We start from the raw sequence: 72,089 nt of genomic DNA, 5'->3' as shown, positions 1-72,089 counted from the left end.
TTAACAACTTATTCAAAAATGAGTTATTGATCACTTGACCAGTTACAAAATTGCTATAGAAATTACACAAATCCAGAATGGACTTCAAATGTTTCAGATTCTTTGGAGATGGACACTCTTTAATTGCTTTTATCTTTTCAGTGTCAACCTTAATACCAGTATCAGATAAGATTCTACGCACGAATTTTATTTCTTTTCTTGCAAACCCACATTTCTTAAGCCTAAGGGTCAAGCCCCGTTTTATCAAAGCTTGAAATACTTCATTTAACAAATTACAATGTTCTTCCCATGACTCAATGGCAACTAAAAGGTCATCCATATGCAGCATTATTTTGGAACTTAGCTCTGGTCCTAAGACTTGGTCGAGTGCTCGGGTGAACACTGACATGCTGAGTTTCAAACCAAATGAAACCATAGTATGTTGGTATACCAAAAAGGCAGTATACTTTCTATACTCCTTTGCTAGTGGGAAGAGCCAGTACCCAGCTGTCAAGTCAACACTGCTCATATAATTCATATTATAATATTTTTGCAATACACCATCGATATTCTCAGGGCGATCAGTGTCTCTCCTCCTTACAGTATTCAACAAACTAGCATCAATGACCACTCTCAGACTACCATCTTTATTACCAACAACTAGGAATGAAATATTGTATTCACTCTTACTTCTTTCTATCACACCACACTCAACCATCCTCTCAATATCATTATATACAGATTCCCTCAAAGTGTATGGTATAGAGAATGGTTTACTTTCACAGGGTTCATCTGAAAATACTTCTCTATTCATCCATCAAACTTTTCTTAGCTCCATTTCAGCCTTGAGTTCCTCTATTATTCCACTTTCATCTTTACTATCACTAAAGTCTAAGTTCTGTTCTAAATCCCCAACATAAAGTCCTCCTGGCATCATTCTTATTTTCAATTGTCTTACTACATTGTTGTTATCTATTATGATGGCATCAAAACTCACTCTTCCTTTCGACCTTTGACTATCACAACTGATAAAACTGTCTCCGTAATTAATTTCTACTTTACATTCTATTAAACAGTGCATGCCTAGCATAATACCCGCACTCAGACCCCCAAGTTCAAATTCTCAAGTAATCTGATGCTTAACAACTTTACTCAGTTTACCTGTAGCACCCATTATTTTCACTTCCAACACTGCTACATCCGCCACCTCATTGCTATGTTTATTACAATTATAAAACTCTCCAGCTACTGCACTAACTTCACGAAAAGTGTCCAAAAGAGCTTTGTCTTCCTTACCACAGGCTCTTATTTATATAAAAGGTTGGCCAACTTTCATACGATCACCGTCGTATGCCCCATGTAATAAATCCCTTTCAATACTGCTACAACTTCCTACCTCCTTACTTACCAATGATACTCTCTTCATTTCTGTTTATACCATAGTCCGTAGAATTTGTGTTAGTCTCTGCCCCAATAATTTCAGTTATCAGACCTTTTTCTTCCCATATTCTTCCTGTAAACTATTACATAAAAGAAATGTACCTCCTTGTACTCCTTCTCCTTCCTCTTCACTACAACTGGTCTCACAACTTTTTCCTTCCTCATTTTAAACTCTTTCAATTTATATCATATCACCTTCCTTTTCCTCACCTCCCTGCATATCTTCATACTCTTTAATTCCTTCATACATATCCGAAAACATTTCCATACTCAAATCTTATGATTCTAGATCACCTCTATTATTAACTTCAGGCACTATTCGCTCAACCACCAAGTTATGACCCCCACACCATGAATAGCACTGTCAGTATCAAACAACACTAAACACCTTGCCTCATCATGATGACCTGTAACATTTGTGGACCCAGACACTCGACCCACCCCAGTATGAGCCCTCACTGTTGTGGGGCATAATTTTCTGTATGAGAGTCTCTGCATCAACCATGACCTCTGTTAATTCCCCTAAAATTCGACCGATTTCTTCCTCCTATACTTCCTACATTTACTTGGTTCACTCTGTTAGTCTGTTCTCAGTTCTCCTGGAGGCACTCGGAATATCTGTTTTTATTAAATGAATCATTTGTTTGCCATCTATCCACCTCCCTCAAGTTATTATTTTACATTGTTTTTATGCCCTATCAATCCAAGCTTCTTATTAGGAAGTAACTTCCCCATTAATACCTGTATAGTACCGGTATGTCTGACACTCCAAGTAGCATCTCAATGTTTCAATCTAATAATCCACCCTTCACAACATTCCCTGATACTTTCTCTGTTTCTCCTATCATACCATGGAGCAGTCTTAAAAGCTTCAATATCAGCACTTTGTTTCTTTTTGGACCAGTACTCTCCCAGAAAAGTCGACTCAGATTCCTCAAAAGCTTCATATTTAATAGGTGCACCTGCCCACCAATCTAAAATCTCACAAATCTGATGTGGTGTGGGAAAAAAACGCTCTCAGATTTCTTACTAACAAAAGGTTGATCACTTTGCCTAACATTTATGTTTGCATACACAGTTACTGTCAGAGTCAGCAAAGGACCTGGAAGAGCAGTTGAATGGAATGGACAGTGTCTTGGAAGGAGGCTATAAGATGAATATCAACAAAAGCAAAAAGAGAATAATGCAATGTAGTCTAATTAAATCAAGTGATGCTGAGGGAGTTAGATTAGGAAATGAGACACTTAAAGAAGTAGATGAGTTTTGCTATTTGGGGAGCAAAATAACTGATGATGGTCGAAGTAGGGAGGTTATAAAACGTAGTCTGGCAATGGTGAGAAAAGCGTTTCTGATGCAGAGAAATTTGTTAACATTGAGTATAGATTTAAGGGTCAGGAAGTATTTTCTCAAAGTATTTGTATGGAGTGTAGCCATGTATGGATGTGAAACGTGTACGAAAAATAGTTTAGACAAGAAAAGAATAGGAGCTTTCGAAATGTGGTGCTAAAGAAGAATGCTGAAGATTATATGGGTAGATAACATAACTAATGAGGAGGTACTGAATAGAATTGGGGAGAGGAGGAATTTGTGGCACAACTTGACTACCAGAAGGGATCGGTTGGTAGAACATGTTCTGAGGCATCAAGGAATCACCACGTTAGTAAAGGAGGGCAGTGTGGAGGGTAAAAATCGTAGCGGGAGACCAAGAGATGAATAATTAAGGAGATTCAGAAGGATGTAGGGTGCAGTAGTTATTTGGAAATAAAGAAGCATGCACAGGATAGAGTAGTGAGGAGAGCTGCATCAAACCAGTCTCCGGACTGAAGACCACAACAACAACAACGCAGTTAAGTACGGTACAACTGTATGCATATATGGTTATGATGATGTGGCAGTAAGACGTTTACTTCTAAGTGAGAACACAGTACTCACTCTGACAGTTGTTATTATGTTTACTCACATCCGCGTATATTGCACCAGTCGAATGAAAGTAGCTCTGCTGACATTGGCTGTTGCATTCAGCTTAATGGTGGATACAATGCCTAAATGATTGCATATTAAATTAAATCACACAAATTCGGTGCACACATATTCACACGTACCAAAAGACACTTGAAATGGCAGACAGTGGCAGCAGTGCTAACATTATGCACCAAAAAAAAAAAAAAAAATAGGCATAGGATTGGAAACAGCTGCACTAATAGAGGTCAACAATGTCTACATTCATAACAAAATTTCACTAACATGACATTTATTTTAAAGAAGAAGAAAATTAAAGATTAATTTCTTTGAGCAAGTTTCAAATAGAAAGTTTACAATTTTACTAGTTTTTTTAGTCTTTGACGAGAGTGAAAGTTACAACACAGATGGTGAGGTGCAATGTCGTCGGCCTCTTGCTGTTGCAGACAGCGTGTTGAAATCAGCTCTCTCATGCGGAATATTACTTCCCACTCGGCGATGATTTCATCAGTGGCATATTATAGGCCACTGGATAGTTACAAGTTGTTACAGTTGTTTCCAACATTAGGTTTTGCACTAGCGATGTATTATCTCTCTGATGCACAACGCTGAAGTAATACCGTTCAGTAGCGGTTTTTAAAGTTATTTCGGTCGCGTAATTACAGTCTGTTCGTTTATCAAGCGAATAATGCGACGTCGAACTCGCCATTGTTGGCAGTAACATGCACACTCATAATAAACTGTTTCTGTACGCCTCTGGCACAATTAACGGTTCATGCACACAGTAGTCAACGACGGCACGGATATGCTTTATAAAGTATTTAAAATACACAACGCACAGTCGCAGTTCTTTCCAAAACACGATTACTACAATGTCGTCTCTCCATAGCTGTATTGTCGTAGTTACGCGACAAAGTTCGTTTGGCGGTTTAACACAGTCCAGATTCTCTGTCCACTTTAAACGCTTTTACATTCAATTACAGGAAGAGGCAGAAATGTATCTCATTGTTAATGACTTCCATTCCCATCAGTTATATAACGACACGACGTAGTCAGCACACTTTTAATCTCCTTACACCTTCTAGGTACAAACATGAGTGCCACACATGATCTACTCACACTGTTCGACCCTCAAAATCAATATTCTAATCGCTCTCGCTCTGCTTATACAGTATCTCAGTATACATTTAACTTTACATGTCATTCCAATTAAAATTACTGCACTAAACTATAAACGAAAAATCCAAATATTTTACATATTCAATAGACAAGAAAACCTAATGATTAATTTGAAAAGGGGAATTAATACCATTTTCGTACTATTATTTTCAACAAATAGCTACTCATTATGTTCCAGAACAAAATGAACACCATGCTATATCACCATAAAATCATGTACAACTACGAAAAAAGAAAGGAAGCTTATACAGGTAGCAACCAGCGATGCTTTCACAAGCACCATATCTCAAATGCTCCTATTCTCTTCTGTTCCAATTTTCCGACAGCCCATGTTTCACTACGATACAATGTTGAGCTTCAAACGTAAGTTCTGAGAAATTTCTTCTTCAAATTAAGGCCTATGTTTGATACTTGTAGACTACTCTTGGCCAGGAATACCATTTTTTGCCATTGATTGTCTGCTTTTGATATCCTCCTTTCTCTTACCGTCATGGATTATTTTGCTGCCTAAGTATCAAAAATTTTTTAATTCATCTATTCCGTAATCACCAATCTTTATGTAAAGATTCTCGCTCTTCTCATTTCTGCTACTTCTCATTACTTTCATCATTCTTCGATTTACTCTCAATCCATAGTTTGTACTCATTAGACTGTTCATTCCATTCAGTGGATACCGTAATACTTGACGTTCATTGAGTATAGAAGTGTCATCAGGGAATCGTATCACTGACATCATTTTCCCTTTAATTTTAACTCTATCTTGAACCTTTCTTTTATTTTCGTCATTGCTTCCTCGATGTAGAGACTGAACAGTAGGGCCAAAGAATGTATCCCCGTCTTAGACCCATCCTAATTCTAGCACTTCGTTCTTCGTCACCCACTCTTACTGTTCCCATTTGGTTCTTGTAAATATTGTATGTTACCCGCCTTTACTTATAGCTTACTCCAATTTTTCTCAAAATTTCGAACAGGTGGCACCATTTTACATTGCCGAAAGCTTTTTCCAGAGAAATGATATGAACGTGCCTTGATTTTTCTTCAGTCTTGTTCCCATTATCAACCGGAACGTCAGAACTGCCTCTCTGGAGCGTTTTTATTTCCTAAAGTCAAACTGATCGTCTTCCAACAGATCTTCAGTTTTCTTTTCCATTGTTCTGTATCTTATTCTTGTCAGCAACTTGGATGCATGAGCTGTTAAGCTGACTGTGCGATAATTGTCAAACTTCTCGGTTCTGGCAGTCGTCGGGATTGTGTGGATGCTGTTTGTTCCGGAACTCAGATGGTATATCGCCAGACTCATACATTCTACAGAAAAACGTGAATAGTCGCTTTGTAACCACTACCCCCCCAAATATTTTAGAAATTCTAAGGGAATGTTATTTGTCAGCTCTGCCTTATTTGACCTTAAGTGTGTCAAAGCTCTATTAAATTCTAATTCTAACACTGGGTTCCCCATCTCTTCTTTATCGATTTCTAGTTCTTCTCCTATCACATCATCAGACAAGTCTTCTTCCTCAGAAATGCCTTCACTGTGCTCTTTCCACCTGTCTGCTCTCTTCTCTGCATTTAACGGTGGAATTCCCATTGCACTCTTAATGTTACCACCTGTGGTTTTAATTTCATTAAGTTTCTTTCGACTTTCCTATATGCTGAGTCAATCCTTCCAACGTCATTTCTTTTTCGATTTGTACTCATTTTCATGCAGCTACTTCGCCCTTAGCTTTCCCGCAGTTCCTATATGTTTCACTCCTAAGTGACTTGTATGTCTGCATTCCTGAATTTCTCTGAACATTTTTGTATTTCCTTCTTTCAACTAGGGTTTTTCTTGTATTACCCATGGTTTCTTCGCGGTTACCTTCTTTATACTTGTGTTTTTCTTTCTAGCGTATGTAACTGTCCTTTTCAGAGATATCCATTCCTCTTCAATTGAACAGCCTGCTGAGGTATTCCCTATGGCTGTGTATAGCCTCAGACAACTTCAAACGTATCTCCTCATTCCTTGGTAATTCTGTATCCCACTTCTCTAGGAGTTGATTTTTCTTGACTAGTCTCTTAATCTCCAGCCTATTCTGCATCATTAAATTCTGATCTGAGTCTACATCTGCTTCTCGATACGACTTACAATCCAGTATGTGATATCAGAATTTCTGCCTGACCATGACGTAATCTAATTGAAATATTCCCGTTTCTCCCTGCCTTCTCCAAGTATACCTCCTTCTTCCCCTTCTCCCATCATTCTTAAACAGAGTATTCGCTGTTGCTAGCTGAAGCTTATAGCAGAACTCCTTTGTCATTCCTAGAACGAAGCCCATATTCTCCCGTAACCCTTTCTTCTAGTCCTTCCCCTACAACCGCATTCCAGTCCTCCATGACTGTCAGATATTCATACCCCTTTACGTTCTGAATTACCTGTTTCTCTATCTCTTCATCTTCGAGTTGCGACGTCGGCATGTATACCGGAACTATCGTCGTCGGTGTTGCTTTATGTCGATTCTAATGAGAACAACCCTGTCACTGAGTTGTTCACAGTAACACAGTCTCTGTCCTGCCTTCCTGTTCGTAACGAATCCTACTTCTGTTATTTCATTTTCTGCTGCTGTTGGCATTACCTTATACTCATCTGACCAGAAATCCTAGTCTCATACCCATTTCACTTCACTGATCCTGACTATATGTAGAACAGTGGTTCTCAACGTTTCTTAAACCGAATCCCCTGAGTGCAATCAGACATTGCTAGCACCCCCGCCCTCGTCCCCTCCCCCCACCACCACATTATCACCAACTTTAGTACCCTGCTAAACTGTAGAATGAAAGGTTTTTCTTGGAATTTTTTATTTTTAAAATGATGAAGAATGCATGATATTTAGTTTGTGTGTTTGGGTGGGGGTGGGGGGAGGGGGTTTAGAATGAATGATGAAGGAATTCGTGGTGCATCGCAAGTACTACCCACAACTCCTTCTCAGATAAGAAAACTAATTATCCAGTAGACACTTGTACATGCTTCTCCTGCATTACTCCTTTCCACTATGGAACTTGTTTGACCTGTGCAGTGCAACCCAGTTTAAAATAAAAAAAGTTCAGATGTGTGCACTATATGTATTGTTCGCAAATCACTTGATTGCCACACTCCTTACTTCCGAACTTGCAGAAACTGGAAGACTTCAGGCTGTTAATGCTTTTTGTCTAACTACTCTAATAATAATAATAATAATAATAAGGCCCGGCAAAAGAATAGGCCTCCGGTATGTTCTGCCAGTCGTAAAAGGCGATGAAACGAACAAACCACTAATAGGGCTAACCCCCCTTTTAGTGTGATTACTTGGTTCAGGACAGAACTAAAGAAGCCTCGGACAAGCGCCGTCATGGTCGGGGACGACGCTTGAACCCTATGCCCGCCCACAATGGTAACGACACTGCTAGCCAACTGGAAAATGATTTAAATCCAAATAGAGGTGTTTTGCAGCATATGCTTCCTGCTACCACCCTAGAAGGAAAACAAAGACAGAGGATGAGATGGTCAGATGAAGTTAATCGACACCTCATGTTCTGTTATTACCAAGCAACAAACCTAGGAACCAACACAACTGGATACAGATCACAAGTATACAAAACATTTATTATCAGATACCCGAAATTAAATTTTTTAACAGAAAAACGACTAGCTGATCAGATCCGCGTAATAATCAAAAATAACAGGATACCCCAGTCAGAATTAGAAAACATCAATCAACAAGTACAACAAATACTGGAACAAAATAATGTGCAATCAGAAGAAGAAGAAAATACAGTAATGGACTCAAACATCCCAGAGCAAACAAACAAAGACCAACACACATCAATTAAACAATCAGAGGAAAACGAAATCTTAAGACAGCCACCAGAACAAGCACAAATAGAACACGAAGAGACACACGTGTTAGATATAGAAGAGAAATTTCAGCTGACATATATAGAATACAAAGACACAAATACAGACATTAGACCATTCTTGCATAGACCGCCAAATAACCCACAAGTCGAAACAACAATAAAAACTATCAACACAATCATACACAACAAAATAAATGAAAACACAACTATGGAAGAATTACAACTACTGGTTTATATAGGAGCACTCACTACAGTAAATACACACACTAGGCAGAGATCAGAACCAACCAACACACAGAAGAAACCCACAAAACCAGCATGGCAACACAGGCTACAGATCAGAATAGAAAAACTGAGAAAAGACATCGGACAGCTAACACAATTTATAAGAAACGAAATATCAGACAAAAAACGAAAAAGGTTAGGTAAAATCTCACAACAAGAAGCAATAGAGCAATTAGATGAAAAAAAAGCAGAAATTACAAGCATTGGCCAAACGACTTAGAAGATACAAAAAAAGTGAAAATAGAAGGAAACAAAACCAAACATTCAACACAAACCAAAAGAGATTTTATCAAACAATGGATAACACACACATTAAAATAGACAATCCATCAAACATAACAGACATGGAACACTTCTGGAGCAACATATGGTCAAACCCGGTACAACATAACAGGCATGCACGGTGGATACAAGCAGAAACAGACACATACAAGATGATACCACAAATGCCTGAAGTGATAATTTTGCAACATGAAGTCACCCGAGAAATTAATTCTACACACAATTGGAAAGCCCCTGGAAATGATAAAATAGCAAATTACTGGCTAAAGAAGTTCACCTCAATACATTCACTTCTAACTAAATTATTTAACAGTTACATTGCAGACCCATACACATTCCCTGATACACTTGCACATGGAATAACCTATCTGAAACCTAAAGATCAAGCAGACACAGCAAACCCAGCTAAATATCGCCCCATAACATGCCTACCAACAATATACAAAATATTAACTTCAGTCATCACACAGAAATTAATGACACATACAACACAGAACAAAATTATAAATGAAGAACAAAAAGGCTGCTGCAAAGGAGCATGAGGATGTAAAGAGCAACTGATAATAGATACAGAGGTGACATATCAAGCTAAAACTAAACAAAGGTCCCTACACTACGCATACATTGATTACCAAAAAGCCTTTGATAGTGTACCCCACTCATGGTTACTACAGATATTGGAAATATACAAAGTAGATCCTAAATTGATACAGTTTCTAAACATAGTAATGAAAAACTGGAAAACCACACTTAATATCCAAACAAATTCAGATAACATCACATCACAGACAATACAGATTAAGCGTGGAACCCACTATCCAACATGCTAAATAATACAAATTATGGATACAATATTACTGGAACATACCCACACAAAATCACACATTTGCTATACATGGATGATCTAAAACTACTGGCAGCAACAAATCAACAACTCAACCAATTACTAAAGATAATAGAAGTATTTAGCAATGATATAAATATGGCTTTTGGAACAGACAAATGTAAGAAAAATAGCATAGTCAAGGGAAAACACACTAAACAAGAAGATTACATATTGGATAACCACAGCGGCTGCATAGAAGCGATGGAAAAAACAGATGCCTATAAATATCTAGGATACAGACAAAAAATAGGAATAGATAATACAAATATTAAAGAAGAACTAAAAGAAAAATATAGACAAAGACTAACAAAAATACTGAAAACAGAATTGACAGCAAGAAACAAGACAAAAGCTATAAATACTTATGCTATACCAGTATTGACCTACTCATTTGGAGTAGTGAAATGGAGTGACACAGACCTAGAAGCACTCAATACACTTACACGAACACAATGCCACAAATATAGAATACATCACATACATTCAGCAACAGAAAGATTCACATTAAGCAGAAAGGAAGGTGGAAGGGGATTTATAGATATAAAAAACCTACATTATGGACAGGTAGACAATTTAAGAAAATTCTTTCTAGAACGAGCAGAAACTAGCAAAATACACAAAGCAATCACTCATATAAATACATCAGCTACACCATTGCAATTTCATAACCACTTCTACAACCCTTTAGATCACATAACATCAACAGATACAAAGAAAGTAAATTGGAAAAAGAAAACACTACATGGCAAGCACCCGTATCATCGAACACAGCCACACATAGATCAAGACACATCCAACACATGGCTAAGAAAAGGCAATATATACAGTAAGACGGAAGGATTCATGATTGCAATACAGGATCAAACAATAAACACCAGATATTACAGCAAGCATATTATTAAAGATCCCAATGCCACAACAGATAAATGCAGACTTTGCAAACAACAAATAGAAACAGTAGATCACATCACAAGCGGATGTACAATACTAGCAAATACAGAATACCCCAGAAGACATGACAATGTAGCAAAAATAATACATCAACAACTTGCCATAAAACATAAACTAATAAAACAACACGTTCCCACTTACAAGTACACACCACAAAATGTACTGGAGAATGATGATTACAAATTATACTGGAACAGAACGATTATAAAAGATAAAACAACACCACATAACAAACCTGACATCATACTCACCAATAAAAAGAAAAAATTAACACAACTAATTGAAATATCCATACCCAACACAACAAATATACAGAAGAAAACAGGAGAAAAATTGAAAAATACATCCAACTGGCTGAGGAAGTCAAGGACATGTGGCATCAGGATAAAGTCGACATTATACCAATTATACTATCAACTACAGGAGTCATACCTCACAATATCCACCAGTACATCAATGCAATACAGCTGCATCCAAACATATATATACAACTACAAAAATCTGTAATTATTGATACATGTTCAATGACCCGAAAGTTCCTAAATGCAATATAACATATACCGTACAGTTAAAAGGAAGTCACGCTTGATCAAGGTCCGCGTCACTGTCCATTTCTGACCAGACATAACGTCTGAGAATAGAAAGAAATAAAATAATAATAATAATAATAATAATGTACTCAACACTATAGTATCCCTTATGTAATTACTGCTGTGTCGTGCTGTCAGTTAATTCATTAATCTGTTTCGATGCGAGCAATGAAGCAATTCGTGGACTACTGCAGGTACTATCTACAACTTAGAGAAGACATTGTCTTGAGATATTTAGGTTTTGTTACGTTTATGTCTCAATTCTTATGTGTATAGTAGGTGGACTGTATAAGGAACCTGTAACCCCCACCACATTGATACTACTAACTGAGACGAAGTAATTACTGAAACTTACATAATCAATATTAGTCCTACAAAACTGTGACAATAGTAATGATCTTTTTAAATAATTTAGTTTCGTGACTGAAACAGAATCGAATCGTTTAGTTTTTACACCTCAAAAAATTTCGTTCTACCCCTCAGCGGGTAATTACCACCACGTTGGGAACCACTGAACTAAATTGAATACTAGCATTTCACCTTTCGGGTTTTATAGCTTCCACACGACGTTTGAACTTAAAATACTTCACGCCCCGACTCGTACAACGTTATCCTTTCGTTGGTTGTTCAATGTTTTTCTCATGGCCACCTCTTGCTAGGCAGTCTCCTCCTGGAGATCCGAATGGGGGACTGGTCCGGAATCTTTTTCCAATGGAATAATCATCATGACACTTTTTCAATTAAAGACTCACATGTCGTGTGCATACACATTTTGTATCTTTAATGCAATAGTTTATATTGCCTTCTGCATCCTCATGCCGTTAATCGTTGGTGATTCTTCCGCCTTCAGGGACAGTGTCCCACCCCAAGGCGAAGAGGGTGCCCTGAACCACTGTCCGCTGTCCCGCCCTCTTTAACAAGGTCGTTGGCTGAATGAGGATTACTTTTTATAACGGAAGTCTTCGGCCGCCAATTTCATGATTTTTATTGAAAATTTGAACGATGAATGATTCCAACCGGGACCGAGGACGATTTGATTAGTAATCAAAACCGCTACCTCTAGACCAGGGGTGCATGTAAGAAATATGCAGACCCAAAATGGTTAAATGTAGTGATACAAGCAACTTTTACAAAAGACAGGGTGTTATGGCCCGACGAAGGGAACCAGCAACTCTGAAACAGCGAAACTGGTCGGCTGTTCGCGTTGTTACTGTCGTGTGTATCTACAGAAAGCGTATGAAGGACGTCGAAACCAAGAGCAGGGAACATGTTTGAGTGCCCAGGTCTCACCACGCGATGTGAAGAAGGCATACCTGCTTTGTAAAGCAGGATGGTAGGCCATATATATGTATATACACTCCTGGAAATGGAAAAAAGAACACATTGACACCGGTGTGTCAGACCCACCATACTTGCTCCGGACACTGCGAGAGGGCTGTACAAGCAATGATCACACGCACGGCACAGCGGACACACCAGGAACCGCGGTGTTGGCCGTCGAATGGCGCTAGCTGCGCAGCATTTGTGCACCGCCGCCGTCAGTGTCAGCCAGTTTGCCGTAGTATACGGAGCTCCATCGCAGTCTTTAACACTGGTAGCATGCCGCGACAGCGTGGACGTGAACCGTACGTGTAGTTGACGGACTTTGAGCGAGGGCGTATAGTGGGCATGCGGGAGGCCGGGTGGACGTACCGCCGAATTGCTCAACACGTGGGGCGTGAGGTCTCCACAGTACATCGATGTTGTCGCCAGTGGTCGGCGGAAGGTGCACGTGCCCGTCGACCTGGGACCGGACCGCAGCGACGCACGGATGCACGCCAAGACCGTAGGATTCTACGCAGTGCCGTAGGGGACCGCACCGCCACTTCCCAGCAAATTAGGGACACTGTTGCTCCTGGGGTATCGGCGAGGACCATTCGCAACCGTCTCCATGAAGCTGGGCTACGGTCCCGCACACCGTTAGGCCGTCTTCCGCTCACGCCCCAACATCGTGCAGCCCGCCTCCAGTGGTGTCGCGACAGGCGTGAATGGAGGGACGAATGGAGACGTTGCATGGGGGCTCAATTAAAATTAAATATGAATGCAAATATTTTTAGTAGCTGTATGTGCGATTACGCAAGTCTCGTAAACGGCAGGCCCTGACTAGTTTTAGTACGCAATCTGACTGCTTAGAATGACAACAAAGAATGTAAGAAAATTTTCGTTAACACAGTTAATTAATTAAGTCCCCAGCAACTATAAAACCTACGAAACCAACAAAGCACAAGTGTAGCTGTTCTGTATGTGGTAGTATGACTCAACGCACATCTGGCACGGTTCTTCTTCAACAAGACAAGAATTTTTAAATAGCAATTATACTGACGTGATAAAAGAAAATTACAAATACCATCATTGTGCAAGAAAACCAAAATTACACTCTAATACAAGACACAAGCCAGATGCTTTGTTGACTGAACCTGTAATGGCACATTATTCAGGACACACAAATAAATAAACAACATAATATTTATTACCTTCATATATATTGACGAAAAGCACTCTGACCATTACAATATCTCCATTGGAATAACATCTGCTATCTCTCCCATCAAACCACTGCATAAAACATAGAACAACACTCTCCACTACCACATCTCACTCTGACTTCACAACAAGCAGTGTCAACCACAACTTCTCGGTAAGAAACTGCCTGCCGCTACGTCTCAATAATCACTGCCAGTGGAGGCGGCGGAACAATACTCTCTGGCGCGATTTCTGGCGCTGTGGCTCAGTGTAGCCACCTTTCAACGTGTCGTCTTCAGCGATGAGTCGCTTCTGCCTTGGTGCCAATGATGGTCGTATGCGTGTTTGGCGCCGTGCAGGTGAGTGCCACAATCAGGACTGCATACGACCGAGGCACACAGGGCCAATACTCGGCATCATGGTGTGGGGAGCGATCTCCTACACTGGCCGTACACCGCTGGTGATCGTCGAGGGGACACTGAATAGTGCACGGTACATCCAAACCGTCATCGAACCCATCGTTCTACCATTCCTAGACCGGCAAGGGAACTTGCTGTTCCAACAGGTCAATGCACGTCCGCATGTATCCCGTGCCACCCAACGTGCTCTAGAAGGTGTAAGTCAACTACCCTGGCCAGCAAGATCTCCGGATCTGTCCCCCATTGAACATGTTTGGGACTGGATGAAGCGTCGTCTCACGCGGTCTGCACGTCCAGCACGAACGCTGGTCCAACTGAGGCGCCAGGTGGAAATGGCATGGCAAGCCGTTCCACAGGACTACATCCAGCATCTCTACGATCGTCTCCATGGGAGAATAGCAGCCTGCATTGCTGCGAAAGGTGGATATACACTGTACTAGTGCCGACATTGTGCATGCTCTGTTGCCTGTGTCTATATGCCTGTGGTTGTGTCAGTGTGATCATGTGATGTATCTGACCCCAGGAATGTGTCAATAAAGTTTCACCTTCCTGGGACAATGAATTCACGGTGTTCTTATTTCAATTTCCAGGAGTATATATATATATATATATATATATATATATATATATATATATATATATATATATATATATATATGCACGTCCGCATGTATCCCGTGCCACCCAACGTGCTCTAGAAGGTGTAAGTCAACTACCCTGGCCAGCAAGATCTCCGGATCTGTCCCCCATTCATCCAGTCCCAAACATGCTCAATGGGGGACAGATCCGGAGATCTTGCTGGCCAGGGTAGTTGACTTACACCTTCTAGAGCACGTTGGGTAGCACGGGATACATGCGGACGTGCATTGTCCTGTTGGAACAGCAAGTTCCCTCGCCGGTCTAGGTGTATATATTAGCATTAGTATATATTAGCATAGTATATATTAGCATTAGCATTCTGGCGCGAAGACTGTGGAGATTGCGACTTTACTGGCAGTGAGCAGATTCAACGAAGGGTATTCAGCAATGCTGAAGACCTTGACAACGATGGACGCCACCCTGGGACTGTATTCGACGCAGTTCGCCAAGCATTTGGACGACCACCGGATTCAAGCGACCGAAAACCACTTGTCACCGGCCGTACGAGCGGCTCTGGAGCAGCTCAGGAAGTCCCAGATCAAGCAGAACGCCCTCTATGAGGAACAGGAAGGACTAATTTATGGACCCGGAGTAGCAGATTGAAGGTACGTTGCACAATATTGCATTTATATGTAGTGAAACGTTCAACGCGTTTTTCTCGAAATGACGTTTTTTATCGCGCGGTATGGTAACTTCAAATCTACTGAACCGATTGGCATGATTCTTTGTTCCCGATGAAGCTAACTAATTTGACTAGGAGTTGTACTACTTTTATTCCGATCCATCAACTATAAATATTTTTACTTGGCCGACGAAATCGAAAAATCGATGAAGAAAACCCTATTTTTTTCAACTGGCCGTCATTTTGTTTCCTACCGTCCAAATATCTTAAGCGAGTTACAACTCCTAAAGAATCTTATATACTTCGCTAACTTCAACTCAATTTTGATTTCAGACGAGCCGGTTGACCTGTGACATACCGTGCGTGGAGGTCTACATCGAAATTTTGTTTCGTTCCGACGGCACTTCCACCTCTGCTCTTCGACATTACCACTCGAAAAAATTCCAGTTTGTAGAGGAAACATCAATAAACATTTTGACTAAATTTGACATTGATATCTATAACACATCCCGAGAAAAAAATTCTCTAAAACATACTTTTATCGGGCCAAAGTAAACCTCTCCTTATTGCCGATAAATATGAAAAACAACCCTTTAACGTTCGGACACTGCGTTAGTAATGTGGCTGCCTGACATAGTCACTTTGATTAAATATCTAAGCGTAACATTACAGAACAATATGAAATTGAATGAGCACATCATGTTGGTAGATGGGAAGGCGAATACTCGACTTCGGTTTATTTGGGAATTTCGGGAAAGTGTAGCTCATCTATATAGCAGACAATGTATAGAACCATATTATGATCCATTCTTGAGTACTACTCTCGACTGTTTGGGATCCTCATCCGGTTAGATTAAAGGCAGACATCGAAGGAATTCATAGGCGTGCTGCTACATTCGTTAGCGGCGGGTTAGATCAACCTGCAAATAGTAAGGAGATTCTTTGTGAACTGAAATGGAAATCCATGAAGGCAAGACGATTCTCTTTTCACAAGGCCCTATTGCTGAAATTTACAGAAATTAAGGCTCTCACGGTCACTTTTTGACAGTTGTCTCACACTCGCTGTATTTGCGAGTGGGGCGGAACGTTTAAGGCAAAGCATGAAAAAAAGATTATTTAAATATTAAACGAAGTACAGCTCAAAAGTATAAAAAATTGTTTATTACACATTTGTAATAAATGTTAAAAAACTGTTTTTCAATTGTTTTTCACACGTTAGTGATTATAGAAGAACTATTAAGTCACATTGACTTCGGAATGAGCCAGTTCTGAGACACGAGCAACAGTGACAATTTTCATGCTAAACTTTTCTTAAATATATAAATTTCTAGCTTGAAATCGTAATTTGATTGCAATTTTATACTTTGCTTGTACCCACTTCGCATTTAAAAAAGTATCTAAGCATTTCATCACTTCCTAGGAAAATTATTAAATTAAACACATTGCTAAGGAATTTCAGGCACTCTATATATTGTCTAGACATTCTATTCAATGTCTTTATTTGTGGCTGCTGGTGATATATCACTGATGAGTCAAGACATTAATGCCCCCTGGTTACTATCATGGCGGTCTGCCTTTGGAACACAATAGAGTGGTAATTCGACGTTGCAGGTATTCGACAAGTCGTTGGTAGTTTTCCACAGGGGTGTTGTGCCAAATACCTACGCAGAGGTCACACAGGTTCCACTAAATCTGGGATTGGTGTATTGTGGGTGCAGAGAATTTCCACAGCTTCCCAGATGTGTTCCAGCGGGTTCAGATTAAGAGTATATGGTGTCCACGACATCGGTGTGTGTTCAGTATCATACTCCTCAAACCAATGTACCACTATTGTGGTCTTGAGATACGAACACTGGTTCTTCTGGAAGACGTTATCATTGTAGTAGAAGGCGTCAAGCATGAAGGGATGCAGATGGTCTGCAACGACGATTACGTAGTCCACAACTTTCATGGTGCCTCTTATTACTACCGCCGCCCCACAGACAGCCAGTAGAACGTTCACCACAGCGTAATACTGCCACCATCGGTCTGCCACCCAAGTACAGTGCACGTTTCGAGCAGCCGATCGCTAGGATGGCTACGTATCTGGACACGGCCATCGACCTGATGTAACAAGCTACTTGATTCAGCCGACCGGCCAGCATGTTTCCATTGACTCACGATTCAATTTATGTGATCCGGAGCCCACTGTAGTCGCAATGTACAACGAGCTTCCAGCAGAAGCGACTTATTTATTTACAGATACCCTGTGTAGTTAGTGGATAATTTTTGTAACTTCTAGCGTGTTCGAGTGCCTACTACGCACAAGCTATTATTTTAATAACAGTATAGCGTACAGTACCGCCGTTTCTATTAACCCTTTTATCGACCCTCAAATCGTACAGGGTTTTGTTTGTTTTGGTTAGTGTAGCTCATTGTTGCTTAGACCTTATATGAGAGAGCACTTCGAATTCCTGCTGCTAATAAGCCAAGTACACCGTTCGTTTGTTGTATATTTTTACGATCTTCAACCGGGAGCGACTGCAGTAATGGATAGGAATTGTAATTGCTGTATACAGATGCGAGCTGAGTTGGCGACCCTTTGTTCACAGCTCCAGGCTGTGTTGGCTTTCGTCGCACAGCTTGAGGCTGCTGCCAAGGGGCATCACTATGGGAGGTCAGACGTGGGGATGTGAGAGATTTCGAGCACGTCCCACGTGTCTCCCGTTCAGTCCAATGTGGCTGCCCCAGGTACTGCCTGCACTGTGGTTGACCCCACACCCATGGCTGAGTGGGAAATCATTCCAAGGTCTGGCAGGAAGCGAAAAACATTTCGAGGGGCAGATCGTAGGGCCTCCCCAGTTCGTTTCACGAACAGGTTTTGGGCATTATCTGTGGCTTATATTGTCCCTGAGTTGAATGCAGTCGTCCACCCTGTTCCAGAGGAAGCTTCTCGGCCTGCAAGGTCTGGCGTTCACAGAGGATAGGTTTGCTGGTAGCTGGGAACGCACGTAATTGGGCCCCTTAGGAACATGGCTGCCAAGGAGGGGAAGGAAGCCAGTGTGCACTCGGTGTGCATACCGGGGGGAGACATTCCGGATGTGGAAAGGCTGCTTCCGGTTGCCATGAAGAGTACAGGGTGCAGCCAACTGCAGGTGGTGGCTCATGTGGCTGCCAATGACGTGTGTCGCTTTGGACTGGAGGAGATTCTCTCTGGTTTAGGGCGGCTAGCGGAAATGGTAAAGACTGCTAGTCTTGCTAGTGAGATTAAGGCGGAGTTCATCATCTGCAGCATCGTCTATAGAACCGACTGTGGTCCTTTGGTGCAGAGCCGAGTGGAGGATCTGAATCAGAGGCTCAGGTGGTTCTGTGACCGTGTAGGCTGCAGATTCCTTCACTTTCGCCATCAGGTGGTGGGTTTCCGGCTTCAGCTTAAAAGGTCAGGAGTCCACTACACACAAGAAGCGGCTACACGGGTAGCGAGGGCTGTGTGGAAGAGACTGGGCGGTTTTTTAGGTTAGAGGGCCTCAGGGAACCATAGAAATGACGTCCGTCTAAAAGGGGGCAGGTAAAACACAGTACGTTAGTTGTAGAAACGATCGGTATTGTAGTTGTAAATTGTCGTATCTGTGTTGGGAAAGAACCAGTGCTCCAAGCCCTAATATCAACAATGAAGCTCAGAAACTTATAGGTACAAAAAGCAGGTTAAAGCGGGAAATAAACTCAGCATAATTTTTTTCTAACGATCTAAAGGTGTTCAGAAAGAATAGATTAAATACAGTTCGTGGTGGAGTATTTATTGCTGTCAAAAGTAATGCCTTTTTGTGAAACTGAAGTAGATATTTCCTGCGAAATGGTATGTATGCTGGAAAAATTATACGTTTAAAGCCGGTGGCAAGCATAAAACGTCATCCGAAATCAGAAAATTATTTTCAGCAATTAGCTAATGAGCCCACTCGAAGCGTAAATGGTTGCGAAACCATACTTGACTTCTTAGCAACAAATAATCCTGGACAAATAGTGAATATCGTGACGAACACAGGGATTAGCGACCAAAAGGTGGCAGTTGCTAGGCTGAATACCGTAACTCCTACAACCATAAAAAAGAAACGCAAAATATATCTGTTTAAAGAAGGTGATAAAAATGCTCTTAACGGCTTTTTAAGAGACAGTCTGTACTCCTTCCGATCTGATCATGTAAGCGTAGAAAAGTTGTGGAATGATTCCAAAGATATAGGAACGACAGCAATTGAGAGATGTACACCACATAAATTAATAAGTGATGGTACTGATCCCCCTGGTACACAAAACGGGTCAGATCGCAGTTGCGGAAGGAGCGAAAAAAGCATGCATAAATTTAAAAGAACGCAAAATCCCAAAGACTGGCAAAGTTTTGCAGAAGTTCGAAATATAGCGCGTACTTCAATGCGAGATGCTTTCAATAATTTTAACAACGATACTTTGTCCCGAAATCTGGCTAAAATTCCAAAGAGATTCTGGTCATACATAAAATACACCAGTGGCAAGACGCAATTAATACCTTCACTGCGCGATAACAACGGTAAAGTCACTGATGTCAGTGCCACTAAAGCAGAGCTATTAAACAAGATTTTCCGAAACTCCTTCACCAAAGAAGACGAAGTAAACATTCCTGAACTGCAATCAAGAACAACTGCCAAGATGAGAAATATAGAAATAGATATCATCGGTGTCGCAAAGCACCTTATATCACTTAATAAAACCAAGGCTTCCCGTCTAGATTATATACCAGTCAGGTTCCTCTCAGAGTATGCCGATACAGTAGCTCCATATTTCACAATTATATACAAACGCTCGCTCACAGAATGATCCGTGCCCCAAGACTGGAAAATTGCTCAAGTGAGACCAATACCCAAAAAGGGAAGTAAGAATAATCCGTTGAATTTCAGGCCTATATCACTAACGTCGATTTGTAGTGAGGTTTTGGAACATATATTGTATTCGAACATTATGAAGTACCTCGAAGAAAACGATTTATTGACTCGTAGTCAGCACGGATTCAGAAAATATCGTTCTTGCGAAACACAATTAGCTCTTTACACTCATGAAGTAATGAGTGCTATCGACAGGAGATGTCAAATTGTTTCCATATATTTAGATTTCCAGAAGACTTTCGACACCGTTCCTTATAAGCGTCTTCTAATCAAACTGCGTGCCTATGGAATATCCCCTCAGTTGTGCGATTGGATTCGTGATTTCCTGTCAGAGAGGGCACAGTTCGTAGTAATAGACGGAAATTCATCGAGTAAATCAGAAATAATATCCAGCGTTCCCCAAGGAAGTGTTATAGGCCCTCTATTGTTCCTGATCCATATTAACGACATAGGAGACAATCTGAATAGCCATCTTAGATTGTTTGCAGATGATGCTGTCATTTACCGTTTTGTATAGTCATCAGATGACCGAAACGAATTGCAGAATGATTTTGGTAAGATATCCGTATGGTGGAAAGTGGCAATTGACCCTGAATAAAGAAAAGTGTGAAGTTATTCACATGAGTACTAAAAGAAATTCGTTAAATTTGGATTACGCGATAAGTCACGCAATCTGAAGGCTGTAAATTCCACTAAATACTTAGGGATTACAATTACAAATACCCTAAATTGGAACGATCTCATAGATAATGTAGTGCGTAGAGCCAACCAAAGACTATGATTCATTGGCAGAGCACTTAGAAGGTGCAACAGGTCTACTAAGGAGACTGCTTACACCACGCTTGTCCGCCCAATTCTGGAGTATTACTGTGCGGTGTAGGATCCGCATCAGATGGGACTGACGGACGACATCGAAAAAGTACAAAGAAGGTCAGCTCGTTTTGTATTATAGCGAAGTGGGGACATGATACATGAATTGGAGTGGCAATCATTAAAAGAAAGGCGTTTTTCGTAGCGACGGGATATTCTCATGAAATTTCAATCACCAGTTTTCTCCTCCGATTGCGAAAACATTCTGTTGGCACCGACCTACATAGGGAGAAATAATCATCACGATAAAATAAGAGAAATCAGGGCTCGCACAGAAAAATTTAAGGGCTCGTTTTTCCCCCGCACCGTTCGAGAGTAGAACGGTAGAGAGAGAGCTTGAAGGTGGTTCAATGAACCCTCTGCCAGTCATCTTATGGTGAATAGCAGAGTAATCACGTAGATGTAGACGTAGATATAGATGTCGTAGGCTGTACGCGGAAACACGTAGGGGTCATTTGCTGCGTAGCATCGTGCGCTGAACGATGGGTTCCGGTACATTAGTGCCTGTCGTCTTGGTTACATAAGTGGGAGATCAAGACAGATGTGCTGTATCCGATTTTAATAAGATTATGTTACTGTTATTGATTATAAAATATTTACATTCTTGCCAAGTTTTACCAATTGACCCCTTTCTGGGCTCCTTCATCTTCATACTTCCTGTCCCTTTCTCCGAGCCCTCCATTCTCCCCCTATATTTCTCCCCCTTCCCCCAATATTTTCCCACCTCCTTTCCCCATTCCTATGCCTGCGAGTGTGATTATGGGATGCCTTCCCCCAGGCCCTTAGGGGCCCTAATTTTTGGTACTTTGCGGTTTAATGGCTGCTTTTACTTGGGAAATGCCAAAAATTATTTCATCTTCATACAGTTATGTAAGGTTTGTTATGATAAAGCTTTTACGCTCATACAGGGATGGAAGTGATGAAGATTTTTTAATGTCCTGTCATTTGTTTTCTTGTACTATTAAAGTTGTGCTTCACATTTAATGATTTTTACCTACCATCGTGGCATTCATCTGTGTCATTGCGCAGTATTTGCCGTTGCTTTGTTTTGCTGATCGGTGACTGTAAGCATTTTAGTGCTTTTGATAAAAAATTAAAAGTATTAATTATATTGTTTACTTGTACTGATATTATGTTAATTGTTGTATTTTTTATGAGTAGAGCATACTTTACTGCGCCTCCGCTTCCTGAGGTTTCCTTACGCCTACGGGAGGAGTAGACCGACAGTTATCTGTACGCTCTGAGACCGCTCATTTGCACTCCCTTAGTCGTGTATCTTTGTTATCTTGACCTAGTTCTTGTACTTTGGGAAATGCCACTTTGACTACCTGATACGGCCGGCCACGGTGGCCGTGCGGTTCTAGGCGCTTCAGTCCGGAACCCCGCGACTGCTACGGTCGCAGGTTCGAATCCTGCCTCGGGCATGGATATGTGTGATATCCTTAGGTTAATTAGGTTTAAGTAGTTATAAGTTCTAGGGGACTGATGACCTCAGATGTTAAGTCCCATAGTGCTCAGAGCCATTTGAACCTACCTGTAAGTAATTTCTGAGAACATTTTTCATGGAGAAATAGCGGGCTGGCTAAAAGTATTTTAAAAATGACCGCAAACAGTTTGGATCATAAAAACATTTATTTCGATGGTAACCGGTTTCGGTAAATATTTGACTATACTCAGACCCTCATACCATGATGGTAAGCGGTAGCGGTGAATGTAGAGGGTGTTGTAACTCGGTGATTTGAGCAGTTGACGTTCATGGAGTTACAACACCGCCACCGCCTGTCATCGTGGTATGCGGGTCTGAGGATTGTCAAACATTGACCGAAACCGGTTACCATCGAAGTAGATGTTTTTGCAGTCGAGACTGCTTTTGTCCATTTTTTGAGGTATCTGATACGTATTTCTTGAAACGATACTTCATGTATTTTTGGCGTGCGCTTAATAATTTGATAACAGCTGTGTTGTACATGACCGTAATTTTATTTTCCTGTCCCCTAGGATGATTTTAAAATGGGTCTCGACTCGAAACTAGTCATCAATTAAATAAAAGTGAAATTTGCAACTGTGACTGTGTTTTACTTCTATTAACTACTGTAACGACAACCTTATTGCTTAAAAATACTTTATTATTCCTACAAACTACATCGTCTGCTTGGAACTACTGCAAATCTAACGAAGATAAAGAAGTAAGCTGTGATTTTGTCACAATTCTCGGCCTTATTGCACAAACTTTATTTTTACTGTAAGCTCTAGGTTTCATACTATAAGCCCATTTTCTAGTACACAACTTATCCCAAAAATGGCAGCCAAGCAGAGGTAAACATGTCACCTGCTTAATCTATCGTTTCTTGACTTAAACTGTTAAAATCCCTTTGTTGACACTTTTGACACAGCTACAATTGCATTCTACATGCATTAGCGCAGCATTAACAATAATTCTGAGTAAACCTACACTGAAGTACATCTATGTGCACGGGAATGGGAATTTTTGACATTATCTATTTATGAAGAAGGAATCATGATTCTTCTCCTATACAGAGGTTGTAACATCGCCTGGAAGCTTTGGATAGTTGTACTGTGTATGCTCATTCAGTAGCACATACGGGGATATAAGATTTTTTTAATTTCTAATTTTTCTAATTGAGTGTGCCTTACGCCCTTTGCCTCTAGTGTAGAACTTCGTTAACCTCCACTTTCTATGGTGTTCTCTGAGCCTACTGCATATTTACCTTCCCGGTTACGTAACAGAACAGGAAAACTTATCATTCAGTTAGAAATATTAGAAATTAAAAAACAGCTGTGTGTATCACCACGTTCCTATTGAATGAGCAAACTCAATTTCGTTATTCACCCCCTTTATACAATGCTACAACCTCTAGATAGGACTGTAACCTTTGTTCCTTAATTAATATAATGATACTGACGCAAATTCCCACTCCTGTGCACATAGCTCTACTCCTGTGTAGGTTTTCTCAGAATTATTGTTAATGATGTCCTAATACAAGGGTAGAATGCAAATATAACTCTGTCAAAATTGTCAACGGAGGTTACTTTTCTAGTCTGAGTCAAAAACCGATTCATTAAGAAGCTGTGGTTATCTTTGCTTGGTTGCCATCTTCGGTATCAGTTGTTAGAAGATAATGGGTTTAGAAAACGAAACTAGGTCGTACAATATAACAAAGTTTGTGGAATTAGGACAACGAATGTATCTTTTGGTTACTAAAATAAACAATGTTTCACCAAGAACCCACAGATGAATCAATTAAAATTCTAGCCTGACATTCTCCTAGTAGTACAATGCAAGAGCCTTAAGTGACAGCAACGCAAAAGAATATTACTACAACTAATCTTCTCACTGACGTGTGAAAATCTTCGAAACAGTGCTTTTAGTGCTGCTTTGATATATTCTGAAAGGATATCTGTTTCAAATGGAATACAATGTTCACATATGCTTCTCCTTCTCACTTTCTTCATAGATCAAAGCTTGTTTGCTTCAGTACCCCTCAGTCTATCCAGAGGTTAACACTCCATCTTTTGCTTGGATGGTCAATATTTGATTTATTTCTCAAGATTTTCACAATCTTCGTTCATCCATCCTATCTGTGTGTTCATTCTATGCTTTCTCTTAGGTACCCACTCATTAATTGAGTGTACTTTACATCCTTTTCTAATGCTTTCACTTCTCTATCTATTTCCCTGTAATCCTTTGCAAAATTTTCATTTGTGTGGTTTCCAAAAATCTCCTAGTTTTGGATGATTCAGGCCTTGTCTCAGCTATGTATGCCATAATTGATTTCACTGTTGTTTTGTATATTCTTACCTTTGCATCTTTTCCTATGTTTCTTTCTCCTAGTAGCATAATTTAAACATCCTGCCACTTTGCTGCTGCTACTTGTTCTCTAATTTCATTTTAGATACTACTAGGCGACTCTCGCTTTCGGTAAGTGGTGTGTGTACATCGTTCAGGTTTGTATGTGTACGTGTGCATCCCAGTAATTCGGTGAGTTTTTGCCATGTGTGGAAAATAGCTTCCTGTAGTGCAGAGAAGAGGACTTATAGAAAAGGAGAAAGATGAAATCTCAAGCAAGCGAATTTATAATCAGCTTGGGTGTTTCGTTTGAAAGGAAAAGGGACAATCGAGTGTCTTTTATACCAGTGAATAATGTGACTGACAAGGTGGCACCAGCATTGACCATCTCTGCATCGACATTGGAGAGGGTCACAGTCGATAAAGAGGCTGCCAATTCATCTGAGAGCCCTGTTATTGTGATACTTGGGAAGTCAAGGAATAGACTGAGTCGTATGACTCAAAACAGACAACTTTGACGAAAATGCTATCAGATCACATACACTGACGAAAAAAAATTGAAACACAAAAAATAATTAATGTAGAGCAATGAAATTCTGGAATACATTTATCTGGGTAACCTGTTTAAGTAATTAACATTGCAAGATCACAGGTTAATATAAATTCGAGATAAAAATTATTGCTGTTTGTGGATGATACGGGAGTAGTCGTCATATGATGTCCCACATGTGATAGATTGGAGACAGATCTGGTGATAGAACAGATCAAGGCAACATGAGGACATTCCGTAGAGCATGTTGGGTCCAACAACGGTTTGTGAGCGAGCATTAACCTGTTGGAAAACATCCCATGGAATGTGCTCCTGAATGGCAGCATCAAACTGGCGTACCAACTCCTAGTCAGGATGTGTGGGATAGAAACGAGAATGCTCCTGCCGTTACACAAAATCGCACTTCAGACCATAACGCCAGGTGAAGTTCCCGTGTATCTAGCACGCAGCCAGGTTGGCTGCAGGTCCTCAACCCGCCTCCTCCTAACCAACACACAGCCACCACTGGCGTCGAGGCAGAACCAGCTTTCCTCAGAAAACCATGCCCTTCATTGAGCTCTCGTTTGTCACCAACGAAGTCACAGATGGCGTTGGATTGGGGTAAGTGGACTGCACGCAAGAGGGTATCTGGCTCGGAGCTGTTCTTGAAGTGACCGATTTTTAACACGACATTGTGTCACTGCGGTGCCAACTGGTGTCCAGATTGTTGCTTCAGATGCAATACAATGCGCCGGAGCCTTACTCCGGTCACGGTGGTCTTCCCTTTCGGTAGTGTCACGCGACCGTCCAGAACCCGGTCTTCTTGCGACCGTACATCCTCGTGACCACCGTTGCCAGCAATCATCTACAGTGGCTTCATTCCTGGCAAGTCAATCTGCAATACCGCAGAAGGAACATCAGCTTCTCGTAACACTATTAAACTACCTCGTTAAAACGCAGTAAGGTGTTGATAATGGCGTCCTTGTCGCCTTAAAGTCATTCATGACTAACGTCAACCCACCACGTCGAAACTCAAGCATAAATAAACGCTCGCAACCGTTACAGCACGTATTTAAAGAAAACCGGATTTTCATCTTCTTAGTTGCGACCTGATATGTATCCTCTTAGCCCCCCTACGAGCACCACTATTAGACAACTGGCGAGAAATTTGAATAGACGTCGTCTTTCAGATGTAGAAACACGCCTATCAACTTTCGTTGTCGCACAAGTTCTTGGTGTGCAATTTTTTTCTATCAATGTATATACAGAATGGAGTAGCCACCGATCAAAAAATTAATGGCGTCACTGTCGGGCAATGGTTTATTCACAGACAGAAGCACTATTATCGACTGAAAAATACCGTAGTAGAACTAGTGCCTGTGAAGGCGAAAAAAGCTACAACTGTAAAATTTGTATTCCTGCTGCAGTTGACGAATCCTGCTTCAATTCTTCCATATTCATAGTCATAAATAAATCCATGTCTACAAACGAAAACAAAAAGTAAAAATTGTCCAGAATGAAAAACAATACTTCTAAAATATCTCAAACTCACGAAGAACGAAAATAAGAACAGAATCAACTGGAACGAACAAATGATTTAAATTAATACAAGCGACAAAAATAGTCAAAATAGTCAAAATGTCTAGCCCTGTCTTTTAAAAACACATTTATTTATTTCAATTCACCATGATGACGCCTCGCCACAGAAGGTAACCGATTTATTATTTATGGCCCTAAAATAAAGACATTAATTTCTATGAGTAAACTATGAAGTCATTCGTCAAAGCCGAAGGGCTGCAGCCCATTCTTCAGTTGACCCCGAAAGCTGCTTTATCAGATGATGAGAATAGCATCAGCAAAGATACCGAAATCCCTGGACTAGCGGGACAGAGCGGGTTAGGTTAATATTTGTGGAAAGGGGCCAAAATAGGCTGCTGTGAGTAACACTGAACATATAAATTTTATTAGTTGAAACACACAATAACATAAGCAAGAGTTAAAAACCAGCAAATTTTTAACGAAAGACCTCTTCTGATTTGATTGGCTGAAAGACACATACGAAAATCCAGGGCCCAAGGCCTAAACATTGAATTGAGGTACAGGAATTCTTACGGAAGTAAAAAAAAAAAATTTTTTTGCTTTAATAAAAGAATAGGCTGAAGGCCACACATTAAGGAAGAACAGTGTCACAGCTTGAAGCCAAAACAAAGATTTTCAATGTTAATTCTAAATAGGCTGAAACCCGGCTGAAGGCCGCGTATCAACCAAACAATTTAAAGGCTTAAAGCCTAGGACCCCACGCCCCCCTATGAACAATGGACCTTGCCGATGGTGGGGAGGCTTGCGTGCCTCAGCGATACAGATGTCCGTACTGTAGGTGCAACCACAACGGAGCGGTATCTGTTGAGAGGCCAGACAAACGTGTGGTTCCTGAAGAGGGGCAGCAGCCTTTTCAGTAGTTGCAGTGGCAACAATCTGGATGACTGTCTGATCTGGCCTTGCAACACTAACCAAAGCGGCCTTGTTGTGCTGGTGCTGCGAAAGGCTGAAAGCAAGGGGAAACTACAGCCGTAATTTTTCCCGAGGGCATGCAGCTTTACTGTATGGTTGAATGGTGATGGCGTCCTCTTGGGCAAAATATTCTGGAGGTAAAATAGTCCCCCATTCGCATCTCCGGGCGGGGACTACTCAAGACGACGTCGTTATCAGGAGAAAGAAAACTGGCGTTCTACGGATCGGATCGTGGAATGTCAGATCCCTTAATCGGGCAGGCAGGTTAGAAAATTTAAAAAGGGAAATGGATAGGTTAAAGTTAGATATAGTGAGAATTAGTGAACATCGGTGGCAGGAGGAACAAGACTTTTGGTCAGGTGAATACAGGGTTATAAATACAAACTCAAAAACGTGTAATGCAGGAGTAGGTTTAATAATGAATAAAAAAATAGGAGTACGGGTAAGCTACTACAAACAGCATAGTGAACGCATTATTGTGGCCAAGATACACACGAAACCCACGCCTACTACAGTAGTACAAGTTTATATGCCCACTAGCTCTGCAGATGACGAAGCGATTGATGAAATGTATGATGAGAGAAAAGAAATTATTCAGACAGTGAAGGGAGACGAAAATATAATAGTCAGGGAAGACTGGAACTCGATAGTAGGAACAGGGAGAGAAGGAAACGTAGTAGGTGAATATGGTATGGGAGGAAGGAATGAAAGAGGAAGCCGCCTGGTACAATTTTGCACAGAGCATAACTTAATCATAGCTAACACTTGCTTCAAGAATCGTGAAAGAAGGCTGTATATATGGAAGAGGCCTGGAGATACTAGAAGGTTTCAGATATATTATATAATGGTAAGATAGAGATTTAGTAACCAGGTTTTAATTGTAAGACATTTCCAGGGGAAGATGTGGACTCTGACCACAATCTATTGGTTATGAACTGTAGATTAAAACTGAAAAAACTGCAAAAGGTGGGAATTTAAGGAGATGGGACCTGGATAAACTGACTAAACCGGAGATTGTACAGAGTTTCCGGAAGAACGTTAGGGAACGATTGACAGGAATGGTGGAAAGAAATACGGTAGAAGAAGAATGGGTAGCTTTGAGGGATGAAATAGTGAAGGCAGCAGAGGATCAAGTACGTAAAATGACGAAGGCTATTAAAAATCCTTGGGTAACAGAAGAAATATTGAATTTAGTTGATAAAAGGAGAAAATATAAAACTGCAGTAAATGAAGCAGGCAAAAAGGAATAGAAACGTCTCAAAAATTAGATCGCAGGAAGTGCAAAATGGCTAAGCAGGGATGGCTAGAGGACAATTGTAAGCATGTAAAGGCTTATCTCACAAGGGGTAAATAGATACTGCCTACAGGAAAATTAAAGAGACCTTTGGAGGAAAGAGAAGCACGTTTATGAATATCAACAGCTCGGATGGAAACCCAGTTCTAAGCAAAGAAGGGAAAGCAGAAAGGTGGAAGGAGTATATAGAGGATCTGTACAAAGGCGATGTTCTTGAGGAAAATATTATGGAAATGGAAGAGGATGTAGATGAAGATGAAATGGGAGATATGATACTGCGTGAAGAGTTTGACAGAGCACTGAAAGACCTGAGTCGAAACAAGGCCCCCGGAGTAGACAACATTCCATTAGAACTACTGACAGCCTTGGGAGAGCCAGTCCTGACAAAACTCTACTATCTGGTGAGCAAAATGTATGAGACAGGCGAAATACCCTCAGACTTCAAGATGAATATAATACTCCAAATCCCAAAAAAAGCAGGTGTTGACACATGTGAAAATTACCGAACTACCAGTTTAATAAGTCACAGCTGCAAAATACTAACGAGACTTCTTTACAGACGAATGGAAAAACTGATAGAAGCCGACCTCGGGGAAGATCGGTTTGCATTCCGTAGAAATGTTGGAACACGTGAGGCAATACTGACCCTACGACTTATCTTAGAAGAAAAATTAAGGAATGGCAAACCTACGTTTTTCGCATTTGTAGACTTAGAGAAAGCTTTTGACAATGTTGATTGGAATACTCTCTTTCAAATTCTGAAGGTGGCAGGGGTAAAATACAGGGAGAGAAAGGCTATTTACAATTTGTACAGAAACCAGATGGCTGTTATAAGAGTCGAGGGGTATGAAAGGGAAGCAGTGGTTGAGAAGGGAATGAGACAGGGTTGTAGCCTATCCCCGATGTTATTCAATCTGTATATTGCGCAAGCAATAAAGGAAACAAAAGAAATGTTCGGAGTAGGAATTAAAATCCATGGAGAAGAAATAAAAACTTTGATGTTCGCCGATGACTTTGTAATTCTGTCAGAAGCAGCAAAGGACTTGGAAGAGCAATTGAACGGAATGGACACTGTCTTGAAAGGAGGATATAAGATGAACATCAACAAAAGCAAAACTAGGATAATGAAATGTGGTCGAGGTAATTCGGGTGATGCTGAGGGAATTAGATTAGGAAATGAGACACTTAAAATAGTAAAGGAGTTTTGCTATTTGGGGAGCAAAATAACTGATGATGGTCGAAGTAGAGAGGATATAAAATGTAGACTGGCAATGGCAAAGAAAGCGTTTCTGAAGAAGAGAAATTTGTTAACATCGAGTATTGATTTAAGTGTAAGGAAGTCGTTTCTGAAAGTATTTGTATGGAGTGTAGCCATGTATGGAAGTGAAACATGGACTATAAATAGTTTGGACAAGAAGAGAATAGAAGCTTTCGAAATGTGGTGCTACGGAAGAATGCGGAAGATTAGATGGGTAGATCACATAACTAATGAGGAGGTAGTGAATAGAATTGGGGAGAAGAGGAGTTTTTGGCACAACTTGACTAGAAGAAGGGATCGGATGGTATGACACGTTCTGAGGCATCAAGGGATCACCAGTTTAGTATTGGAGGGCAGCGTGGAGGTTAAAAATCGTAGAGGGAGACCAAGAGATGAATACACTAAGCAGATTCAGAAGGATGTAGGTTGCAGCAGGTACTGGGAGATGAAGAAGTTTGCACAGGATAGAGTAGCATGGAGAGCTGCATCAAACCAGTCTCAGGACTGAAGACCACAACAACAACAACAAAACCTAGGAAGAAGGGCTTAAAATTTAAAAAGGCTGAGGGCCTTAGCTTAAAATATTTCATGTAAAACTCTGCTGGAGGCCTCATACTAAAGAATAACAATGTTATGACTTAAAGGCAAGACCAAGATTTTGAATTTTTAGTTTCATGGAGATTAAAAATCGGCTGAAGGCCATACAGAGTAATTAAGAATAAAAGGAAATCACTATGTAAAACACAAGGAGCGGCGCTCAGAAGGTCCCAGGGGTCGGCCTGAGAAATAACACTAACGCACGTTAAGGTGAAACAGGCACCCACACTGACAACCTCTTAATCGGGAGGCAACAAGGCCTACGGACGGTTCACGACCGATCGACAATCTGACCGATTTCCAGCAGTCTGATCCAACTGCAGAGATAATTGAAAATATCGGCCGATGAAGAGTAAGACAAGATACTGATAACTTCAAACTTGGCCTCATCAAGATCAAGGCATCAAACACCACTGAAGACAAGTTGGAATGAATACCAAACACAAGTCGCAACAGTCAAGTCATTACGGGAGGCTGCAGATTTTAGACAACAAATACACGACTTGTTATCATACCGATCATTGGCTGAGAAAATAACGAACAAATCGTAACAGTCGAGTTTTAAGAAGAGGTAACTAATTACTCAACTTGAGGATCCTGCTTCGGAAGAAAGCGAAAAGTCGCTCACACAACTAGCGCCTCCAAATGCAACAGCGCGTGCCCGCCGCCAAAAGCCCCGGCCTTGCTTCGCGCCGATGAGACTGCGTCGCTGCTCATTTCCAACGATCCAACAAGGCCCAACCACATCCCATCTCGGAAAATGGTGTTCGTCCTTAGGATCCAAGACGTCGTCGACTGAGACGACCGGCCGAGCAAACGACCAACGGCAGCTCACCTCCTCTGACAGAGGTCCGGGCGAATACTAACACCATACGGACCCCACTGTTGCTGGCTACCAACACTTCCCCGACTGATACTGGTGTCAGTGCTGAGCAGACCACACGTCGCCATCCGACGACCAGCCGACCGACCGACCAATGGCCTTCCATCTGCGTCGACCACGGTCCCGGCGCTTACTTGCGCCGTGCGGACCTCCCTGCTACTGGCTACCAACTCGTCTGATCGCCGAGTAACGACGAACCCGACTCAGTCCACAACCCAAAAGTGACTGAGACACATATCCGACTGACTAACATGCGACTGTCTGCCTTCCGACTGACTCTGCTGACTCACTGCACCGACTCACTCCTGGTCCGTCTCCAACTGACTTCCAGACACACGACGACGGAAATAGTATCGGTCGCTCCAGAGATGGTATGACAGTGCATTTACGATAAGCGCTGCTGCTGCCACTTCGGGCAAGTAAGGCAGGAAGTTTGTGACGCCAGTAAATGGAATAAGAAAACGAGGCGGCAGTACCCTAATAGAAGATGACAAACAATAAATGGCATGAACACGAGCCATGCATGGCTCGGTTAATATCTATGAGTAAACTGTAAAGTCATTCGTCAAAGCCGAAGAGTTGCATCCCATTATTCAGTTGACTCCGAAAGCTGCTTTATCAGACGTGAGAACAGCAGCAGCAGAGATACCGAAGCTTGTGCAGTCATGACGATAGATGATAAATCAGATGGCGATGACTTTGGGGTTTCTGTTCTCCCGCACCAAGAATAAAGTAAAGTCTTCATTCGATATTTTATACGTAACATTTGTGCATTTTGCTGTGCCTTGTTAATGTCGAAAATCTATTTGTGTCTGTTTGTGTAAGGAAGCAAACACTTCTAGTTCGTGGGAAAAACATTTGATACAGGAGCACATTGAGTAGATTTCTGCCAACAAGAGCTTCAATGAGTCGTGCAGCGCTGTTACGCCTTTCTGGCCCTGGCTGCCGCGGGGCTGAAGAGCGGGAGGGGAAGGTCCGTCTTCTCGCTCCCTGTCACATCAGTTGGTGGCCCACTCCACTCCCTTGTCGAATAATGGCAACTGCGCTGCCCTCTGATAGAGTCCTTCTCACACCCTACGCAGTATAGTGCTTGTGTCTCGTTAGAGGTTCTTTTGTAAACTTCATAAGACTTGCGTTTTAGGTGTTCTGTGTTTCAGACAGGCACACCTCTTTGTTTCACACATGTCTTTAATCTCTTTGCGAAGCCATAGTGTTCTGTTTCTTTTCCTCTCTTGCTTTATAACTCGTGTAACCAACGCTTCTTGGACTGCTGCTTCAGTACTTTTTCTGATTTTCTCAAAACTTTGATGTACATTATCCTCTGCATTAACGAGTTTCTCTTTTTCTCTGCCAAATGTCTCTAGTATAAAAGTTTTGTACATTCATTCCATAATGACTGTATCAAATTATTCTTATTTTAAGATTGGTTTTAGCAGTCTTGGTGCTTCCTACAAGCAATCTGATTTTTTCCATGTTTAGGCTGTTTTCGCTCACGTTGGCCGAGTGTAAAGTTCTAACATCTGACTGAGAATAGATGGTCATCTTCGTAACAATGTAATCTATCGTAGATATTTGACATCTTGCTTTCTGAAAAGTGTATTTATAATGCTCTTTGTGATCATAGAAGCTATTCTCAGTTCATTGCTTGAACATAAGTTGATCATAATGTCACCATTATCATTTAAAAAGTCTTCATTAAATCGCTGTTTAACTCCAGGGATGACGCGATTTGCAATACAAGCATTAAAATTCTCCCTAGTGACTGTAATTTCGTTTGGAGGTATAACATTGATATGTTGTTGTTGTTGTGGTCTTCAGTCCTGAGACTGGTTTGATGCAGCTCTCCATGCTACACTATCCTGTGCAAGCTTCTTCATCTCCCAGTATCTACTGCAACCTACATCCTTCTGAATCTGCTTAGTGTATTCATCTCTTGGTCTCCCTCTACGATTTTTACCCTCCACACTGCCCTCCAATGCTAAATTTGTGATACCTTGATGCCTCAAAACATGTCCTACCAACCGATCCCTTCTTCTAGTCAAGTTGTGCCACAAACTTCTCTTCTCCCCAATCCTGTTCAATACCTCCTCATTAGTTACGTGATCTACCCACCTTATCTTCAGCATTCTTCTGTAGCACCACATTTCGAAAGCTTCTATTCTCTTCTTGTCCAAACTAGTTATCGTCCATGTTTCACTTCCATACATGGCTACACTCCATACAAATACTTTCAGAAACGACTTCCTGACACTTAAATCTATACTCGATGTTAACAAATTCATCTTCTTGAGAAACGCTTTCCTTGCCATTGCCAGTCTACATTTTATATCCTCTCTACTTCGACCATCATCGGTTATTTTACTCCCTAAATAGCAAAACTCCTTTACTACTTTAAGTGTCTCATTTCCTAATCTAATTCCCTCCGCATCACCCGACTTAATTTGACTACATTCCATTATCCTCGTTTTGCTTTTGTTGATGTTCATCTTATATCCTCCTTTGAAGACACTGTCCATTCCGTTCAACTGCTCTTCCAAGTCCTTTGCTGTCTCTGACAGAATTACAATGTCATCGGCGAACCTCAAAGTCTTTACTTCTTCTCCATGAATTTTAATACCTACTCCGAATTTTTCTTTTGTTTCCTTTACTGCTTGCTCAATATACAGATTGAATAACATCGGGGAGAGGCTACAACCCTGTCTTACTCCTTTCCCAACCACCGCTTCCCTTTCATGCCCCTCGACTCTTGTAACTGCCATCTGGTTTCTGTACAAACTGTAAATAGCCTTTCGCTTCCTGTATTTTACCCCTGCCACCTTCAGAATTTGAAAGAGAGTATTCCAGTTAACATTGTCAACAGCTTTCTCTAAGTCTACAAATGCGAAAAACGTAGGTTTGCCTTTTCTCAATCTTTCTTCTAAGATAAGTCGTAAGGTCAGTATTGCCTCACGTGTTCCAACATTTCTACGGAATCCAAACTGATCTTCCCCGAGGTCGGCTTCTACCAGTTTTTCCATTCGTCTGTAAAGAATTCGCGTTAGTATTTTGCAGCTGTGACTTATTAAACTGATAGTTCGGTAATTTTCACATCTGTCAACACCTGCTTTCTTTGGGATTGGAATTATTATATTCTTCTTGAAGTCTGAGGGTATTTCGCCTGTCTCATACATCGTGCTCACCAGATGGTAGAGTTTTGTCATGACTGGCTCTCCCGAGGCCATCAGTAGTTCAGATGGAATGTTGTCTACTCCCGGGGCCTTGTTTCGACTCAGGTCTTTCAGTGCTCTATCAAACTCTTCACGCAGTATCTTATCTCCCATTTCGTCTTCATCTACATCCTCTTCCATTTCCATAATATTGTCCTCAAGTACATCGCCCTTGTATAAACCCTCTATATACTCCTTCCACCTTTCTGCCTTTCCTTCTTTGCTTAGAACTGGGTTGCCATCTGAGCTCTTGATGTTCATACAAGTGGTTCTCTTCTCTCCAAAGGTCTCTTTAATTTTCCTGTAGGCAGTATCTATCTTACCCCTAGTGAGACAAGCCTCTACATCCTTACATTTGTCCTCTAGCCATCCCTGCTTAGCCATTTTGCACTTCCTGTCGATCTCATTTTTGAGACGTTTGTATTCCTTTTTGCCTGCTTCATTTACTGCATTTTTATATTTTCTCCTTTCATCAATTAAATTCAATATTTCTTCTGTTACCCAAGGATTTCTATTAGCCCTCGTCTTTTTACCTACTTGATCCTCTGCTGCCTTCACTACTTCATCCCTCAGAGCTACCCATTTTTCTTCTACTGTATTTCTTTCCCCCATTCCTGTCAATTGTTCCCTTATGCTCTGCCTGAAACTCTCTACAACCTCTGGTTCTTTCAGTTTATCCAGGTCCCATCTCCTTAAATTCCCACTTTTTTGCAGTTTCTTCAGTTTCAATCTGCAGTTCATAACCAATAGATTGTGGTCAGAATCCACATCTGCCCCTGGAAATGTCTTACAATTTAAAACCTGGTTCCTAAATCTCTGTCTTACCATTATATAATCTATCTGATACCTTTTAGTATCTCCAGGATTCTTCCAGGTATACAACCTTCTTTTATGATTCTTGAACCAAGTGTTGGCTATGATTAAGTTATGCTCTGTGCAAAATTCTACAAGGCGGCTTCCCCTTTCATTCCTTCCCCCCATTCCATATTCACCTACTATGTTTCCTTCTCTCCCTTTTCCTACTGACGAATTCCAGTCACCCATCACTATTAAATTTTCGTCTCCCTTCACTACCTGAATAATTTCTTTTATCTCGTCATATATTTCATCTATTTCTTCATCATCTGCAGAGCTAGTTGGCATATAAACTTGTACTACTGTAGTAGGCATGGGCTTTGAGTCTATCTTGGCCACAATAATGCGTTCACTATGCTGTTTGTAGTAGCTAACCCGCACTCCTATTTTTTTTATTCATTATTAAACCTACTCCTGCATTACCCCTATTTGATTTTGTATTTATAACCCTGTAATCACCTGACCAGAAGTCTTGTTCCTCCTGCCACCGAACTTCACTAATTCCCACTATATCTAACTTTAACCTATCCATTTCCCGGTTTAAATTTTCTAACCTACCTGCCCGATTAAGGGATCTGACATTCCACGCTCCGATCCGTAGAACGCCAGTTTTCTTTCTCCTGATAACGACGTCCTCCTGAGTAGTCCCCGCCCTGAGATCCGAATGGGGGACTATTTTACCTCCAGAATATTTTACCCACGAGGACGCCATCATCATTTAATCATACAGTAGAGCTGCATGTCCTCGGGAAAAATTACGGCTGTGGTTTCCCCTTGCTTTCAGCCGTTCGCAGTACCAGCACAGCAAGGCCGTTTTGGTTAATGTTACAAGGCCAGATCAGTCATCATCCAGACTGTTGCCCCTGCAACTACTGAAAAGGCTGCTGCCCCTCTTCAGGAACCACATGTTTGTCTGGCCTCTCAACAGATACCCCTCCGTTGTGGTTGCACCTACGGTACGGCCATCTGTATCGCTGAGGCACGCAAGCCTCCCCACCAACGGCAAGGTCCATGGTTCATGATAACTTCTTGTAAACTCTCGTTAAAGGCCTCCCTCTTCGATCTAGTCTTATGCTCCTCTGGGCTGTATAGAGAGATAATGGTCAATTTCTAGTACTAAGCGAGGTTTGGCAGTGGTTAGTACAATGGACTCGTATTCGAGACGAAGACGGTTCAAACCCTCGTCCGGCCTTCCAGATTTAGGTTTTCTGTGATTTCTCTAAATCGCTCCAGGCAAAAGCCGGGATGGTTCCACAGCCACCTTCCTTCCCCATCCTTGACACAATCCGAGCTTGTGCTCCAATGACCTAGATGTCGAGGGGACGTTAAGCCAAATCTCCGTTCCTTCAGTTTGAAGTGAGCCAGATAAGGTTTAATAGAACTATTCTTCCAGAGATGTACTGGAACTCCACAGTCAGATCTTTGTATTTCTTGTGGATAAATACCCCTACTCCTGCTTTAGATCTAGTCTACTCCTCAACTCCACTATAAATGTTGTTCAGAAACTCACATTTTCAGTAACTTGCCAGCAGCCGTAAATAGATCGACAACCATGAAACTCAGTTTAAGAGACGCCTAAAGGATTTATCGGTTGCCAACTCCTTCTACTCCATTGATGAATTACTCAGAAGAACCAACCCTATATATACATATACAGGGTGTCCCATTTATTCTGACCACCATAAATAACTGTTTGTCCAGATGCAAATTACAAAATGTTTCAAGCAAATGTTGTTTAGCCGTCAGGGGGACATGAATCAGCATGACTGCCTTCGTTGTAGCTTTGTGTTTTAGAAAGATATGAGCAGCGGTATGAGTTTATTAAATGGCACCCTGTATTTTTATTCGGTAATTCATTTCCTCTACTAAAGACCTATTCAAAAATGTATCACAGTTGACCATTTACTGAAACACAACGTTATTAATTACATAACACAACATTGACTCTGAGCCCGGGATCACAAACTCGTCCACTTGATGGAGTAACCAGAAAACAAATAAAAACCGAGTAAAATATAGCACAAAATTGACTTTGACTCTCCTGTACCATTTCCCAGGAGCAGAACGTTCAATGTGGTGACCCTGGACACCGATACACTGGTGCACTCGTTGAATGAAGGAATTATTTACTGTTTCCAGTGTTGGCTACTGAAGAGAATTACAAGCAAGCACGATACGTTCCTGCATGTCCTCTGGAGCTGTTGGAATATGACGATAGACAACGTCTTTAATGCATCCATAAAGAAAAAATGTCCTGAGGATTTAAATCAGGAGACCTAGCACGCCAAGTAACTGTTCTTCCTCGACCAGTCCATCTGGTAGGATACTTTCGGTTCAAAACACGACGTGCACGCAAGGCATTATGTGCTAGACTTCCATCGTGTTGGTACCACATAAGCATTCTGGTTCATAGCGGCACTTCATCCAGAAGAGGAGGAAGAATTCGTCTGAGGAAGCTGGCATACGCTGTGCCGTTTAGACTACCTTTGATGAAATAAGTGCCAAAATTCGTAGTGCCAAGGATCTAACACCAGACGTTAACTCACCACTGACGCTGATGTTCGACCTGTCTAAGCCATCGTGGGTTGTCGCTGGACAAATAATGCATGTTCCTTGTATTTACCTGTCCTTTTTTTGAGATGGAACATTAATCGGTAAATAGAACATTGAAGAAGAAGTTTGGGTTGGCGAGGATTTGCTGCTGTGCCCACTGACAGAACTGTACACGATTCTGGAAATCATTCCCATGCAATTCTTGATGTAGGTTTACATGGTAAGGGTGGAACCGGTGACGTGTAAGAATACGATGTACACTGGTTTTAGGAATGCCAATCTCCTGTTGAAGCTGCCGTGTGCTCGCATGTGGATTCATAGCAACGGAGCGAGAACAGAAACTTCGGCAGCTTCGGGTCTGTGCGAGTGCTACGCAGATTGCGTGGTCGTGGGTTGAAACTTCCCGTTTTCTGAAGCGTCGAAACAAGACGAAAAAACCTCCGTTGGGAAGGTGGATTCTTGTCAGGGTATCGCTCTCCGTACAGTTCCGCTGCCTGCGTAGAATTTCGCTTACCTTCAACAACAACAACAACAACAACATTAGAAACGTTATGTCGATGCAGTTTGTAGGAAGGACAGCTTTTACTGTGTGTCTACTCTACAAAACATTATTTAAAAGGACTAAACTACTGTATGAAATGTACCCGTACATAAGAAAACAGTATTGCAGTTACTGTTTTGCTCACTTACGTTCCCCATAGATGAGTAGTAATTCTACCTTCTCTTCGTTGGTGTACATTCTACTCACACAACTCTTCAACTGACGATGGTTCTACTTATTCTACTTATGTTTACATTTGTCCTCTGTCAACATCAGCACGTGGATGTGTTCCATTACCCCGAGTACCTGCACTAAGCGGTGGGAGCGTCAATGTCACTGTTGTGTTACGTAATTAATAACGCTGTGTTTTAATGAATATACTGTGAAACATTGTTGAATAGGTTTTTAGCAGAGGAAATGAACTACCGAATAAAAGATACAGGGTGCCATTTAAGAAAGTCATACCACTGTTCATATCTCTGTAAAAAACAAAGCTACATCGAAGGCAATCATGCTGATTGATGTCCTCCTAATGGCTAAAGAACATTTGCTTGAAACATTTTTTTTTTAATTTGCATCTGGACAAACAGTTATTTAGGGTGGTCAAGATAAATGGGACACCCTACATATATATACACGGTGGTCCATTGACGGTGACCGGGCCAAATATCTCACGAAATAAGCGTCCAACGAAGAAATTACAAAGAACGAAACTTGTCTAGCTTGAAGGGGGAAGCCAAATGGCGCTATGGTTGGCCCGCTAGATGGCGCTGCCATAGGTCAAGCGGATATCAACTGCGTTTTTTTTTAAAATAGGAACCAATTTTTATTACATATTCGTGTAGTACGTAAATAAATATGAATGTTTGCGTTGGATCACATTTTTCGCTTTGTGATCGATGGCGCTGTAATAGTCACAAACATATGGCTCACAATTTTAGACGAACAGTTGGTAACAGGTAGGTCTTTTAAAATAAAATACAGAACGTAGGTACGTTTGGACATTTTATTTCGGTTGTTCCAATGCGATACATGTACCTTTGTGAACTTATCTTTCTGAGAACGCATGCTGTTACAGCGTGATTAGCTGTAAATACTACATTAATGCAATAAATGCTCAAAACAATGTCCGTCAACTTCAATGCATTTGGCAATACGTGTAACGACATTCCTCTCAACAGCAAGTAGTTTGCCTTCCGTAATGTTCGCAGATGAATTGACAATGCGCTGACGCATGTTGTCAGGCGTTGTCGGTGGATCATGACAGCAATTATCATTCAACTTTCCCCACAGAAAGAAATCCGGGGACGTCAGATCCGGTGAACGTGCGGGCCACCTGTCATGAAATACGCTATTTAGTACCGCTTCAACCACACACGAGCTATGTGCCGGACATCCATCATGTTGGAACTACATTGTCATTCTGTCATGCAGTGATACACCTTGTTGTAACATCGGTAGAACATTTCGTAGGAAATCAGCATACATAGCACCATTTAGATCCCCATCGATAAAATGGGGGCCAATTATCCTTCCTCCCATAATGCCGCACCATACACTAACCCGCCAAGGTCCCTGAAGTTCCATCTGTCGCAGCCATCGTGGATTTTCAGTTGCCCAGTAGTGCATATTATATCGGTTTACGTTAACGCTGTTGGTGAATGACGCTTCGTCGCTCAATAGACCGTGTGCAAAAATTCTGTCATCGTCCCGTAATTTCTCTTGTGCCCAGTGCAGAACTGTACACGACGTTCAAAGTCCTCGCCATGCGATTCCTGGTGCATAGAAATATGGTACGGGTGCAATCGATGTTGATGTAACATTCTCAACACCGACGTTCTTGAGATTTCCGATTCTCACGCAATTTGTCTGCTACTGATGTGCGGATTAGCCGCGACAGCAGCTAAAACACCTACTTGTACATCATCATTTGTTGCAGGTCGTGGTTGACGTTTCACATGTGGCTAAACACTTCCTGTTGCGACGGATTTTACTGGTGTGCGTGCGTTGCACCAATTGCGACGGATTATAAGTTGCTGCTGCAATGCAATTTCTTTTGTAATTTTTGTTCACCTATCTCTTTACAGCGGTAGATCTTCGCACGTAAACTCCTGACTGCAGCTACTTACGAGATCACAGAAAAGCAGTGTTGAGAAAACTGTAACCTCATAGCTACACGCCGGAGGCCGCTATAAGTAAAATTTGCTGAAAATTTTCTATTTACTTTAAAGAAATGATTCGGAAAGCGGATGACACTCGTACTTTAAACATGAAGTTCAAATTTAAACCTTCAATAGATCTTTATTACCGTTAAGCAAGATCATCAGCCCACATTTACGAAAATTACTAAAGTTTCTGCTCACAGTTATCACCATGCCTAAAACAGCCAGAACTTTTACCTTCCCAAATTCCGAAACCAGTTACTTGTAACACAGTCAATGATCGGCCAATTACTTCTGCACACGATATTCAGTGGTTGTCTTTAGTAAAAGTTTATGCTCGCCATAAAATACTCAGTAAGAATATACTCAGTACCGCCACGCTATATACACTCCTGGAAATGGAAAAAAGCACACATTGACACCGGTGTGTCAGACCCACCATACTTGCTCCGGACACTGCGAGAGGGCTGTACAAGCAATGATCACACGCACGGCACAGCGGACACACCAGGAACCGCGGTGTTGGCCGTCGAATGGCGCTAGCTGCGCAGCATTTGTGCACCGCCGCCGTCAGTGTCAGCCAGTTTGCCGTGGCATACGGAGCTCCATCGCAGTCTTTAACACTGGTAGCATGCCGCGACAGCGTGGACGTGAACCGTATGTGCAGTTGACGGACTTTGAGCGAGGGCGTATAGTGGGCATGCGGGAGGCCGGGTGGACGTACCGCCGAATTGCTCAACACGTGTGGCGTGAGGTGTCCACAGTACATCGATGTTGTCGCCAGTGGTCGGCGGAAGGTGCACGTGCCCGTCGACCTGGGACCGGACCGCAGCGACGCACGGATGCACGCCAAGACCGTAGGATCCTACGCAGTGCCGTAGGGGACCGCACCGCCACTTCCCAGCAAATTAGGGACACTGTTGCTCCTGGGGTATCGGCGAGGACCATTCGCAACCGTCTCCATGAAGCTGGACTACGGTCCCGCACACCGTTAGGCCGTCTTCCGCTCACGCCCCAACATCGTGCAGCCCGCCTCCAGTGGTGTCGCGACAGGCGTGAATGGAGGGACGAATGGAGACGTGTCGTCTTCAGCGATTAGAGTCGCTTCTGCCTTGGTGCCAATGATGGTCGTATGCGTGTTTGACGCCGTGCAGGTGAGCGCCACAATCAGGACTGCATACGACCGAGGCACACAGGGCCAACACCCGGCATCATGGTGTGGGGAGCGATCTCCTACACTGGCCGTACACCACTGGTGATCGTCGAGGGGATACTGAATAGTGCACGGTACATCCAAACCGTCATCGCACCCATCGTTCTACCATTCCTAGACCGGCAAGGGAACTTGCTGTTCCAACAGGACAATGCACGTCCGCATGTATCCCGTGCCACCCAACGTGCTCTAGAAGGTGTAAGTCAACTACCCTGGCCAGCAAGATCTCCGGATCTGTCCCCCATTGAGCATGTTTGGGACTGGATGAAGCGTCGTCTCACGCGGTCTGCACGTCCAGCACGAACGCTGGTCCAACTGAGGCGCCAGGTGGGAATGGCATGGCAAGCCGTTCCACAGGACTACATCCAGCATCTCTTCGATCGTCTCCATGGGAGAATAGCAGCCTGCATTGCAGCGAAAGGTGGATATACACTGTACTAGTGCCGACATTGTGCATGCTCTGTTGCCTGTGTCTATGTGCCTGTGGTTCTGTCAGTGTGATCATGTGATGTATCTGACCCCAGGAATGTGTCAATAAAGTTTCCCCTTCCTGGGACAATGAATTCACGGTGTTCTTATTTCAATTTCCAGGAGTGTAATTCAAAGTTCACTCGCGATTTTCGTCAGAACGAATTATCACAACACTCTAAAGTTTTCATAAACAGTTTCTGGTCACTACCAGATACTATTAACACTGGACCATAACACGGAAGTCATCCCAAGACTTCATCTTACACATAATGCGAAAAGTCACATGCAGCATAACCACCTCCAATCAAAGCTAGTTCGCGACTCCCCCTTCTCATTCTCCCACCCTCAAAACTATATCTCCACGCTAGGCGGCCAACCGTCTCGCTTCCCATTGGCTGTCAGCACTTACGACCAATGAGAACTCACTTCTAGGGAGCGGCTTGCGCCAAAATCTAACAAGCACCAACCACTTCTCTAGGCTCATTGACGTCATCAATTTAAGTAACACAAAACAAAATGAACCATAAGCTTTACACTACATCTGAAAATTTATTATGTAGTCTCGAATGTTCTGGCTGTCTTATACATAAGCATACAAATGGTTCAAATGGCTCTGAGCACTATGGGACTTAACATCTGTGGTCATCAGTCCCCTAGAACTTAGAACTACTTAAACCTAACTAACCTAAGGACATCACACACATCCATGCCCGAGGCAGGATTCGAACCTGCGACCGTAGCAGTCGCGCGGTTCCGGACTGAGCGCCTAGAACCGCTAGACCACCCTGGCCGGCCATAAGCATACATACTTGGACATCCGACATTCACTAGTAGGGGAACCACTAGTGGATTAGTTCCCACGTTACAGAGTTGGAAAACTTGCCAGTTCCTGTAGAGAATTACATGACTGATTTTTAATAATGCCGAACGTCCCACATACCCTCACGCACGCATTCTCATTCACATGCACCCTAACACACAATACACATATTTACTTAGAATTCTTGAAATTATTGTTATAGAAAAGTCACAGAGGTTTTCTGAAACTAAAAACTTTCCAAATTTATATATGAACACTGAAAGTGTTATCAGATCATCGTACATAGTCACTGAAGGTGAACTATTACATCACTGTATTTATTTAAATTCTTGACTGTCAGAAAATTACGTTTTTTTTAATTTTACTAACTTCCAAAATACAACTATTTTTGATCTCAGACTTTGACATGTCGTTTGTTTTCACAACAGAAGGATGTACATCAAATATGACGTTCCTCAGGTTATTCCTTTATTAGTTATTAATATTTTTAGTTTCGTATAATATAAGCGCCTGCCAGCGCTACTCCACTGCTTTCGCACGTGCACCTGCAACAGATGTTCGGGACGTCAGTCTGCAGGACACAACTCGTCCGTTACTGACCGTATAATACTCTACCGGCTTACATTGCAGCTCACATACATTCTGTAGCAAAGCTTTTAATAGACAAATGGGCAATCGCACACTAGTTGCGACGCCACACTGTTTCCTTAAATAAATGTAACTATCCGGTGAACGGTCCGGACACTTGGATGATGTCGTCCAGGATACCGAGCAGCATACATAGCACACGCCCATTGGGCATTTGATCACAATAGTTACACATCAGCACGATATCGACCTTTTCCGCAATTGGTAAACGGTCCATTTTAACACGGGTAATGTATCACGAAGCAAATACCGTCCGCACTGGTGGAATGTTACGTGATACCACGTACTTGTACGTTTGTGGCTATTACAGCGCCATCTATCACAAAGCGAAAAAAGTGGTCCAACTAAAACATTCATATTTCTTTAGGTACTACAAGAATATGTAATAAAAATGGGGGTTCCTATTTAAAAAAACGCAGTTGATATTCGTTTGACCTGTGGCAGCGTCATCTAGCGGGCCAACCATAGGCCATCTGGTTTGCCCATTCAAGCTAGATGAGTTTCGTTCTTTGTAGTTTTTTCGTTTGATGCTTACTTCGTGAGATATTTGGCCTGGTCACTATCGATGGACTATTCTATATGTATGAAGTACAAGCTAATTTCTGTACCATTTCAGTGCAGCAATGTGTTCAGTGTAAATAAGTATTGTAGTAATTCTATTATATGTTTTTTAGCCTATAAATAAAAAACATTTTTTTTATTTTTAAATTCAGTGCATTAATGCAGTCTTAGTAAATGAGTGTTGTAAAATGATCCTCTCATATAGTTTTCATTAAAAAAAAGACGATCATTCCACTTGGGACCTGTGAAAGCTACATTAGCTTATTTGTTTTAGTTCAAATTCAAATGGTTCAAATGGCTCTGAGCACTGTGGGACTTAACATCTTAGGCCATCAGTCTCCTAGAACTTAGAACTACTTAAACCTAACTAACCTAAGGACATCACACACAACCATGCCCGAGGCAGGATTCGAACCTGCGACCGTAGCAGTCCCGCGGTTCCGGACTGCAGCGCCTAGAACCGCAAGACCACCGCGGCCGGCATTTGTTTTAGTTGTAAATATTTATCATGTATTATTGTTTCTCTGACATGTTCTACATCCTGGAGGACCTCCTCACTACAGATCAATTGGAATGAAAGTAAATCAAATCTGAATATGCACTCGCCCGATTCCTTCTGCCGTTTACCTTCCATTTTTCTCTGTTCGACAATACATATTGAGATTTCATGATGTTTCAGTTCTTGATATTTGTTATTCACTGTATTCACTATACTGAAACCAGTAAGTTACTTCGCCCCAGTGCTTAATTACAAAATTTAAATCGTCGTTTCCCAGCAATGGCAACAAAGATTAATATTTCTCTCTTTTACTGTAAGCATAATGAGCGATGAAACAGTTTCCATTCGATTGTGTTCCTGGAGTTTGTATTGAACCTAGTGGTGCGTATTTCGTCGTTATTTCGTCCAACAAGTGCGAGTGCCTTATGGAGAGGCGTTGTGCATTCCGAAATCGTAAAACTCGGATAAGAAATTACTTCCTCCCCCTACAGATTCGTGAAATGGCCACGGCGGAGATAACCTAGGAACACTAGGTCAGACGAAGTCTTACCGACGAAATATACCGTCAAAGCTAAAAACGGTATTCGTGTTGTAGACCATTTGCATTCCTTTACGGTAAAGTCTTCCCGCACGATATGACATTTACGAACAGTACCGTCCCATTGCTACAAGGCAAAAATTACCCTTAGGAGGTTTGAATAGCGTACTACGGCTTATCGTACAATTACCTTCTTTTTGCTTCTGAACTGGTGTTGCACTGAACATTGCTACACCGCGGACGGTGCGAATGGAAATGTGAGCGCGATTCGTCCAGAATTGCTTGCGATGGGGTGCATACGCCGCCTCCAGAGCAGTTTAGGCCATGCTTTTCGCGGTCGCCGCCTCCCCGGTCTTGTAACTGCGCCTGCTGACATTAAGGGGCGGCGGGCGGACGTCATAAAGAGCAGGGCGCCGGCGCCTACAGATTACACGCCGTCTAGCGCATCGGGGTGCGCCTCTCTACTGTGAGGGGTGCGGGGAGGGGGAAGGGGGAGGTCAGGCTCCGTGCTGGATCTCCGCGAAATACGACGCCTACAGCCAAGCTCTCTCGGATACGGAACATTTCGTAACATGCTATGTGAAACTGATGCTTTGTGATAAAGGAGAAGGAGCGCTGGTATGAAGACGAACTATACCAGAGGAAAAATGCTCTTATAGAAGAAAAAATATATTCTTGTTTATTTAAAAAAAAAAGTGGGGTGCCAGCAACCTAATCGCAGCTTCCTAATGACCTTTAAAAATTTTGGCAAATATTTTGGCGTGCGAAAATATTCGTGTTTTTTTTAACATGTAACTGAACTCGAACCTTCCCAAGCTTTCTTAAATGTAACTCAGTCACGTCCATTACCCATACATTCCCAGTTGACCTCCGCATTCACTCGTTCAGCCCATATCATTGTCATATCTTTCTGTCTTTCTGCCCTTGTCTCCTGTATCACAGCCATAGTTTCCTGCCTTCTGTCCTATAAATATAACTACAGACTTCTCTTACTTTCACAGTCTCCCTCTTGCTCTCTCTTACTACTAATATCTCATTCTTTCTTTCCTACCGCTGCTGTCTCTTCTCACTGTCACAATCCCTCTCCTCCTCGTTGTCACTGTCACATTCTCAGTCTCTCATTATCACTGGCTCTCACCCACTTGCGCTTTCTCTTTCTCTTTATTCCTTCCCTCTCCCTCCCCCTTGCACTCGCTCCTTCACCCTTTCCCAACACTGTTTTGCCACTGTCAACTACCGCTGTGTCCCTCTCTTTCTCTCTCACTGCAATTATTTCCTTCGCCTTTTCTATAACACAACCAATGTCAACCATCTTCCACTACTTATTATTTTCCTTGCCACTGCCACTGTCTTTTCCTCCCTCAGCATAAAAAAGAGCAAATATATTCGCATACCAAAACTTTTGGGATAATGTTTAAAGATGCTGAGAAAGGTACACTACTGGCCATTAAAATTGCTACACCACGAAGATGACGTAGTACAGACGCGAAATTTAACCGACAGGAAGAACATGCTGTGATATGCAAATGATTAGCATTTCAGAGCATTCACACAAGGCTAGCGCCGGTAGCGACATCTACAACGTACTGACATGAGTAAAGTTTCCATCCGATTATTCATACACAAACAGCAGTTGACCGGCGTTGCCTGGTGAAACGTTGTTTTGATGCCTCGTGTAAGGAGGAGAAATGCGTACCATCACGTTTCCGAATTTGATAAAGGTCGGATTGTAGCCTATCGCGATTGCGGTTTACCGTATCGCGACATTGCTGCTCGCGTTGGTAGAGATGGAATGACTGTTAGCAGAATATGGAATCGGTGGGTTCAGGAGTGTAATACGGAACGCCGTGCAAGATCCCAACGGCCTCGTATCACTAGCTGTCGAGATGACAGGCAACTTATCCGCATGGCTGTAACGGATCGTGCAGCCACGTCTCGATCCCTGAGTCAACAGATGGGGACGTTTGCAAAACAACAACCATCTGCACGAACAGTTCGACGACGTTTGCAGCAGCATGGACTATCAGTTCGGAGACCATGGCTACGGTTACCCATGACGCTGCATCACAGACAGGAGCGCCTGCGATGGTGTACTCAACAACGAACCTGGGTGCACGAATGGCAAAACGTCATTTTTTGGATGAATCCAGGTTCTGTTTACAGCATCATGATGGCCGCATCCGTGTTTGGCGACATCGCGGTGAACGCACATTGGAAGCTTGTATTCGTTATCGCCATACTGGAGTATCACCCGGCGTGATGGTATGGGGTGCATTGGTTACACGTCTCGGTCACCTCTTGTTCGCATTGACTACACCTTGAAGAGTGGACGTTACATTTCAGATGTGTTACGACCCGTGGCTCTACCCTTCATTCGATCCCTGCGAAACCCTACATTTCAGCAGGATAATGCACGACCGCATGTTGCAGGTCCTGTACGGGCCTTTCTGGATACAGAAAATGTTCGACGGCTGCCCTGGTCAGCACATTCTCACCAACTGAAAACGTCTGGTCAGTGGTGGCCTAGCAACTGGCTCGTCACAATACGCCAGTCACTACTCTTGATGAACTGTGTTATCGTGTTGGAGTTGCATGTGCAGCTTTACCTGTACAAGCCATCCAATCTCTGTTTGACTCAATGCCCAGGCGTATCAAGGCCGTTATTACCGCCTGAGATGGTTGTTCTGGGTACTGATTTCTCAGGATCTATGCACCCAAATTGCGTGAAATTGTAATCACATGTCAGTTCTAGTATAATTTATTTGTCCAATGAATACCCATTATGATCTGCATTTCTTCTTGGTGTAGCAATTTTAATGGCCAGTAGTGTAGAATGGTTGATTGGTTGATTTGGGGGAGGGACCGAACAGCGAGGTCATCGGTCCCATGCGATTATGGAAGGAAGTCGACCGTGCCCTTTCAAAGGAACCATCGCGCCATTTATCTAAAGCGATTTAGGAAAATCACGGAAAACCTAAATCAGGATGGCCGGACGCGGGTTCGAACCGTCGTCCTCCTCAATACGAGTGTGCTAACCTATTCTGTAGGCAGATTGAGCCAGATGGTACTCTAGTTTTAAGTCGGAGCTTTTAGATATACAGGAACGTACCGAAGCATTACATGGGCAGATACCCATAATTTCAGGTAATCTTTAAGTCGCAAAAACGACAGAAAGCACAAAAATGTACACTTACTTATTCATGTACTGCAAATAACTTCAAATCTAAATATCTTACGTAAATTAATTTTTTGAAATGTAATTATTATTTGATAAATAATATTTCAATGCTATAGTAGCAGTCAGCCTGTGCTTGACTGTGATCGTTTGTAAAACGTTTTTTTGTTCTAGAAAGTAAGTGAAGAACATTCCTGCTCGTCTCTCTCTCTTGTCTGATAGCCTCTAGACTAATAGGATGCACGATAGCTGCGTTCCTTGGTTATTATTAATTAACTTGTCTTTTGCTCAGTCAAATGTGATACGACATGTATTGGCTTTAGAACCATTTGCAAATAAATTAATGTAAACTAGTTAAGTCTCTTGAGTTCTAATTTCAACAGTTCTCCTAATACATACATGTATGATACATGAAGTGTTTAAATGCTTTATTGTTACAGCCGACGGCCAATAGGAGCTTAAAGAATCGTGGCGTGGAGACGCAATGGCCGAATACAATTAGTATTCTGCGATTTATTCATTTGAAATTTGCTGCAGCGTCCCTGACATTAATTGCCGATCATCATGAAGCGTTTTAAAACTTGAATGCAAACGCGGAACCTTAAATGATTTGGCCTCAGTCTCTAAGCCATTATTCCGTTTCGCTCGTAAATAATAGACACTGGCCTCGCAAAACTGGTGGTTGTATTGAAAGGTATAATATTTTCTAAATTTCATAGCATTTTCTGGAAGTCAGTTTGGCTTTTAACAAAGATTCAACCACCATCAACTATGGCCGTCTGCTCCAGTTACTTTTAACAGTTTTCTTTCCAGCTATTAAATTCACTTTATATTTAAAGCCAAATTATCACTTGTTTCAGTACTCTTACGTGAGCAGACGCGTCAATATTCGCATTTTTTGTGCTCCGATAGGAGCATTTTTCCACTGGTTCTCTTCTTTTCCCTATTGCATCAGGGCATGTAACTCATATGATGAGATACTAACCGTCATAAAAATGTAGATAGTTTACTTATGTGAAACTGAAACAACGCAAAACTAATTTTGCATCTCAGTCCGAATCTTACGCGTAAAAAAAAAAAAAAAAAAAAAAAAAATGCTTGCGCTTCAGCACTACGATATGAATTCACAAAACACTTCCTTTGATAACGGAGACACTTTGCAGGATATTTCTCCTGGTGCGTCACTTTGTAAACTACGTTTTCGCCACACAGCGCATTTCACGTGTACATATAGGGAAACTTCGGAAATCTGTGGCTCGTAAAAGGATAAAGATATGAAGACAATGTCCGATGCTGTTCAAGATTGGCGTCTTAGGAATACATCGTAAAACTTACAGTCATTTTCTGTGCATATCTGTCTCGGAATCTGCGACTGAGTTTTGGTACACAAGAATCAGGTTTTTGAGGTGTTTCTCGATAATGGATAAGCATTTTTGATAACGGAAGGTGGGTCTCCTAGATAATTGCCTGGATAATATACCGTTAAATTTTCATCAATTTTCTGTTCGTATTTATTATTTCGATTTCCGCTTTTACCGGATAATATATGTAAAAGTTGGGTAGCTTTGAACCTCTGTATCTGTGGAACGGATAAGATACTAAGAAAATTTTCAAGGTTCTTCGCGATCGGAATTTTGGGAATATATCATAAAACATTCAGCCATTTTCTTTTCGTAGCCGTCTTTGAATCCTCGGCTCGGTTTTTGGTCTGCTGGTGATCGTGAAAATATAGTAAAAAACTTGTGCTGTTTTTCGAGAAAGCACATATGAACTGTTATGTCAGATGGCCACTTGTTACGACTTTGCAGTACTTGTTATGGCCGTTTGTTACTTGTTCCGCCTTCTGCAGTACTTGTTAGCGGCAGACACAGTGGCTGCGCCGAAGACTGAGACGGCGTAGAGTTTTACAATTATTTATTGAGCTTTCTTTACAATTTCTCCCTCGTCGTCGCCGCCCAGCCCTGCGGATCCTTCCGCCTGGCTGCTGCTGTGCAGATACTCCGACAATGCGCGCAACGCGCGCCACCAGTGCTCCGCTGAAGTCATGATGCCCTGTGGTTGAGATGTCGCCGCTCGGCAGCCCAGTATGGCAACCCCACGGAGCCGCGTCGCCGTGAGGTCAGCTGCCGCCGCCTGCTGCACCGGCGACTGGGAAGCCGTCAGTCGCGCGGACCACGCGCCGTGGGGCCGGGTTGCCTTGGAGCCCCGGCGTCAGCCCCCGGCGGCGCCTGGGCCCAAGACCGCGCTGCGGCCGCTCCTGCTGGAAGTTCTCGCTGTAGTTCGTCAGCCATGGTGCCGACCGGACTCGGGTCGACCCCCAAACCTGAAGTAGAGATCTGGCGGCGAACGGATGACTCCTGCGAGCTGGAACAGACTTCCGGATCGTCACCTAGGAAGATTGAACATTCGGACACTGACCACGTCCGTCCTCAGATCCGAACTGCTTCCTAATGGCTTCTGTCCGTTGCTGCCTTCGCTTCACTATTTATATCCGGCAGGAGGACGTTTCTTACCCTCGGTGTCAGCTTCTTGTTATTACTCCAGCAGTATATTGCAGCATAAATTAGCGTGCTGGCCTCACTTCCCCTTACTCAGCACTATCCAGGCTTCGCTCAGCGTTCAGTCTGTGTGCGTCCTTGCGTCAGTCTGTTGGTAGACTGCTGCTGTCAGCAAGGCTATCTGTGCCTCCTACTTCACAACGCCTCGGTCACCAGCGCGCCCCTGTTTTGCCATTCGCTTACTACAACGCTTACTACATGTGGCCGCAGCAGAACTAACGGTGGCTACGTAAGTCTCATCAAGCTTTTAGTAGGCCACATCAAATTCATAAAGAACCAACTTATGTAGTCCACCGGCCTAAGCAGGAGGAAGTGCGGAATATTCATACTGACAGTAAGGCGCTCCGCCTGTTAGGTTTACAGATGGTCCCTTGCCCAGGAGCTATCCAAGACACTCGACCATACCTTTTTATCACACAGAGAATCCGAGGCACGAGCAACGGGAAATACCCTTTTCATGCGCGGAATTTGAGAACATAGTTGCGCATGCTGTCGCGTGCATACAGAGAGTGTAGCAAATTACGAATTTTCCTTACTGTGCATGTACATTAGGATAATATATTATTAATCTGTAGGTGATTTCGAGCTATGCAGGGTGTCATATTAAGTAGCCAGTGCTGCCGCCTCTGGCATCAGCAATGTCTCTCACATGGCTGGGCATCAAGACGAAATGAGCTAGGATGATACCGATAGGTCATCCCTTACTGCTTCAGCTCTATCACGAGTTAATCGGTCGTAGTGGGTGGCGGATGGTAAAGTTCCAGTACCTCGGTATCCCATGAAAAGATGTTTCCAACGGGTGAGCAATCTGGAGAACATGTTGCTCAGGACAACATTCGAGCAACCTCTGCATTGATACAGATCAGGACAGGACAGACAATACAAGGGTTTCCCTTATCTCGTTGAAGGATAACGTCCCGGAGTCCTCGAAGCTAGGTCAAAGCCATCAAACATAACACTTCCGAACTGTAATGGCTGCAGTACAAATTACCAACTATGAAATCTATACCGTTCACCCGATGGAAATGTAACTTTGGTGAATTGTGGGCTCACCAGTGAAGGCTTCTAAAGGGTCAAGAACAAACCGTAAGATTGGTGGTAAAAAGGGGATGATATAAAATGTTAACGCAGAAACTTATGGAGCAATTCCAATCAAAATCTGTGCAAACATGAATTATTATTTGTATAGTTATTGCTGTAAAAATATTGCGGGGGTAATACACCCCAAACACCACTAAGGGTTGGAGTGGAAGTGAGAAGATGTGACATGTAAAAATATTCCATAATAGCCCTAATTTTTATGGTCACTAGACTTACTGGAGACAGTCAGGATTATGTTTCATCCCTGGAGTAGGGGGCAGGGACGGAGTAGGGGGGAACGGGGAGGGGGGGGGGAGAGGACTACAAAGGGAACGAAATATTGGAATGTATCTCTGTAACGTGTTAAGGAATTTCTACCAAATTTTGTATACTGCGTATCACTATTTGGAAACCGCTAACTCCCCTATGGCAGAGGATTTTGGTTTGAAAAGGCATGACGTAAACAAATAACTCAGGACACGACTCACCATATGTTTAAATACATTGTGGGAGGAAGGTACTCCTATTATCGCTAGCGGTGCGGCTGACGATGAGAGGTGAACGACCTGTAATTATTTGACTGGGGATACTGCAAAAAGTAGGTCTATGAAGCGCGTTGCCCAGTGCATCAACCGTATAGTGAGAATGAGCACTGCAGCGAGTCAATAATATTGCAGAGTGTGTTTCGGGGCCGAAACTCATCCAACACGGCTCAGTACCACAGATGCACGAAACATATTCTCTGGCCAGCGGTAGTGTTTAAACACAGAAGAGACTTCCTGGAGCCACCATGTAGCAATTCTGGACGTGCAGGTTGTCGCATAGTCGTGCTGGAATTGCCCACGTCCGTCGGAATGCACAATGGACATGAATCGATGTAAGTGATCAGACATGATGCTTACGTACGTGCCACCTGTCAGAGTAAGGGGGGTCCCATATCATTCCAACTGCATACGCCCCACACCATTACGGAGTCTCAATCAGCTTGACCAGTCCCCTGCTGAGATGCAGGGTGAATGGATTCATGAGGTTGTCTCCATACTCGCACACGTCCATCCACCAAATGCAATTTGAAATGAGACTCGTCCGACAAGGCAACACGTTTCCAGTCATAAACAGTCCAATGTCGGTGTTGACGGGCCCAGGCGAGGCATAAGCTTTGTGTTGTGCAGTCATCAAGACTACACGAGTGGGGCTTCGGCTCCGAAAGCCAACATCGATGATGTTTCGAATGGTTCGCACGCTGACGCTTGTTGATGGCCCGGGATTGAAATCTGCAGCAATTTGCGGAAGGGTTGCACTTCTGTCACGTTGAACGATTCTCTTCACTCGTCGTTGGTCCCGTTCTTTTAGGATCTTTTCCGGCTGCAGCGATATGACGTTTTGCCGGATTCCTGATATTCACAGTACACTCGTGATATATGGTAGTGTGGGAAAATCCCCCCTTCATCGCTGCCTCGGACTATAACACCGCGTTCAAAGTCACTTAAATCTTGATAAACTGTCATTGTAGCTACAGTAACCGATCTAACAACTGCGCGAGACACTTCTTGTCTCATATAGACGTTATCGACCCCGATGCCGAATTCTATCTGTTTACATATCTCTGTATTTGAAGCCGGCCGAAGTGGCCGTGCGGTTCTAGGCGCTACAGTCTGGAACCGGGCGACCGCTACGATCGCAGGTTCGAATCCTGCCTCGGGCATAGATGTGTGTAATGTCCTTAGGTTAGTTAGCTTTAAGTAGTTCTAAGTTCTAGGGGACTGATGACCTCAGAAGTTGAGTCCCATAGTGCTCAGAGCCATTTTCTGTATTTGAATACGCGTACCTGTATCAGTTTGTTTGGCTCTTCAGTGTATACTGGGTGAAGCAGTATGACCGGATAACAGAAACCTAAAAAAATACAATAGCTGAAATTTAATGTAATATCATTAACAGGCATTTAAAATGATTGGTTTAGACCTCTAGAACATTAATCTAGATCATATTTAGTGGACAGACGTTGACTGAAATTTTTTCATGTCAATTTTTAAAGTAATTCGAAGTACCAGTAATTAAAATACCGATTTATGGTGGAGGTTATCTGAAACGAGATGTTTTGACCTTGTACTGTAGTCGACATAACTCAGTTATTGGAAAATTACTTTGTAAGATATGCCTACAAGCAAGTCTTATGTACTTTGGTATCAGTTTGGTTGGGTTAGTTCGGGAAAGCTATGCTCTACGAAACCTATTTTATTACTATGAATAAAAAGTAGTATTTTCAGTACATGTTAGCAACGTCAAGCATAATTTATAGACAGGGAAACAGACGTGTAAAAGCGGAATCGTTTGATATTTGTTTAAGTAAATGCATACAAAATGTTTGGTACTAAAGGAAACAAGTACTTTCAAGCAATCTTTCGCCGTATCGGATAGCATTTATTACATAACATGAGAACTTCCTAATAAGAGACCAAAATTTAAGTTAACAAAACCAAAGATCTTTTAGTGAGAAGCAATGGTCAGGTACTGACTGTGTCCCTGCTATTGGTTTCTCGATACTGACAAAAGCGGACAGTGAGATTTATGTCACAACCTTTATCAGATGAACAGCTAGAAAGGTGCAGTATAGAACCCAGGCAAACCTAAACATAGGAGACATTTCAGACCCTTCGCTCTTTTTCGTAATCGTTCAGTTTTCATTATGGTACTACTACACAGCAGCGTCAAATCCAACAGGTAAAACTTCACCCACCGCTGTTTGTAGTTCAAAGTTCCACAAATTTCTCCATAAACAAAGTACAGGAGCTTTGTGGGAACTCATCGCGTTTGGACTTACACTGGTTATACGCTCCTTTGAGGTTTCTAATTAAGAGGCTTATGTAGCTGTCCATTTTGTTTGACGCAAAGAAAATTTTCGGAATTTAAAAACCTCTTCCTCTCGTTTGAGCTCTTCTGAGAAATCATCAGAAGATAAAGTCTGCAAGATTCCCATACACCATGCAAATGTGCTTTTAACTTGTAGCGGATTCTGAGAGCTGTCGTCGCTCCTGTTTTCCAAATGACAGAACCAGGAGAATGGTAGAAATTTCTCTTGAATTACAATAAGGAGCGAAGCAGGCAGTTGACATGTTTATCCGTTGCTGTTGTCACCGCCCAAATTACACTGAGGAACGGCAATGAATTGCTATTACGAATATTTCATCAAATGAATTCCTCGAAATTTTTACCAAAGAAGCCAGCAGATACGTAGAACTGAAATATTTAACTCGTGTATTGGTACACTTATTTGTATAAATTAATGGTTAAGTAGAGAAGAGACTTTAAATATATATTCAAGTCTTTAACAGAAAATGTTTTTGAACTTACATTTCACTAACTGTTTTGCAGAAATTACGCATACTAAATAGTTAATGTTGAATGATAGCCATTCGTTATACGATCGACACGAAATGTTGCTGACTCTGGCTCATGTTATTCGCGTCAAGTACTTCTTCATCTGGAACATTGTCTTTTGAAAACGGGAAAGACGGGTGCCCAAAATTGCTTTTACCATTATCTCGGCGACTTCTTTTGAAGTAATTATTAGAACCACCATTAACATGTCATTTCATAAATGTCTGGAAAGGAATGAACAGCTACATCCTTCTTTCCCACATGATAGTCTTTTCCCTACAAAACTGGTTGTGCAATTGTGCCCTCGACTGAAGAATGTGGTACTTTGGGGAGTTACGAAAAAAATCTTTGAGAGAAGCTGACGTTCTGCCAGTCGATATGTAGAATTTCTCATCCTCAGGTGACGTGAGTGACACAAAGGATAGACTTTTCTTTTTCTTTCTCGGGTCATGCGATTCACCACGATTTCCTCTCGTGTGCTAACCCCTTTATCTCAGAGTAGCACTTGAAACCTACGCCCTCTATTATTTGCTGGATGTATTCCAGTCTCTGTCTCCCTGTACACACGCTGTTTGGGACTGCTTCCTTTAAGCCTGGGAGGAAGCTGCTTCTTCAGGCTGTAACGTCTGACGGCTTATACATTCTATGCCAAGACGCATGATAGAAGTACAAAATAATGAAGGATTCTGGATAAAATATTAGAGTCCTCAAAATGTTTTGTTATGTCTTCTTTTTCGTCATTTTTCCTCATTAGGGGCTAGTGGAAGATCGCAAGGCAACAGAAAAGATAGAATTTGGGTTAGTTTTCTTTTGAGTTGCCTTTTTAGTTCAAGTGGGTTTCTTTTGAATATACAGTTTGTTAAATATTCTATTTTGATTTCATTTATACCCTGTCTAGATACTTACAAACTAATCAGCGTAGATGGACTCTGTCACAGTAGTTTTTGTTATTTCAAATACATCTCTCTCTTCCCCTCCATCCATGAATAGACCCTCCGTCCTCCACTCAATATGCAAACGATTTCATATTATGTTTACTCGTTGTTAATATGTCCTCTATCCTCTCACACTCTTTCTCCGACACTATCGCCGCAAGTGCCCTTCTATTCCATCCACCCAAAACTTTATAAACAAATTAAGCGGTTTCCATTGACGCTACATTTTCTCCTTTAATTGCTGCTGTCTTTACTCTCTATCATTCTTCTCAACTCCTATGAAACCGTATTCTTTGATCTCTCCTTCCCTATAACCCATCCCTGTTCTGAAAACAGTCTTTCCTTATCACTCGGTCCTAAGATAAAACGAACTGTGACATACATCTAAGTAAGCAATACTTTGCAAGTATTTCACGCTTATATTTTGCACTTCTGCACATTCCCAGATCCCGCCCTCCTTTCTGTTACACGTACCTTGACATCTGCATCTACATCTAAATGAATACTCTGCAATTCATAATTACGTGCTTGGCAAGGGATTCTGTGGTCTGGTGGATTAATCTTGTATTGATGTGTAAAACGTGTGGATTCACATCTCACGTCAGGCGTAGATTTTTAACACACACAAGTAACTCTCCTTCACCCCTAATAAGGCCAAGTGCGGAATGCCAGTAAGCTCCGTAGTTCAATATCCGCTGTAAAGATAACATCCCTTCGCTGCCGACTGGGGCAGAGCGGCATTCGTTTGAGCTGTGACAGATGGAGAAACCTCGGAAGGCAGAGACTCTGTCACCAGCAAGCCGTCGTCAACTAGAAAACGTATTTCATTTAATGACCCAATGGCCATGTAAGTTCACAAGGCTCTTACTTTATTTGAAACTAAGACGTTGAAAATGGTGGTGCTGGACTGGGATTCCAATTCGATTTCACTGTATTCGCCAAGATTGCAAACTCTTCTAGGCCTCCTGGAAAGGCACCTATCTGGTTTCGAATCCTGATCAGCACAAAATATTCACTATTTCATTTCAAGCCCTAGCATGTGCACTCCGAACCACTAGTGAAAAATAGTTGCATTTTCAACGTCTCTTCGTGCGTTGTCAGCTGTAACGTGTTCGTTTCAACTCACAGCCACAAGATGAGCTTTTTATCACAACATTACAATATCAAACGTTTCCTTACATCTTTTCAAGTTCAAACAACCCTCTCCATCCTACTGGCGAAAACGGATTTGGGTTTATTGTGATCACCAACGACGATATGTTGTGGATTCAACTTCTAGCCAGCAGAGTATTTTCCATCACATCATTGAAAGTACAAACATGCCACTCCTAGCTATTATTGTAAAAGAATTTTATTGTTAAAGTGTCTTCATGACCACATGCGCGGGATTTGAATTCCATTCACCACAGAACTTTTCGTCGCGTGATGCCTAGTTAAACATGAACACATCTCGCTACTGGTGAACCAACAATATCTATTTCTCGTCTGTTCCTGGCTAGAGAACGACGGTGTTAGATGCTAGGTTCGAATCCCAGTCAGGCAAAAACAATTCTATCGTTATTTAAGGTTCCAACATCTCGCTGTTGGTGGAAACATATGATATTTAACTTCTGATTTTACGTACTTCGTTAACAGTACGATTAAGTGCTGGGTTTGCATCCCTGTCACAAGCTTTACATGACGGCATTTCAATTTTAAATATGAGCATACCTTGTTCCTTGTAAACGACGCCATATTAAACGTCGTTGGGGGTAGTTCCCAGGAAGGTAACTGTTAGGACAGGATTCCCAGTTCAGTCGTTTATTTTCAGGATCTGAATTGATAACTAATACTGGTGCAAACGTCTATACTTCACGTCTCTTTATGCCTAGTGATCCGGTCTCAATAAGGCACAAACAAAGCTTAGCTTAGTTAGCAATAGCCATAGTTGCTGGGTTTGAATCCAGGTCCAGAACGACGACGTTGGTCATGTCATTTAAAGTTCAATTTTGTGTACACGTAGCTGTTGATGTGTTACGAGAACAATGATATTACTGGTGATTTGCTGTTAATGTTGAGATTTCCGTAGAGTGCTTGTTGCCGTTAATCGCGTTTTTTTACTGGATCGTCCAGTATCCAGTTTCTAGAGTCACTCGCCGTTGAGCGACGTTCAGCAAGTGGATGGAAAGCCTTTCCGAGAGCAAAAAACTTTTTTCCAATTGCCGTACAGCTTTGTAACTCCATATATCGTCTCAAGTATTCAATTTTGACTAAGGATTACTGTACGATGTATGTAAAATAATCCGTTTTCTCAGAACTTTTGGAATGTCACTTCTTGTAATTACACTGGACTCGCATTCGGGAGGACGACGGTTCAATCCCGTCTCCGGCCATCCTGATTTAGGTTTTCCGTGATTTCCCTAAATCGCTTCAGGCAAATGCCGGGATGGTTCCTTTGAAAGGGCACGACCGATTTCCTTCCCCATCCTTCCCTCACCTGAGCTTGCGCTCCGTCTCTAATGACCTCGTTGTCGACGGGACGTTAAACACTAATATCCTCCTCCCTCCTCCCTCTTGTAATTAAGGTTAGTTTATGAGCGTTTTGTGTGTCTCATCGCTAAGAACGTATTTTCTAATATGTTTTGTATGACGATATTAGTTGACGCTTAGACTGACTGCCATAAAGACCTTTGGTCTCTAGTAGTCTCTTGCAGTACCCATTGTGTGTAGTCAAACGACTGTACCCCACGGGGTTTTGGTGTTTAGAGGACCTGCAACACAGCTACGTTATGTTGGTTGTATTCGGCAGTGACCCACTTTTTTTGCTGTCAAGTGTACATGTATTCTGCTCAACAAGGCGTGGATACCACCTAGCTTAGCTATGCTAATTAGTTAATACACTATAACGATGGGTCTTACGATAATATGTTAGCAAGTTAATCTGTTTACGGTATAAACTTTTTTGGGTCAGCAGGCCTCTGCCTGAGATAAAGAGGTTGACACATTGAAGCAAACAAAGCGCTGTATCATGTGTGAGATACAGAGGCGAGCGAGTGCGCCAGGACTTAACCCCAGTTCACTGCTAGTAGCGCTACGTCACCCTAACGCGTCTGCATGTAGCACACATGTATTGAACCACAATTTAGTATGAAATTAAAAATCAAAATTTATGTTTAAAATTTTGTTAAATTATAGTTTACTGTAATGATGTTCCAAATATCAGGTCTTGATGTTCTAAACTTAATAGTTTACGGAAAAATGCCGTTTTTCGGAAAAATCAGAGGCGCTAAATAATGGACTTAGAAACTTGAAAATTTGTTTTATGCTTTAGTAAACCCCAAAAATAATAACAGAGAGTCCATGTTAATCTATCCCTTATAGTTTTTGAGTAATTAAATAAAAATTAATTTTGTAACTAAAATGTACCTAAGTGTTGTAAATTAACTACTTGAAATTTTAATGATAAAGGATTTTGGTTAAACCAGATGATTAAATATATCAAATAATAGACCTACACCAAGTTTAAGACTTGTAACATTAATAGCAACTGATATTAGTCTTAGCAAAGGAATGGTTCAGAGGTAACAATCTACCGTTAATTCCACTAAATAAATTCTGTTAAGCAAAGCTGAAACTTTCTACGTGCTTTCAAACTGCTTATCTGCATACCAGCGAAAATTAAGAAGTTTCTGAAGTAATTGGTAACTATATTATTAAAGATAATGTGCCCGAGATAGCGGTCGTTTGTAGACTGCCGCCGTATGCAAATAGACAGAGACAACAGATGTTTTCCGCACCGGCACCTTATAAATACAGCCCCTGAAGCAGTGGGAAGGTTCACTTCGCTCTCAGACACTGTGAGGTCCACGCCGGTTAAACATCTGGTCGCGCTCTGCCTCGGGTGACGTCAGAGCCGAGCTGTGACAAGCGCGTATTTGGCAGTGAAAACCGATAGTGAACTCGCAAAGACTGTACACCGTCCTGGATCGTTTACAATTCGGTTAGTGTGCCGTGCATGTGAAATTCAATTCCGCGTGGCAAGTGGTGAATTTATTTCCACTTTTATGGCGAGCATTAAATTTTGAACATTTATTGCGAACTTTCAATCGAGTGATGTTAGTCAGGGCGAAAAACAATCTGGTAGGAAGTTACCGTAGAGGTCGCCTCTGAACTGTTAAAGGTGCTGTTAGATTAGAAAGACTTGTTTTCAATTGAACGTAACGCAATTTTAAGTGTTGTTTGTGAGAAATTTAATTAAATTAAATCTTGATTGGAACTTTAAACTTTTACTGAAGTCGTAGTCCTGATCCCGCAAAGAAATGGGAAATAGACACTTTTCTTTCAGTGGGCTGGACCGGAATGTGGCCATGCAGACTGGAAACTAAGGTCACTATGTTTCCCTTCGCTTTCTGGCTGACCACCAAATTAGTGGCCAGGCTCACGTGATTAAAGACGTCATCAAAAATTTAAACCAATGAAGTAACTTACTCGCCGCTCCACAACATGTAGGGTAGTAATGGTGGGCTGCATCCGACCAGAGTAGCACTTACGTTCAACGTGCTCAATTACTTTTTGGATATACTCCAGTGTCTGTCTTGACCTGCAGCCTAGAGAGTAGGATTTGGGTGAAGTGGGCGTCGGGCTGGAGTTTGTTATGGCGTAGGCTAAATTTTACAAACAATTTATTGAATAAATCCTCCCACTCAATGGTTATGCTGCAATAACCTTACTGATATATTTTCAGTAAGAAGAAGCTATCAGTGTTGCAAATGACAGCAGAAGCTCTATTTGCGCCTTTAGTCTTAGCAATAGTGCGCACCTTCGCCGAAGGAGCATACCAAATGTTAGCTATTTATGACTAATGCGTTATCCACAGTTCCGAAACAAATTCTGCAGGTGCCTCAATAAGGCGAAACGTGTAAATAAAACTTTGTAACCTAGACAATTTATTAAACATAAAATATTTTTCTTGGCAATACAACCAAATTTAATTTGCAGCCCAATTAGTTCTTGAAGGCAAGGCTTCAAATAAGAGGATAAAAACATTAACTTCCGTCCTCACAATATGATAAATTTAAATTACACTTCGCACCAGTACGAAAAACTGCGCCTACTACAAAAATAATTCACGACATGTGGCCCTTAGTCACAGACCTCAAAATGGCCAGTGATAGTAGCTTACACAAGAAACGTCTCTGAACGAATACAAAACCAGAAGACAACTCTGTGGCTTAAGTACTGCTTACTTATATCGGCACTATACTAAACCTAGATATATGAGTACTCATATCACCAACTACTCACCAAAACATCGCTGCTTTCAACTCACTACAATACTACCTACGAAAAGTCACAATTACAATTTTCTGAACAATGACACGTGAAAAGCCAAACACAAACGCAGTATTATAATAATAAAATAATTTTTCGTACGGCACATACAAAATCAAACTCACAGGCTAACAATAAAAAGACTAATATGGGTTTCGCTTAGGGAAAACAACCGCACGCCCAGCTTGCCAACACAGAATAAGTTCAATACGCCACACAGCACACACTGACCTTCCATGTGGAATATTACTGATAATTCTTCACACTGAATGCACAGCCTGTACCTCTTCACTGCTCACTACGTCACATCATTCAGTGGCCAAAATACCTCCGTAGGTCGCTAAAGCACGCTGCTAGTGCATCTGCTGTAGTGCGGAAGACCCAGTCCGCCTATGAACCGCCGACCTTTCACCAAGTAAAAGACATCCACTGTCCCAGATAGCACGGCTATCAGTGGAGGCCCATGTTGAGCCCATGTTGGTGTCCCTGCATCTCCTGCTCTGCACACCGCACCTCCAACTGTAGCCCGCAACAGGAACCTCGACCACCCTGCAGTGTCTCCCGGTGGCGCAGCAGGCTTCCAGACGACTGCCTCGTGGTCAAGGCACTCGCTTCCAGGACATATGTCCACTCTGACAGTGGAGCAAACAAATGACTACGTTCCATCTCGCGACGCCCCAACAAGGCTCAGAGCTGCGCTAGCTGCCAAACGTGTCCTTAGCCAAGCACGCTTGAATGCAGAGCTAACGCGGTTACCTGGGCGAGACAAGAAAAAAGACGTGGAGCAAGTTAAAAATTCATGGCACACCCTACTCCACCGGCCCCTCCCTCAGTCCCCACAAAACTGGTCTCCATCTCTTAAGCAGGTTTGTTTTTATTTCCGGGCGGCCTTCAAAAAGTAATCCAACACATTGTTTTTTTCTGAAAGCAAGTTGGTTTTATTTTTGATTCCAGTTAGCCATATTATTCATCACTCTTTTGCCTACAAAATCCTATGTTTAATATAATCTCTGTCCAGTGCGACAGTCATTCACGACTATACTGGGAGGGCCTGTATGCCCCACTGGTACCACTCTACGGGTCGACGTAGAACCCGGCGCCTTGCTGTATTAATAGCCTCCCCATCATCCACGTACTGCCTTCCGCGGAGTGTATCCCTCATTGCACCACAGCAAATGGTCCTTCATTGCTCTTTTTGGTCTTCTGATAGGCGGCAAGGAACGCAGCGGGCATAGATCTTTGAATACCTTAACTACACTGCCAACAGAGACGTCCAGTTGAGCAACGAGGTGTTCCCATTGTGATACATCGATCATTTAGAATAAGAGGGTCCGCACCTCCCAACATTGCAGGAGTTACAACTGTGTGTGGCCTGCCGGCACGCGGGATATCGGACAGGTTTGCACGATCTTGCGAGAATGATGGATGCCTCGCCCAACGACTCACAGTGCTTTTGTTCAGTGGCAGGTCTTCGTAGACATTCTGCAAGCGCCTATGAAAATCTACGATGCTCTGTCTTTCCTCCAGAAGAAACTCAATGACAGCGCTTTGCTTGGAAAGCACCTCCGCTACAGATGCCATTTACCACGCTACATAAAGCGCCACCATCTACCATAACTTGATGAAACTCTAGAGGCTCAAGATGTCCTCAATAAATTCCGAATTTTTTCAACCGAAATTGGCCGAGAAAGAAATATGTTCCATTACTTTTTGAACGCCATTCTTATTTCTTCTTCACTATAAAAGCCTAATATCGGAACACCTAAAATGCTCCATATAAATCACTTTTTCTTGGATAATAATATTTTTATACGGGGTGAGTCACGTAAGACGTAACAACCCCTTCATTTCGTGAACGGCTACACATATCGAAACGTGGTTTTCGGCAAAAGTTAGAGTTTCGGGACCGTATATCTTTTATAGATGCATTCCATACACCCTGAGAAGACCATTAGAGATGATATAACGTTTGTTAATGTTAACGTTGGAATCTGTCGTAATAAAAAAAATAGAAAAATGTGAGAGCACGGTGGCCGGAAACGGCATTTGCAGTGCAAACGCTGCCAAGCAGGCGTCTCGGATCAGGTTACGTAGTTGTGTACCGTAAGGTAAGCGTGCATTACGAGAATAGAGCTTTATTTCCCCTCGGACCGACTTACGATATAGATGCAGGTTCACCTATGGCCACTGTATATGAAAATACGACTGGAATCTAGCGTATCACAAAGAGCTCAAGAAAACTACTTCACTTGTATATCCTCCCAGATTTACATGAGGTGAGACAGAGAAATCAACTGTTCTTTCTTCAAAAATAAAGATGTCTTATATGCTGCAAAAAGCAACTACTGAAGTAAATATCTAAATGTTAGAAGGAAGATTTGGCCCTTTCTTTTTCCTGTATGTGGCTGTGTGCTTCTTAGAGGTAAAATACATGCTGTCAGATAACTGCCTCTACTTACAGTATTCTAAATTATATCGTATGGGATACATTCGTTGAACTAAACATAAATAAATACTTTGGTACACTGCAAAATAAATATTTTTCTTAACGAATCGTCGTTTCATTCTGAAAGTAAGTGCATAATGGCAGTTTTACCTGCTACGTGCAATACACGCTGTCGACTTATTTAATGTTGTAGTGCAATTTCGTATACGCGTAAATGAAATAGATAATTTATTAACAATGATTTCCTTATGGCCCAAATCACATAACATGAATTTTGTATTCCAAAAAATAAATTCATCCTTTATTTAAGCGTGTATTCAAACTGTTGACTGTGGACTGAAAAGGCACATTTGGAATCGGTGTTCGAGAGAACGATGAACAAATCTCATTACCGTGGGTTATATGGTAGAGCAAGTACTGGCGATTTGACGACACGTATCGTCTGGCGTGGTTGGGGCTTCGTCATAGACTGCATCTTTCCGTGTTCCCCTCAGAAAGAAATCGAGAGGAGTCGAATGGGGGGACTCGCGGGTCATTTGACAAAAGGACGTCCAGGAAAGCTCTCATTCAGTATCTGCGTTGCAAAACGCAACAAGTGGGCTGGCCATCCGTCGTATTGCAGCCACATACACTAGTGGTACCTCTTCTAGAAGAACCAGTGGAATGTTCATCAGAAAGAGTGCGTACGAGTATTCCTTTAGAGCGCCTGAAATGAAGTAACATCCCATAATGTAATGTCCAATGATGAAGCGCTGTACGTTCACGCTCCACGGCTGTTGATGTTACACCTGAAGAAACTAGTGTGGATTTTCGGCTGCCCAGTGCTGCATTTTAAGCAAGTTTACTTTAGCGTTGTTAGTAAACGTTGTTTCATCGGTAAAGAGCGCACTTTGGAAAAATGTAGGGTCGTCTCTCTGTTGCCGGTCGTGGTGGCCGAGCGGTTCTAAGCACTTCAGTCTGGAACCGTGCGACCACTACGGTCGCAGGTTCGAATCCTGCCTCGGGCATGGATGTGTGTGATGTCCTTAGGTTAGTTAGGTTTAAGTAGTTCTAAGTTCTAGGGGACTGATGACTTCAGAAGTTAAGTCCCATAGTGCTCAGAGCCATTTGAACTTTCGTCTCTCTGTTGCTGAAAGGCAAACCGGCAAAATTCTATACTACATTCGAAATCACGGTCGAAGAGTGCCTGATGTAGCGACAGATATAGTGATAGAAATTCCGTCGGGGCAGGATACGAATGACACTCGTTTGACTGATTCCACATTTCTTGACAATATGTCTCGTACCACTGTGCGGATTCGTTAGCTCGTAGGCAGGACAGCTTCTTCGTGTTCTCTTTTTGACGTTCACGCAGCTTGTCCGCACCAACGTCATAATAATTTGTGCAATTGACTGGCACGGCGGATATTGGCGATTCGGGTAGATAGCCCTACACCATTGTACTGTTTTTACGGTATTTCATTTACATTCACCGTATGAAAGTAGTATATCCAGCTTCTCCTCATTGCTGTACATGTCTGCACGTAACGAATATTGAAGCAAGAAAAGAGCGGCCTACAGTGCAGACAAGTAAACAGGCAAATGTGTTGACATTCTGACACGGCGTAATACGAGAGCTGTACCTGCTGGTGTTTGCATCGCTAATGCCGATTTCGACTATCGTGCTCTCAAATTCTAGCACATTTCTCGAATATTTTTACGACAGATTTCAACGTCAACATTGACAAACGCTATATCACTGCAATTTTCTTTTCTAGAGTTAGAGATACTGTAATAAAAAGTATTCGTTAAAAGCATTAACCAACCATAAAAATGTGTGCCCCTCGACGCTCTAACATTTGCCGAAAATTGCGTTTCGATATTTGTAACCGTTCACGAAATAAAAGGGGTGTTACGTCTTACGTGACTCACCCTGTATTAACTATTCATTTCTTAAAATTATTTTTTTAGTGCTGCACCTACTTCTTTAACTACAACAAAACCTTTACCCAGATATCCCATTACTGGTACCACTGATAGCGGTACAGAATTATTCCGTTTTCTTTTTTCATTTATTTTCGTGCTTTTAACCTGTGGACGGTTGTTCCCACTATTGGGTGTGGCCCCATACTATCCCGGTCAACAGCCATCGTCCGATGGATTCCTTGGGTGTCGGATAGCAAGTCAGCAGCGTTCCACTATAACAAGCAGTTCCACTATTTGTTATTACTTCTTAGAGTCCACACTTCAACCATCGCAATGTAAATTCTTGAGGAACCATGTCATTCAGTGGCCAGCGTTGACAAGTGTCTTCTCTCCATCTTCAGAGTACGTCTAGCCGGGGTGGTAGCATGCTGACGTGTGGTTGAATGCCCCGTGATGTCATCTTTGGCCTTTCTGGATATTGCGGCTGCAGTGTCGTCCAAGATGCACCAGGTCGATTCGCTCCTTCGCTGCTCAGTGCTGCTTTGGGATCCAACATCTTTAATACCAGACGGCCATTACCCGCCACATTTTAGTAGAGTGCGCTGTCCCATAACCTGTGTTCTGCTGTGACCACAGTGCCACAGGTAAAACTATCACCTGTCTGATTTTTGATTGTGTAGCATAGGTGCCATGACCAGTACGGGTTAAAAAATCTCGCTTTTAGCCTCTCCCTGATGTTATGGAGAAATTCATTTTGTCACAACTGTTTATTAACTTTTTCATATTGGCTTACTTCGAAGCATTCTTCGTACCTCCATTTGATTGCCTTTATTTAACCAGTAAAGGGTTCCCTCGTTCATTATTTTCAAAGTCCTATGGACATATTCCTAGAATTACTAACAAAGCATCATTCGGGGTAGTGCAGTAGGCTCCTGCTAATATTGGTACCGTTCCTCGTTGATCTCTTCTCACTAATGAGGCTGTCTTCGTCAGATGCAATCTGTGGGTCCAAACGCTCGCATAATATTCGTCGACTGATGTATAGATTAGTGGTATACTCTGATGGCTTTCAAGGCAAACCGAAATTGCCTATTTGCGATGGTTATTATTTTATCCATCACGTTTATACCTTTTCTGCCTGCTTCTTCTGTATGATGTGCAGAGCTATACAATGTTTGTCTAGAAATACTCAAAGATATCTCGTTACTGCGCTTCCTCTAACTGTTAAACCATTTAATTTTATTTTAGAGATTCTTGCTAGTTTACCTTTCAGCAGGAGGAACGTAGTTTTGTGAGGTGCTAGGGACAATGTTACACTTGGACACCTCCTTTAAGTTCATAGATCACCGAGTTCTTGTCTAAAAAATGGTTCAAATGGCTCTGAGCACTATGGGACTTGACATCTGTGGTCATCAGTCCCCTAGAACTTAGAACTACTTAAACCTAACTAACCTAAGGACATCACACACATCCATGCTCGAGGCAGGATTCGAACCTGCGACCGAAGCAGTCGCGCGGTTCCGGACTGAGCGCCTAGAACCGCTAGACCACCGCAGCCGGCTTTTCTTGTCTTTTGTAGTTCTTCTTCATCTTGTGTCACGGCTTACAACGGACAGTACGTCATCTGGAAATACTAACTGTCCATTTACAATGCAGTTGTGTAACTTCAGTAGTATGTGCTCCAGTGTTACATCCTAAAACTCTGGACCACACACTGATCCCTGGGGACAGCCCTTTGGTATTGTTTTCGTTAATTTCTTTGCTGGGTATATCAAAGAATCATGTCTCCCATGGCAGTAATCTCTCAGGAAGTATGCAGCGCTTCTGGCCACTCCAATTCCTTAAGGCGACCAAAGAAAGATGGCTACAACAGGTCATAGAAAGCGCCAGCAACAACGATCATCATCCCTAGAGCCTACGTAACATGAGTACGTTATCTATCGCGAGCGAAGTCGCCTTATTTATTGCCTCTTCAATTGACTTGCCTCACCGTGCTGGTGAGGGCCCTTCCTGGGTACCAATCAATGATCTTGTAATGTCATGGATAATAGTTTTTCGGACATCTCATCGATAGTGCTCAGGAGACAAACTATTCTGTAGGGATCGTTATCATCGGATCCTTGACTTGTCCGGTACTAATTATCACTACTTCCGCATTCTTCCACAGTGCAGGGACCCTGCCTTGCAAGAGACACTCGTCGTACCCCTCGCGCAGGTAAATACGTAGTTGGTCACATAGGGCTCGTATTACTTCAGTGTGATCCCATCCGGTCCTAGAGAGTTTTTCCGTTTCAGTCTTAAAATTATTTGCCTAATTTCTTCTTGTAGGAATGGGTACACAATTTTTGGTAACTTACTTTGATCTTCTTCTCCGTTGGCAGGAAGTATTATTTTCATTATCAGGGCAACTGGGCAGATAGAGGGCGAAACATACACCAAGTGCAAATAAAGCCACAGTAGATATACCTAGCATAATAAACAAAACAAGTCATGGCCGCAACATGTCACACCAAAATACATCCATCACACAAACAAATGTATAAAAAATTTTCGAAACTGGTCCTGCCTTCACCTCCTCGGCGAGCGACCGCGATCGGTACACAAGTCTAGGTTCCCAGTCAACTACTGCCAACAAAACATTAACTCTATTTTCATATTTTTCATAATATATGGTCCTTGCTTGCAACATAAGCACCTTCCCCCGGGAAGGCGATTCATCTTCCAGGAATTTCAATGCTAAATCTAACTCTGAGACTGCCAAACCAATAGCATTTTTCTCGGTACTCTCGTCGTACGCTGTTAACTGCACCAGCTCAGCCACTACCTGCCAAACATGCTGGGATTCCTCCACCACTCTGATCGAAGCCCGACTACAGACTGCTACCTCATACGATATTTCCTCCTATGCCCGGCACGCCCCTACAGGCCATAATTACAACTGCACACCGGAAAGCAAGACATAGTCTCTTGTGTACAACCACGAAGATAAGATAGGAGACACTAGAGCTTTTACGGAGCAAGTGAACAAAGAAAAAAGTGAATAGTAGTGATACAGGGTATCCTTCGCCACGCACCTTGCGGTGGCTTGCGAAGTTTGTCTGGTTGATGTAGATGTAGACGTAGATGCTACCTGGTTATGGCATCACGCTGGCACAAGCAAAACCGCTTCCTGCTACCAATTACAGAGTAGGCTTTGTGTGCGGCGAGATTCGGGCTGGGGTTTGAGAATGTGTGGGCCCAATTTTACAATCAGTTCATTGAATATAAAACATCCTTCTTGACAATACAACTGAAATTAATCTGCAACGCAATTACAGTTCTCGGGGGCAGGACTTGAAATAAGAGGATCATCATCATCATCATTTAAGACTGATTATGCCTTTCAGCGTTCAGTCTGGAGCATAGCCCCCCTTATACAGTTCCTCCATGATCCCCTATTCAGTGCTAACATTGGTGCCTCTTCTGATGTTAAACCTATTACTTCAAAATCATTCTTAACCGAATCCAGGTAGCTTCTCCTTGGTCTGCCCCGACTCCTCCTACCCTCTACTGCTGAATCCATGAGTCTCTTGGGTAACTTTGCTTCTCCCATGCGTGTAACATGACCCCACCATCTAAGCCTGTTCGCCCTGACTGCTACATCTATAGAGTTCATTCCCAGTTTTTCTTTGATTTCCTCATTGTGGACGCCCTCCTGCCATTGTTCCCATCTACTAGTACCTGCAATCATCCTAGCTACTTTCATATCCGTAACCTCAACCTTGTTGATAAGGTAACCTGAATCCACCCAGCTTTCGCTCCCATACAACAAAGTTGGTCGAAAGATTGAACGGTGCACAGATAACTTAGTCTTGGTACTGACTTCCTTCTTGCAGAAGAGAGTAGATCGTAGCTGAGTGCTCACTGCGTTAGCTTTGCTACACCTCGCTTCCAGTTCTTTCACTATGTTGCCATCCTGTGAGAATATGCATCCTAAGTACTTGAAACCGTCCACCTGTTCTAACTTTGTTCCTCCTATTTGGCACTCAATCCGTTTATATTTCTTTCCCACTGACATTACTTTCGTTTTGGAGATGCTAATCTTCATACCATAGTCCTTACATTTCTGATCTAGCTCTGAAATATTACTTTGCAAACTTTCAATCGAATCTGCCATCACAACTAAGTCATCCGCATATGCAAGACTGCGTATTTTGTGTTCACATATCTTAATCTCACCCAGCCAGTCTATTGTTTTCAACATATGATTCATAAATAATATGAACAACAGTGGAGACAGGTTGCAGCCTTGTCTTACCCCTGAAACTACTCTGAACCATGAACTCAATTTACCGTCAACTCTAACTGCTGCCTGAGTATCCATGTAAAGACCTTTAATTGCTTGCAAAAGTTTGCCTCCTATTCCATAATCTTGTAGAACAGACAATAACTTCCTCCTAGGAACCCGGTCATATGCCTTTTCTAGATCTATAAAGCATAGATACAATTCCCTGTTCCACTCATAACACTTCTCCATTATTTGCCGTAAGCTAAAGATCTGGTCCTGACAACAATCAGAGCAAATAAGAGGATAACAACATAAAATTACTGCAGCACAGTATAACAAATTTAAATTATGTTCAGCCCCAGTAGGGAAAACTGTACCAACAAAAACAAAGTTTACATATATGGCTCTTGGTCACAGGTACCTATGTGCCAAATGAAAACAGTTCCACAAATATCCTCTCTGAACAAGTACAAAATCAGAAGACAACTCCTAGCTTGATCAGGGCTTACTTACATTACCACTAAACTAAATGTAGATATTTAAGCACTTCCATCACCAACTACTGAGCAAAAGGCTTCTCAGTTCCAGTTTTCTGTACAGCAGCACTTACACAATCAAAAACAATCGCCGCGTAATGATAATAAAATAAATTTTCGTAGTCACATACAAAATCAATCTCACAGCTCAAAATTGACAAGATAAATATGGGTTTCGCTTACAGAA

Source organism: Schistocerca cancellata, chromosome 1 (assembly GCF_023864275.1).
Source record: "Schistocerca cancellata isolate TAMUIC-IGC-003103 chromosome 1, iqSchCanc2.1, whole genome shotgun sequence".
Lineage (NCBI taxonomy): Eukaryota > Metazoa > Arthropoda > Insecta > Orthoptera > Acrididae > Schistocerca > Schistocerca cancellata.
This window is presented reverse-complemented; position numbering follows the sequence as displayed.